Source organism: Cynocephalus volans, chromosome 9 (genome assembly GCF_027409185.1).
Source record: "Cynocephalus volans isolate mCynVol1 chromosome 9, mCynVol1.pri, whole genome shotgun sequence".
Lineage (NCBI taxonomy): Eukaryota > Metazoa > Chordata > Mammalia > Dermoptera > Cynocephalidae > Cynocephalus > Cynocephalus volans.
Genome location: NC_084468.1, coordinates 60529572 through 60601660, shown reverse-complemented (window position 1 = coordinate 60601660; position 72089 = coordinate 60529572). Strand labels below are relative to the sequence as shown.

Genomic DNA, 72089 nt, shown 5'->3' with positions numbered 1-72089 from the left:
AGCTCAGTTGGTTAGAGTGTGGCACAGTGTTATAACACCAAGGTCACGGGTTCAGACCCCCTTACTGGCCAGAAAAAAAAAAAGTGTTGAATAAAAGTAAAATAGTTCTGGTAATGCATATACTAATTAGTTTGACTTAGCTATTACACAGTGCAAACCTATTTCAAAGCATCATGTTGTACACCATAAACATATATATATAATTTTTATTTAATTGACATTAAAAAATTTTTTTAATTTTTAAATTAAAAAAAAGTAAAACAGTACTTCACAATTAACAATGATTTCCCAAAAGAATTCAGCTCAATGAAAAAGAAAGGACAGAGAGGTGATATCTCCCTAAAAGTCAGTATACCTCAAAAAATAAACTAAAAGAAAGCAATTAAATCAAAGTTTTGAGCCTAAATAATAACAAAAATCACCAAATAAAGTACATTATTATAATCTGAAATAAATCTTCAATGCAAATATTGGGTGCTTTGTTTTAAAGATCATCTTACCAGACGAGGGGAAGGGAAAGGAGACTATATAATCTTTTATATATATATATATATATATATATATATACTCTGTTTCTTCTTATTTTGCCAAAATTAGTGGTAGCTTATCAATAGTACAGTAATGTTTCAGCCACTAGGTGGCAGGTAAAAAAAAGCTAAAACCAAACCAAACCAAACAAGCATGCAGGTGCACATTTGGTTACTAAGGGATGAGATCAAAGATACCAATAACCCAACTCTTCCAATTTCACAATAGCCAAGAAGTATGATCAAATGGATAACACCCAAAGTAGGACTGGCTTTGTCAGGTTTGGATTTAAAAACAGTACACTTCTCATTGTTGACAGCATTCTAAGAAAACAGAGATTTGGATAGTGGGTGATTCACACTATAACTCCAAGAAACAGATCAGGGATGGATCTAGGGAAGAAGAGTTCCAGGATGAAGGAAGAAAAATCCCACTTCTTAAGTTTAGTGAAGGTCCAGAAAGAAAGAAGAAAATATCCAAAGATACAGGAAAGCCACCCCCAAGCCCTATCACATTCCAAAATCTTATCTCCAAAATACTATCCCCATACTGTTTGAAACTCTGCCTAGAAGTGCAAAGGACTAACAACATAGTAGCCCTCAATACACACAAAAAAAGAAAGCTACCCTGCAAGACTGTACATCATGGAGATATGACAAGATTGCAGTGAACTGTCTGATGAAAGAATATGCTAATAATAATAACAATAACAATAATAATAACAGGATCATCTGCATGCTAATTATGAAGAAAGGCCAGTTTGGCATCCTGACTCTAGTACATGGAAAGAAAATGTCCCAGCCCATAAATCTGAGTATCAGATTCATGGAGCCATAAAGTCTTAAAATGAAGACAGGTGCATCTATGTGTCATAGTCTGATGAGATCAATAATTAACATAATCTAACTAATTCTTCTTGGCTGATTCCAAGTTCAACAGACAACCTTCTTATTATAAATTGTCTTCCCATGTATATTAATACAATGTTTTCCAACCTCTTCTCTGCAACATAACTGAAGTGTTCGATATACTCTCAACACTAACAGTGATTCACTAGGGGAATAATTTTTAGCTAGGAGGCATCCCACATATTCGAACCCCCAAAGAATTGTTTATTATTTTGAAAAGCACTCCAAATCCTTGAAATTCTTGAGTTCCTTCCACTGGTTGAGAATAATTGGCCTAACAGAATGGATTGATCTAAATTCAATGACTCTAATAATTACATTTCTTTCTGCAAATTAAAACTTTTGGCATTTTGGTTTTTACATCAGTTTCTGTGCCCTTGGTTAATGTGAGGCATGCTGAGAGTCAAATGACAAATTTGTCAACAAACCACTTATTATATTTAATATGAGTTAGAAGCCTATGACACTAAAGCAAGAATGAACCTTAAATGGAGGTCACTTAGTACAATCTAGTCTAGTTCTCCCTCAGTGAAAGAATCTCCTCTGTATTTCGGACATTGGTTGCTTCTTAATAACCTGATTGATAGTTGACTACAGAAATGAGAGGAAAAAGAGGTGTTTTTAGAACTCAAGTCTCTCATTTCAAAAAGTAAGCAAACTTGAGTAGGCACTTCAGGAAAAGGCTTTAAAGAGCCAGAGGTACTAGACATACTTTGGAAGGTAAAAATGCAGGGTGAGAGAAGACAGGTGACCCAAAGGAAAATGGGCAAAAGGACCTGAATAGGAATTTCACAAAAAAAATCCAAGTGGCCAATAAACATATGGTAAAAAAAATGAAATCTCATTAGCAATCAGGGAAATAAAACATAAAAGATAGTAAACACTCAGCAGAATACAAAAATTAGGAAGCCACACAATACTAAATATTGGTAAAGACATGGACTAATGAGAGGTTGATTACACTGTGGGGAGTGAAAATTGGCAAACCACTTTGGAAAACAGGCATCATAAGCATACCCTACCACCCAGTGTTTACTTATTCCTAGAGAAACTCCTGCATGTGTCCATCAGAATTCATTTCCAGAGCAAAGCTATTTATAAGAATGACTAAACTAGGAACCACTCAGAAATCAATGAAAGGTATAAAAATGGACAAATAGTGATATATGAATACAACTGAATACTACATAGCAATGAAAATGAACAAGCTACAGCTGCAAATGACAATATGGACAAATTTCATAAACTTATTATTAAATAAAAGAAGAAGAAAAGGAATCCAAATAGTATGATTCCATTTATATAACATTCAAAAACAGATAAAACTAAATTTACTTCTTAGAGATATGTTCACATATGGTCAAATTATTTTTAGAAAGCAAGAAAATTATTATGACAAGAGTTGTCAGCGATTAACCATGACAGAGTCGTTACCCTAGGGAAGGAGATACTGTGATCAGAGAAGGACAAATGGAATTCTGGAATGATGATAATGGTCTATTTCTTGACCTGGATGATGGTTACAAAGATGTTAGCTTTAAATTGTCCTTCAAACTGAAAACAGGTTTCATATACTTTTCTACAGATACATGAGTGTACTTCAAAAAGTTCATGGAAAAATAGAATTGAAAAATATTATTAATCTTTCCATGAACTATTTGAAGTTCCCTCGTGTTATATGTCAATAAAAAATGTTGACAGAAGCAGATAAATAAATTTACCCACTTCAAAATTCTGCTTAAGGCTAACCCTGTCTTCCTCCAAAAATCAGTTATGAAACATCAATTTTTTTAAAAAATGGGGTCCACACTGGAAGGAAATCCCTTTAAAATTTAGTCCCGGATATTCTAAGGATTATGGTATATGAAGTGGACCCCAGGTCTAAAGTTAACTATGCTTTGCAAATAGAAGGCACATGAGAAAATATTTTTGGTTCAAAGCCACATATTCTGAAAGTCTATGGAGTATGTTTGCTAGCAATTCCTCCTTGTATGTGTGATTTACATTTTAAATACTCAATTATTATTCTCAGAATTCCTCTTACCAACAGCTAAACTTTATGAAATTGACATTGCTTTCAATCGTCTGTCCTACTCTAACACACATTTCCATTTTTAAAGCTTCTGCTTTATGATTTCCAGAAATTATAATCTTAGCAATCTCACACACACAACCAAAAAGGTTGCTATAAAAGAATGAAATTTAACTCTGTTATTCTTTCTTTCTCATTTGCAGTGCAGAATGGAAAATTGCTGGGAAATTGAAACTTGTGTCCAGAGTGAAAATCTGACAAAAATGAAAGTACAAAGAAATGAGAGATAAATGGTTTTCTCTAAGATAAAAGGCTTGAAAGGTAAACTAATAAAACTCAGTTATTGGGTATTTTTTTGTTTGTTTTTAACAGAATGTAAAAATACACTCAAGGAATTTAATTTTCAACTAGATTTTTTAAAACTTATTTATTAATTTAGCTTTTAAAAACCTTTTTAAAACTTTACTTAGATGCAATAAAGTACATAAATCTTAAATGCATAGCTTGATGAGTGTTTATGTATATACATATAACTACTGCCCAAATGAAGATATAGACTGAAAGCTACATTTGAAGGTTTTATTGGAACAGAAAAGCCAAGAGATTAAATATCACTATTCCTCTAAACCAAAAGGTTTTTATTTTATTTACTCAAATTTTATTTTCATACCTCAAATTCACCTTGAGTACTTTGAACATTGCACCATCTGGCAATAGGCTCAGGAACTACTTCCCAATCCTCGCAGACTTGTTTAAGGATATTCACAAATGTTGACTTCCCTGCAGCTGTTGTGAGAGGAAAGGTAAAATTGAGGAAGAAAACTTGTCAGAAAAAAAAAAAAATGCGAAATAGTCATCGGTTTTTTACAAGATTTACAATAGCAGACAAAAAGTCCAAAACATTCAATTTCCTAAACTTTCTCTACAGATTTTTCTTAAAATGAAAACTGAAAGGCTCCCTGACTACTTGTGTGAAGCACATTTGTTTGTTGTTATTTTTAGTTTAGCAAAGCCATGGAACAGAGGAATTAAAAATCTGGTGAAATTCCAGAGATGTTAATGGCAGAAAAAAAAAAAAATCCTAATCCTAGACTCACTTTCCTTAGCCAAGCAATTAGAGAGAGAACTTTCTGGGAAGTGGTTAAGGCTATTCTCCCACTTACCTAGGTGCATGATTTTGAACAAGTCTCTGAACCTCTCAGACTGTCTCCTCGTTAATACAATGGAGATAATAATAATAGTACTCTCCTCATGGAAACTGTTGTGACAATAAGTAAACTATCACTACAGTGACCGTCATTGCAGGTTCTTGCATTTTCAAAAATTTTCTCTCTACTAGCTCCATTCTATCAGTCTATAAACAAGCTCAGTTCTCTTCTATTTGAAACCAATTAGGAAACAGCCAAGTAACTATAAAATCAATATGAAGATGCATCCAATGCCTAGAGTTTTAGAATGGGAAATAGTATGATTATTACTATATGACATTAATAGACACTATGGCTAACAGAAATTATAAACACATTTTTGCAGAGCACTTGCTACAAGCAACAGCCATGTTCTTACTACTTCTCTTTCATGGTTCTGTGCACTATGCACTGAACCAAACCCTTAAAAAAAAATGTTTATACCTTATTTTTCCCTGATCATTCACTAGTTTCTGAGCTATGCGGGGGGGGGGGGGGGGGCAGTTCATGTATAAACAGGACATATGTGTTCACTATTTTAAAATTGCCGAGTAATACATCACATTTAATAGTAGGGACAGTATTAACCTAGAATCTAACCTGGTGTAGCAATACTCCTAATAATCACCACACCCTTTATATCTGAAGTCACCAAATGTGGCTATATTAGACATCTCTGGTCAACATAATGTTCTCTCCCTTTCCCCCACACCCCACCCCACACCACAGATGAACATATAAATAACAAATACACTTAGAAGCAAAGCATCCTCTTCCTTATAAACTGGACCCAAAGAGGACAAAAAGAACTTACCGTTGACTTGCAGAACTATATTCAAACCTAGCACATTATTATATAGGGCAATAGAAAAGAAGAAAAAACTGGAAGTGTTACAGGGTACACCCAATAACGGAAGAACTTTAAGGATCACACTGAAAGCTCAAAAAAAAGCGGAGTTGGGGAGTTAAATAAGATGATACAGAGAAAACAGTTGAGAGGCAAAACACAAAAGTCATATTCTATCTAGAGAGGAGAAAAACTTTTAAGGATAAACTGGATGACTAATACATTTAATCATGAGAAAAACACTGGTGACAAAAATTTTATGCAGCGAAGATAAGATTAGGGACTATAAGGCATTTAGAAGAGTGCTAAGTGGAAGCATATAAGATGATCACCATTCACTGAGCTTGATGGAAGAGGGAAAGGAGAACATGATGTTCAGAAAGAACATGGTAAAAAATCAGGCATCTGAGTCTGAAAGCACTTAAGGCTAGCTAGAGCATTCAAATTTCTTCTGACAATGCTTATAAGCAGAAAAAGTTCATGTGGTCATACTTTCAAATTTTAGGAGTAATAATAGCTATACTCAGCTCAAGCAGAGTAACAACAGTTAGCTGTATTTCCCAATCAGACTATTAGCTATCTCTTTAAATCTCTGGGGGAAAGCAGGTGCTAGAAAATAATATTAATAAATTAATAAATTAATATCCCTGAATGCAAAGGACAACAAAAACTAAGGACACTGATGTTAATACTTTTAAAAGTCATAGGAACCAACAGAATTCCTAATGCCAAGGAGGCATTATGGTGCTAAAAGTCATTCTGAACAGACTATTAAGACGAGAAGCAGGTAAATCCTACATAAATCTACCATAAGGGAGTGCTTTAGTAACACAGAAACATGGGTTACATGAGTATAAAACTAAAAATGACAGGTAAAGTTCACATTCTGGGAAGAATAGAGGAATTGTAAAACAGTCTTCTACACACAGATTAACAATTTGTACATTTATAGCTTGGATGTGGCGAGTAAGGTAGAGGGGACATGAACAACGGTGCAAGAGCAATAATAAACAGCAATTGACAAAGCCTCAGTTTTGGAGAGACAATCAATGGTGAGGAACATGTTACATGTGCCAGCTAGATATCAATAGCTGTTGTACAGAAATGTGGGCCCACTGTTACCAGATCTTCATATTTTTCAAAAGAAACCATGAATCTAGATGTTTATGAGAAATCTCAAAATTTTTAAATGCTAGCATTAAAAAAAATTTTTTTTTCAAATCTATGTAGGCCAATATCATGCAAATGCAGGCCATCAGTTTACGACTCCTTTCAGTGTAGGTAATGGGGAAGTCAATGAAGAACATTAAACAGGGGATAACACAACATCTGCATATAGAAAGAATATACTGGAAGTAGTTAAGAGAAGCTGGAGATGGGTTGACATATTAGGAAATTATTTTAGGTGCTAAAATTAAAAATGCTTAGGAGAAAGTAGATTTCTAGATATATGTTGCCTAACTGGATGTGAGAGAGTAAAGGGGATTAATCCATTATAGTACTGATCTGAGAGGTAATCCATTCAAATTTACTTTTGAGATGGCTTTGTTCAACTATTTTCTCCTGTCTTTAAATATGGTCTTCTTTATTCAGTAAGTAGCTGTGAGGACATATACTATGCACCCTCAAAGAACTTATACTGCTAAGAGGACATGGGAGTCTATTATACTGGTCTTTTCCACTGGTGCCTTAATACTGGAGCAATGAAATAAGGAGTTCTTTTCGTGGGTGTGTTCAGCTTTTTTTCCATTTTTCCCACCTGTTTGCCCTTTCTTTTTCAAGGTACAGTGCTTTCAATATGGTAAGAATTAAAAAAAAAAAAATCTGCTGTGTGCATAAATGGCCAGTACACAACCTGGAATCAAAAGAGAAAAATTCTACCAAAACAGGAAGTGTCAAGGGTTTCCTGTGGTAGGAAATAAGGAAAAACTGCAAGTTCCTATGTATCTTGCAAAATGACTTGCATGGTATAGTCTGCCCCCATCTGGGTTAAGAATAGAAAGGTTGGTGGTCTTTAAATCATAACCCAATGTTCACTTAGATATGGGGAAGGGGGTAAGGAACTCCATACTATTAAGATCATTAAAAACCTCTTTCCTTGTACTCGAAAGTTTATAGCAGTTTTATTAATAATTGCTAAAAACTGGAAACAACCCAAATGTCCCCAACTGGGGAATAAACTGTGGTATATTCATACAATGGAATACTACTCAGCAATAAAATGTAACAAACTACAGACACAAGTGACATGAATCTCAAAAGCATTATACTAAATAAAGGAAGCAAGACGTAAAAGGCTATATATTCTTTGATTCCATTTATATGACATGCTGGAAAAGGCAAAACTTGCATGGAAAGAAATTAGATCAGCTGTTGCCAGAGGACAGGAAGGAGGAGGGGGATGACAACAAAGGAACATAACGGAACTTTTTAAGGTAATGGATATGTTCTCTATCTTGATCTTGGTAGTAGTAAAAATGCATTGTTTGTCAAACCGCACAGAAGAGTACATCCAAAAAGGGTGAATTTAACGTATGCATATTACACTTCAAGAAATCTGACACCCCTTCCCCCCCAAAACCCTTCCCTTTGAGAGTTCCCAACAAGGAGGGTGCAGTGGCCAGATCCCGCCTCACTAAGCCCGCAGGCCTGGCGCTCAGTGTGACCCCGCGGGCCGCCGCCACCCTCGCTGCGCGGGAGGGAAGCGGGGAGGGCAGGGAAGGATGCTTTGGGCGGGAAGCGAAGCCGAGGCCGCGCACACACGGCAGACTGGAGAAAAAGCCCTCCTGAGGAGCAGCAGAAACGCCGCGAAGGGGAGCTTCAGCCGCCGCCGTGACTCCCCTGCTTTGGACCCAACATTTCCCTGGACTCCCTACCGATATTCCCTTCGATGGAGATTTTCTTGATGCGAGATCCATCAGTGCTGGTCGCGGGGGACTGGCAGCTTCTCTTGGGCGGGGTGGCCATCCTAGCCTTGTGACGGCGCGTCGGGCAGGGAAGGCTGGAGGTGGTCACAGGTGCTAGCTCCGCCGCCGAATTTAACCTGACTGCGACTCGTAGACTCACCCTCCGCCGGCTGTCCGGTTTTGATTTTGGCGCGCGAAGGCAACCGCTGGCGGGGGCGGACCTCTGGTGTGGTCCCGCCCGCCAGTGATCCCTCCTCGGCCGCTCGGCCCTCGGCCTCTTCCTGCACCGGCCCCTGCGAGCGCGCGCGGCACGTCGGATCACGCGGGAGCCGGGGGTGGAGCCGCGCGTGCGCGACGGCGCGGGGCGGGCGAGGAAGTTTGGGAACCAAGGGCGGACGCCGGAGGCCCGATGGCGCCGCAGTACAGAGGGCGTCACTTGCCTTCTTCACCTGGAATGGGATGGGCCGGGCTTTGGAGAACTCGCTTGTCTAGTGTGGCTAGTGGAGATGAATAGAAGTGTCTGGAGGAATGACTTGGACTTAAAACTTTCAACTACCTGGGGAGAGGCACTTTGTGGTAGAATAATCAAACTGATTACCTTGTGTTTTTGAGTTGGAAGAAGACCATCAGGCAGTGACGCCCCGAGGAAATGTACTGTCCAGAAACTGTTCTAAGTGCTTTTCATGAATTAAGTAGCAATCCAGTGCTGGAGATTTCATCATTAGCCCCATTTACCAGTGAGGAAACAGGCAGTGAGAGGCTACTTGTCCCAAGTGTCAGTCAGTAAGTGGAACTTGGATGGGAATTTAGGTTGTCAGGTGCCACCCACAGGAAGCCTTTCCTGATCTCCCATACCCTTCTCCATTTGATTTGGATGCCCATCTGTGCTGTGTAGGAGTTACCACACTGGCTTTCTGTTCAGCATGACAATGGCTTGATTAACTTTGCATGCCCAGCACCTGGCACATGGTTAAACGTATGTTGAATTTTTGAACGCCTGCTTATATGCGGTGTACTGTGCTAGAAGAGTCATCTAGCTGGGGCCAAATGCAGTGTAGAAATGCCCAGAGGCATTGGTTTTTAGTCAGGGTAAAGATCTAGTAAACCCGGTATTACCCAGCATGGAAGTTATCCAGTTCAAATTATCTACAGAAACTAAAGGCCCTGCTATTCTTTTTTTTACCTTGCAATTATCATTAGACCTGAAATTCATCTAAAGGTGAAGCCAGAAGAGGAAGAAATTATGACTATACTCAGAAATAAAGAGCAGAAATTAGGGCTGGCTGGTTAGCTCAGTTGGTTAGAGTGTGGTGCTGATAACACCAAGGTTGAAGGTTCTCCATGTGCTGTCGAGCAGCAAAAAAAAAAGCAGAGATTAAAATGTGCTTCCATGGGGAACTCTAGGGTTAAAACAGCAAGAATCATTCTTTCTTTGTAACTTCTCTATTATTTTGTTATGCTATTATTTTAAGTATATAACTTATTTGTCCCCATAGTGATTAGCAGCAAGATCATTTAAGTGGATTGGGTATGGCAAGGACTAGTTTGGGGAAAAGGTGCTGGGGAAGCTATTAGGTATCAACATTCCACATCCAAGCTTAAGGGAAAAAACATGAAATGGTAAGAATGAGATAGGATCCTTACTGATAACATACAGGTTGATTAAGAAAACAGTAGATTTCAGGCCCAGAGGTCTAGGGAGACAGAATGGTCTCAGGTAACAGGCCCAAGGCCCAGGGCCCTTGCTGCCCAGGGCCACCTCGAGAAGCTGCTTCTGGCCCCAGCAACCAGCTGTGGCTAAATTGGCCCCAGGCATGGCTGGACCCACAGCTTTGAAAAACTCAAGCCAGAAGCCTTGGCAGCATCATGGTGTTAGGTCTGCAGGCTCACAGAATGCCAGATCTATGGAGGTTTGGGAGTCTCCACTCCGATTTCAAAGGATATATGGAAAAGACTTGGGTCCCAGGGAGAAAGCTGTCACAGGGGCAGAGTCACCACATACAGCCTTCGCTACAGCAATGCCCAGCAGAAACATGGGGTTGGAGTTGCAGCACCGTCAGTGCCATACCCAGTGGAGCCGTGAAAGTGGGACCACTGTGGAGACCCCAGAATTGTGGGAGCTACCAGCATGCAGCACCAGCCTAGGAGAATTAAAGCTCCTTGCTGGAGACCAGGAAAACTATAGAAGCGGAGCTGCCCAAGGACTTGGGGACCCAACCCCAACACCAGCATGCAGAGGATGTTGAACATGGAGTCAAGGTACTTGATGCACCAGCTGTAAGATTTGATGCCTGCCATGCTGGGTTTTGGACTTGTTTAGGACCTGTTGTTACCCCTTCTTTTGGCCTATTTCACCCTTTTGGAATGTGAATATGTACCCTACGCTTGTCCCACCATCGTATCTTGGAAGTACTTAACTTGTTTTGATTTCATAGATGGGACTTTGAACTTTGGACTTTTGAGGTGAAACAAGTTAAGACTTTGGGGATGAAATGAATGTAATGTGTGCGTGAAAAAGACATGAGTTTTGGGAGGAGTAAAGGGCAGAATGCTGTAGATTGGATCTCCCTCCCAAACTCATACAAGCTTAATTCCAACTGTAACTGTTGAGGATGGAAAATCCTATCATGGTAATTGAAAGGTGGGACCTTGAAGAGGTGATTAGATTGTAGGACCATGCCATAGTGGATGGATTAATAATGGTGGTCAGAGGCGTGGTTCTGAGGGATTTTTTTTTTTTTTTATTTTATTTTATCAATATACAATATAGTTGATTTTTGTGTCCCTTTACCAATTCGTCCCTTCCCCCTCCCACCCATCAACATCATATCTGTTCACTTGTCTTAACAAGTTCAAGGAATTGTGATTGTTGTGTCTTCTTCCCTGCCCCCGCCATTTATTCATTTATTTTTAGCTCCCACAAATAAGTGAGAACATGTGGTATTTCTCTTTCTGTGCCTGACTTATTTCACTTAATATCAATTTTCTAAGTCCATCCATGTTGCCGTGAATCTGAGGGCTTTAAAAGAAGAGCATGACAAGTCGATCTCTCTCTGCTCCACCACTTAGCAATGTGATACCCTACATCACAAGTCACCACCAAGGCCCTCACCATAAGTGTTCCCTGGACTTTGGACTAACCAGCCTCTGAAACTGCAAGCAATAAATTTTGTTTTCTTTATAAAAAAAAAAAAGAAAACTCTAACCCAACTCAGAAAACGAGAACAAAGGTGGAGAAAACAAGAGGCCCTGAACACTGGTAAGTAGTGGTTACAGAGGCCATGCATTTGTCTACACCAACTGCTTCTGTAAAATGATGTTTATCAACTTAATAAGCTTAGTTACAAATTTCCCCTTGCAACCTTTGTTACTGCTTAGAAAATAGTGAGATACAGAAGCCATCATAAAAACAGAAGTGTTCATCAAGAAAATGTGATGCTGTACTCATTATGCTATTTAAAACAGGAGCATGTACAATCTTTTGGTAAAATTTCTATTAAACATGGTTGGTTAAGCCTTAAAGGAAAAATTTAGAACCTTGTGTTGCCAAAATGCGTCATTCCAGACGTTATATGAGCAATTAACAATTTACATTTAGTACAATATAGTTAAAATGAACCTAATTATCAAAAGGTAGTTAATTTTACTGTATATATGTGTATATTTCTTAACACATAGTAGATGCTTTATAAATACTGTATTTTTAAAATAAGGTGTCTTTAAAGCATAAAGACACAGTCCTCATCGGAATGGACTGGCATTTCAACTCAGTCTTTTCCTCAAATACCACAGTGATTTTGGGCAACTGTGGCTACTAACATCAAAATATTCTCAACCTGAAGGTCCAAACACAAATTCCTCTAACATAAATCTCTCTAAATATCTCTGAGAATACTCTAAACTACACATTTCCTTTGGGAAGTTAGGCATCAGGGTCAATGATTCTAAAACATTGTTTATTAATATTCCTAATGATCTTTAAGAAAGACTAAATATTGGATAATAGCTTGATGGAAAGGTCAGTAAATAATTAACTCATTATTTTGCTAACTGTTCTCACTGTAATAGTGTATATTAAAGAAAACAAACAAAAACATTGGCTTCAATTTCAGGCATGTTAGGGTTTTTAAACGCTAGTCCAAATCAATGACTTATACAATTTCTGAGCTTTAGTTTTTTTTCTGGTATGTAAGACACTGAGATTCTAACTTCCAGGGTTGCTGTGAACATTACAGAAAATAATGCCTAACAAATTTTAAATATTCAGCAACATTCCATATACCTTCAATATTTCCTTTGGAATGTGTTCAGTGTGAGGATACCTATAAGTAAAATGCAAATCAGGATTCATGGCCAAACATAACTATTTATTAATTTCTTCTTATAAACATTCAGTTTTTTCCTTTAAAAAAAACCAAAACCTAGAATTTAAATATTTCCCATCCCATCACATACAAGTCTCTATACATTATTTACATCTTTCAAATAAAACATATTACAGATTTTCTGACATTCAGTATCCCCTTTTAAAATAAAAATGATGAAGCAATTAAACTTTGATCACTAACACCTACAATTTGCATAATCTTGGCACTTTGATCACTAACACCTACAATTTGCATAATCTTGGCACAGCTTACAATAATATAGTACCCATGTTGCATTTCATATTTTACACCATTTTTCCCCTTCCAGCTACTTTCATATAGAGAGAAACTATCTCCATGAGAGCAGATCCCTGTCTTTATGCATGCCCTTCAATACCTGCACAGTGTGAATGCTGCCCTTATGCTTCCATCACTTGGCACTTGCAGTATTCCTCTGCTTTTGTCTTCAGAAACGATTTCCATTCATATTGTAAGTGTTCTCAATTCTTTCTCAACCTAAATGTCATGAGACTGTTCCTAGTGGTAATTTTAAGTAATAACTTAAATGTATAAGAAAAATTCAAATAAAACTAAAGTAAGTGTTTACAAGATTAGTGCTCTAACCACCCTAGTTATACATGTACAAAAATAACAAATACAATTTAGTGGCTGTAAACTATTTTCCCTAAAAACAGTCATTTCTGCAGAACAATTTAAGGTGAAAAGTGTTCTTAAAATGAAAATGCACTAATCTGTTTTACAGCCTGCATAATTAACTATTTCAGAAACAAAGTAAAAATGAAAACTTTTGCAAAACTTTAAGAAACACTCACCTATAAGAACTTGATATTAATAATATATGAAAGATAAATTAAATATTAATAAAGTTTTTTATATCACTAATAATCTCAGCTTCAGAGACGTAATTTAAAGAAACCTGTCAACCAAAACGAACTGAAACCTGTGTATTGACAGTAAGTACTTCAGAACCACCAACGAAGACCTGAAAAATCAACCTAATTGTTTTGTTTTTAAGTGTGTGTATGTGCGTGTGCACATGCATGGGCGGGCGCAGAGTGCATGCACAAGGGAGATTGAAGGGTGGGGGGTACATACAGCTGAAAAAGGCCAGTGATTTTACTATGTATCTCTGAGAATTGTAGTCCAAAGTTTTCTGTTGTATAGTACTATATGCAGAAAAAAAAAAAACTTGCATTATTACACTTGTAAAACTGAGAGTACCCAATAATTTAATCCATATTTTCTCTTTTGTCAAAATGTGAATTGGTTCGGCTACGAGTGGCAGACATGAAACACAATTTTATACCTTCAAGATGAATTCTTCCCTGTGATTAGCTTATTAGGAAAGCCTTAAAAATTCAAAATAGGGGCTGTCCAGTTAGCTCAGTTGATTAGAGCATGGTTTTGGTAACACCAAGGTCAAGGATTCACATCCCTGTACTGGCCAGCCACCAAAAAAAAAAAAAAAAATTCAAATCATCTGCAGCCAGAATATTTGTTACATCTTCAAATTAAACTTTTCTATTAAATCTTGAGATGGCTTTCTGCTAAACATTTATTATCTTATACACAAGCTGATAGCTGAACAACTGTGATTCCTAAGGTAAATCTTAACGTTATAACAAAATTCTGATATTTAAATTATTTTAGGAGTGGTCCTTAAAGCATAGATCTGTGTTTCTAAGAATTGGTATATTCCGTAATATCCCAGATAAGTGTAAAAATAAGATAAGTTTTTTTATTGGTATGCAGTCACATTTCCAAACCGCAAATATACTTTTAGTCCCATCTTTTCAAAAAACATTCAAAATTTAAAGCTATAAATGATATATGAAACAATTATACAATTTTAAATATTTTATTTGTGATATGTAGGCTTAAAATTCAGCATAATTAATATATAAAACTGCAAATTTCATTGTACAATAATCTCATGTTTAATTAAACTCAAATTATTCATTTGAGTAAAAACATGTTTTCTTTTTTAAAAAGGATGGAGGTAAAGGCTATTGTTTTCTTAAACTACTTTTATCTTAAATATTGGGTCCATTTTTTCCACACTATCCGTTCAATCAAAACTGTCCTACAGTAGTCAAGATAGAATTCAAAAGTTTTCTGGAAAAGGAACAAAAAAAAGAAAACAAGTTCTAGAGAAAAACATTGGTTTTTAAAATTATTATTATATTTAACTGTAAGGTAATTAAAATGAATTTAAAAAAATAAAACCTACACATCCAAATGATAATGATACTGTCCACTTCAAATAGTGACATCAGAAAACTATTCCTTTATTCATTGATGCTACCAATGCTTAAAACATTCTCTTCTGCAAATTCAGTCTATGGCACATTCTTTTGAACTTCCCTTATGTTTTACTTCTCAGAGAACAGTCAAGTTATTAGAGTTGGTTTGGTGATTAAGATAGGTCACATTAAGCTGCCATAAAAGTTTTTGTTAAACTGAAATGATGAAATTGATTTTCTTGCATAGTCACAACTGATTTTCATGGCGTCTCTAAAAGAATTCCAAAAACAATTATACTTTTTCAGCATAGCTGGCATAAGTAGTACTCCCATGGGAACCACTCTGAAGATCAATTCTCGTTTGGATGATAAGGTATGATACATTCATTTTAAAAGAAAGTTCTGCAACTTAATATTTGTATCTCACATATTCTACCATTTCAGTGGTTATCAAAACCTCTCTCAGAGAGGGTGTAGACAAAGGTATAAAAGAAATCTGTCATTTTGCTATTTTCCCATAAGCAAGGAAAATGCTAATGCATAAGATGGAGTCTGGTGATTACATATGTAAAATATAAATATCCACATCATCTCTATTTCCTGATAAGAGATTGTAGTGCTTTATCCATCCTGATAAGCCAGACAGTAACTCGGTCTGATTTATATTATACACAAAACATATCTCCTCCTACCTAATTAATATTTTATGCTGACCATTTAGAATTTACAAATGACTAAAAGAGGGAAGGTAGAAAGAGACAACAATGTAAAATCTTTCAATTTAAGATAAATTGACCTCCAAAGCCTCCACCAGCTAACTAACACATCCTTACTGTTTTAGTGCTATCTAATGCTGTGGTTTTTACGGGAAAGGGAATAATCAAGTCAGCAAGTAAAAGCCAGTAGCACCACCTACTGCCAACTAAAAGATTTTCACTCTTTCTTTTCTTTATTTCTCTCCACCACCACATCATTTAAAATAATTCCTAAAACTTACTTCATATCAACATTTAATCAAAGCATTGTGAGTGACGATAATACTATGTTAACTTACTACTTAATATGTTATGGGATGCTTTTATCAAAGTATAAGAAAAGCAACTTCTGCTTTATATCTATGTATATTCAGCAGAGGGGGGAAATAATTATCTCAGTTATTTATAAATTAAAGAGATTGAAAAAGAATCCAATACATATTTATAAGCAAGCTCTGCTACAAAACCAAGGTTTGATCCTTATTTTATAGTCATCTTACTCTCATGGGAACCAAACAAATCAAAGCAACTTTTTATTATATCAGTTCTTTCTCATATACTCTGGCAAGTGTTTTCTTACTTGTAGCCATATAACACCATGTACAATGCCAGGCCTCTCCCCAGGAGAACTTCTATACTTTGTTACCCTATATATACACATACATATCTCTTTACTTCCCAATAACTCTGATTAAAGGAATACTCAGAAGCAGGCACCTGAGATTCTGACACAGTGAAAAGAAACTCCTATATACATACAGTGGTAAGATAGGTCCTACTACTAAACATTAAATTATAGAAAAATTTTTCCATTTTTATAGTGTACTACTATTTAAGGCTTAAAGGAGCAAGAACAATTATTCACTATTTTCTCTACAGTTGGCTGTTGCAACCCTTTTGTTACTAGGTTGATATGAAGTCAAATGCAGTATGGAAGACTATTTGAGTAATTGTGTGCTTCATTTTCCCATATTGACAGGACTCAAAACCACTTAACACGACATCAAATTTTATTTCTGAATCAACCTGCAGAGGTTGATATTATCTATCTGGATACTAAGAAATAATTTTAAGGAAATCAGCTAGCTCTCACTGCAGTTTATAAATAAGCTTTACCAATAATGTCCAATATATGTGCCTCTGTCAGACTCTCCTGTTACTTCTGTTGGCAGCTGGTAGAAATGAAATGGAGAAAAAGGCAGTTCCTAGTGATAATTATAATGGCATTAAATTATATCACTGCTCTACCTGTTAATGGCAAAAACAAATTGACTTCACTTTATATTCTTTTCTATTAAATGTTTTTAATCTATACAATTTCAGAGCAAGCATTTATATTCTACAAGAAAAAACACGTTTCTAACTGAAGGGAGGGTAAATATATCTAACTGAAGGAAGCAGACTTACCAGAAATGACAAAATTAAAACTGGAACTCTGAAAAGGGTATTTCTCAAGAATAAAACTGAAGCAAAAAAAAATTAATATTTATTCTAAAAACTAATTTTCTGAATTTACGGTAATAACTCACTAGAAAATCACAGCAAATAAAATTTTAAAGTTAATAACTACTGAATTAGCATTTTCACTATTTGATATCACTGCAAAGAAAAAGATTTCCTTTCGCAGTGGAAAAATCAGAAGTCAGAATGCTTCAAACTGGGCCTATAATAAGCAAAGAACATACCATATGTATCATTTTAAAATGATAGGCAAAGAACAGCTCCATTCACTGAATGGAAATACTAAAAAGTGATCAATTTCCTCAAACAGGTCTCAAATTCCATGTTTAATGTCTGTACCAAAAATTAATAATTTATTTTTAACTTCTCATGGAAGTTGATTCCTAAAAGGAAGTCTCTAAGACTTTGCTTGTAAGTAATTAAAATCTTCATGCCATTCTATTCAAGGGTTTGAAGACAGGACTTTTAAAAACTTGACTCCCCATACTTAATCCCATCCCTAAATTCTGATACAAACTAACCCCTCCCCCCCAACCAAACACACACTCCTATCCCCTCCTCTTCGAAGTAGGAGATTCTGCAGATTTATGGCTCATTTGGCAATTGCTAAGAAACCTCACAGTTAAGCATCACCTCTGAAGATGGCAATCCTATATATAACCTGAATTTTTACACCAACAGTGCAGTTAACATGAAGAAAGAAGCCAAAATGCAATGGCTATTACATTTCAACATCCTCAAGTTTCAATGTTACAGATATCAAGAGATGGAAAAAGACCAGCTTGTAGAACTTTAAGTATATGTTGAACAGAATATATTACCATCAATATAAAAAATAATTAAGAAATATTAATTTTTTATGTTCTACATGCACATCTTTACAAATTATGTTTCTTCAATGAAGTAAAAGCTGGAGATCACCGATTTAAGTAAACTATGGCTTTTATCATAGATATTTTACAACGTGCACCAGTAAGTGCCCTGGGTAGTAATCCGAATATAGTTTTGAGCCCTGTTCAGTTCTATATCGGTGCTCTGCACCTTAGAAGTGAGCCTGCCAAGGCACTTAAAAACATAAGTCTTTTGGGGACTTCAAAAATGAGCCACAACTTACAAAACACAGAACCTCATCCACCAGCAGTTCAATCAATAAGCATTTTCTTTCAGCACACAATATAAAAAACTCCTCAAGTGACCGAAACCAAGTTAAAAAAAATACTGTATGTCAGCTACTACGACAAAATTTACCGCTATCAAATGTACAGAGAATGGTTCTTGGCTTCCTTTAGCAATAGAATATGGTTTCATATATTCAGAATAAAGAAAAAGGAATCCAAACAGACCCCCAAACCTAAGACAAAAACAATCCAGATAAAAACAAAGTACAATAAAAACCTAAATACACTCCACACAGCTTCATTTGAGGAATAATTTGCAAAGCTCTGCATCCTTTTATCTGTCCTTTGAGGTGAGTTTTTCAATCAGTTCTTGGAGTGGTGCAAGTTCTCTTCTATCAATAAGGTTGAATTCCTATGCATGATAAAGAAAGGTAGAAGAAATAGCAAAAAACATATTATTTGTATCTCATTCCAAAGCAGAGTACCATTAACATTTGTTAGAAATCAACTTTTGAAGTAAATAAAAGTAGATTTGATTTTTTTTCCAATTCACTTGCTCTGTGTCTTAAGCAAATTGCCTAACCACTCTGATGTTATGCTCTTAAATTTATACCATTACAATAAATCCCCATTCCTCATAAAATTACTGTGGGGACTAAATGTGAAACTGGATGTTAACAACTTCATGCAATGCCTAGCACAAAGTTATACTCAAAACAAATTGGGAGTTGCTGTTTCCTGTTGAAAAGAATAATCTGGGCACCATTTAAATATATTCAACCACACCGGGACTAAAAAATCCAGCAACTTAGGCAAACTTGAGCATTATATGAAGAGTAAAAGCCTGGTTTTAAACTAATAATCTATAAGCTATCAGAAGATGTGACATAATAATGATAAATTAAAATCCTGTAAACAACAAATGAGAATGCCTGCATTTAATTTGTGCTCCTTCAGAAGTTCTACCCCTGTCACTCTGAAGTTCACTTTTGAATAGATTTCCTCAGAACTATAAATTCTAAGGCTAATATTCAGAGACTGTCTATACTTTTCATCTTCTGATCTTCTGCCATGGTGGGGCATTCTCAGCTTCCAATTTAATTAATTTATTAGCATCCATCATGTGCCAAGCACTACAGTAACTGGAGAGAAGCATTAGGGAACATTTAACAGCAGGCCCACCTCTCAGACTCGTGGGTCTGGGTGAAGAACACAAATGAATACGTATCACATGACCAAATTTTTCAATTTTGCACTAAGCTAATATGTTGTTAAATAAAACATATTCTATCACCCTACCTTGTATATGCCTTCATAGTGACCAGGTAAGCAGATTCAAATTTGGAATTCTCAAGACTCCTTCAGGATTATGTACTGGAAAGTAGTGCCATAAACAGAGGCAGGCCCAGGTCCTTGGCCCTCAGCAAACCTCCCTGCTCTTCCAATCCCCAGCTCCATCCTACACATAAAGGGGCCTCACCCACACAAGTGTGGACACCTTGGCTGGCCATATGGGTAATATCCACTCACCCTCACAAACAGCTGCTATCTGGCTACCCCTCAGGTCTAGAGGTATATTGTACATATCAGAGATGTGACCTGCCCTTAAAAGAATGGACCCAAGGGAAAAGATCCATGGAGACCCTGAAAGTGTACTTAGAACATGTGGGCAGGGAATTCTGGGGTCTCAGGTACCCAAGCATGCACTGGAAGAGATCTAGGTAGGTATGTTCTTGGCCCTATGGATTCCTCACTCTGTGGGGAGGGGTGCAATGGGGGAAGACCACAGCAGGATTCTCTAAATCATGAGTCCCAAGGCAGGTGCCCCTCTTGCTTAATCAAAGAGTGATACTGTGTGACTAATGAACTTATTTTTAAGAAGCTTACAGTGTTCTCAGATGTAAATAGGATCAGATGTGGTAAAAGCTATGTATTGATCCCCTATTATTTGCTAGTAGTTGGGAAACACAGCATATTTTAAGATCACAGAGTAAAGTAAAATTAACCCTTTTGGAGGAAGAATATACTCTAAGACTAGCAAAACCTGAACTTTAGTAATCATGTCTGCCTAAACCAAAGCACACAAATGAACTTTAGGATAATGTTTTCTTTGTTCTTACGGGTCTGTAGATGGGATACCATAGTAAAGCAATTGTTCAGAGCAACAGTTTTAGCAAGTTACAGCCTCCTAAAAAGTTTGTATACAAGGGTACTTCAAAATGTGGAAAAACAGAATTAAAAGATAACAGGAATCTTTCCGTGACGTTTTTGAAGTATCCATGTATAAGCAAAATTGAACATAAAATGTGTGCTTTTGATGTGAGGAGTGTGTATAGAAGGAATTTGTACACATTTTCTTTAGTGGAGATAAGAAGTGGAGAAGGCATTTATAAATATATGCCTATAGATACATAAAAACATGAATTCAAGCCTTGAGCTTCTCCTGACCACCATCTCCCTGTCTCAATCTCCAGAAAAAAAAACAAAGAAGAAGCTGGCCAGCTCATCCACTTCTACCTCTTTTTCACTGTTGCCTGTTACTTCTCTAATGATTATAGCAGGGTGAGAAAATTCTCACTGCTCTTAGTCTACATTTCTAACGCCAGTTCTTTGAGGGCTAAACAAAGGGGAGGTCAAGTAGGAAGTCAGATCAAAGACTAATGGACACCTATAGAATAGAAACGTTCTTTGTGACATTTTTTTCCTCAAACATGATGGACAGTCCCTAACTTAAAAATTAGTTAGAATGTGGCTTTAAAAAAAGGAGACAAAAAAGAAAGTGCTATTAGAAGTCCTGATTCCAGGCCAGAGTCTATTAACAAAAGATCCAGGGTAGACAGGAGTGAGGAGTTAAGGGGAGTGGGAGGAGTTCAAAAATGCCCAAGAGACCAAGTTCATGTATACATCTGCCAAAAACTAGTTAGGTTCCCTGTTCAGCCCCTCCACATGGCCTCCTAACTGAAGCATATCTAAGGCAAGAACTTTCAGATCCATTTTAGACTATATTTGCATGCCATCAACTAGGAGACTAATGAAATTCAGAAACAAAAGGCCAGTCCTTATCATCATGGAACATACAGAAGAGGATGCATAGTAGAGATATGGCAAATTCTATCCTGACAGTGTGGATGCAGTATTCACCTTAGAACTCTGAAGATTAAAGCTTACACTAAGCACCAAAGGCCTCCTAATCCAACTTACCTGAACAAAAAAGATAAAGTGCTTGAAAGATGTATTGAGATGAGCTTCCTCCTGAAGCTGGATCACAGGGTCAAAATGCTGATGATAAATATGAGCATAAACCCTAAAGAGGCGTTTGAGTATAGTTTTTGCCACAGACATGAAATTCTTTGGGAACGGGACACCTGGGAAAGAAATAAACACCATCCACTATTAATATGAGACAAGAACAAGGAAATATGAGTTTGTCAACAAACGGCAATATAAATTACCAAAACAAGGCTAAAAAGTAGTCTTTATGAATTACTACTTTATATATCCATTATACCTTTTAGAAGTGATCAACATATCATGAATGAAAATAAACTTCAAAGCATCTATGGAATAAGAACTAATCTGTATTATAACCCATTATGCCTCTCACAAACCACCACTTTACTAAGAAGAAACAGATAAACGCCTAAGACTGCAAACTTATACTCAGATCCTTGGATTTCTTAACATCAAGTTTCAATACAAGTACACACTGAACACAAATAATGCATTAACAATGTTCATTTTTGTTTAAAATGCTTGCCACATATTGTATTCTTCTATGGAAATGATTTCACTACTATTCCAGGTCTACATTTGTCCTGCAATTAGCTGCAGTCTCTGTTCAATAAGGCTCATTGTTGTGTGAATTAGAGCACTTTTACAGCATTAAACAAACACAAAACTAGAAAAATACAGAATCGCTGTGAAGAGAATCCTTGTACACTGTTGGTGGAAATGTAGACTGGTGCAACCATTATGGAATACGGTGTGAAGGCTTCTAAGGTAATTAAACATGACTCAACAATCCCTCTTCTGGGTATATACCCAAAGGAAATAAAATCACATTGTAAAGGCATTTGCACTCCCATGTCTACTGCAGCATTATTCACAATAGCCACAATATGGAAACAATTTAGCTGTCCATCAACAAACAAATGAATACAGAAAATGTGATATGCATGTGCACAGGTGCACATATACATACTGAAATGTTATTTAGCCTTAAAAAAGGAGGAGATCTTGCCCTTTGCCACAGCATGGATGGGAATGGAGGACATTATGTTAAAAGAAATAAGCCAGACACAAAAGGAAAAATATTGCATATGATCTTACCTATATGTGGAATCTTTTCTTAAAAAAGGGGGAGTTGTCAAATATACAGAGATAGAGAGTAAAATAGTGATTGGAGGAGAATGGGGAAATGTCGGGCTGAAGGATATAAGGTAGCAGATATGCAGAATGAACAAGACTAAAGATCTAATGTACAACACTAGGACTATAGATAATAATAGTGTATTGTAGGATTTTTACTAAATGAGTAGATTACTGCAGCTCTTGCCACAGATGGGAAAATGGTTAACTACGCGAGATGACAGGTATGTTAATTTTTTTCACTATATTTTACTGTACAGATGATCCCCAACTTGCGATGGTTTTACTTACAACTTTTTGAGTTTACAGTGCTGCTAAAGCAATATGTATTCAGTAGAAACCGTACTTCAAGTACCCATACAGTCATTCTGTTTTTCACTTTCAGTACAGTATTCAATAAATTACATGAGATATTCAACACTTCATTATAAAACAGGCTTTGTGTTAGATGACTTTGTCTAACTGTAGGCTAATGTAAGTGTTCTGAGCACACTCAAGATAGTCTTGGCTAAGCTATAATGTTTGGTAGGCTAGGTGTATCAAGTGCATTTTCGACCTACGATACTTTCAACTTATGATGGGTTTATCAGGACATAAGTTCATCACAAGTCAAGGAGCATCTGTGTATATATATATATGGCTCATAACTTCATATTGTATACCTTAAATATACACAATAAAATTTATTTTAAAAAAATACAAAATCCCATATCCTTTGTTAAACTGGCTAAATGATCCAGATCGACAAAATGGCAAAATACTGGTAGTACTAGGTTCAATGTCATCACATTGACTACTGCTCATTTAAAAATATTATACATCACAAGGAAACATTAAGACAAACCAAAATGAAAAAACGTTCCATAAAATAATGTGTACTCTTCAAGAATATGTCAGGAAAAAACAAAAAAGACTAAGGTACACATATTCCAGATCAAAAGAGGCTAAAGAGACAGTACAACAGAATGAAAACAAGTATCCAATACTTTCTTTTGCTATACAGAACACTGGGAAAACCTGAAAAAGCTGAATAAGATCTGTAGATTAAAGAATATTATTTTAACATTATTAATTTCCTGATTTTGACAGTTATACTGTGATTCTCTAAGGAAATACACATTGCAGTATTTATGGATAAAGGGCATCATACATGCAACTTACTCTCAAATGGTTCAGGAAAAAGCACGAATGAATGAACATGTGTGTGTATATCAAAGAGAGAGGAGAAAGATGAGGTGGGGAGACAGGATAAAGCAAAAGTGGTAAAATGTTAACAAAGAATCTGGATGAAGGAATTCTTTGTACGATTCTTTGTACAATCTAGCAAATTTTCTAAAAGTCTGAAATTAGGTCAAAGTAAATAGTTAAAAATAGATTAAGGGAGATAAATAAGGTGAGGACACTCATCCCAAACCGTTAGGATATATATAAATAATGCAGTCTTGAAATATAGTTCTTTTATTATGAAGGCTCCAGAGTGATTAACACATTCAATAAACATGTTTAAAACACTCCATAATAACAGCAACTATTTACATTGTTGTCTTCTCCACCACACCTTTCTTCCAAACACAAAGTATAAAATATAGTCAAAAAGCTGTGCTAATAATATTAGAAGAGCAAATTTTTAACTTTTTTCAGAAAACATAGTTATAAGAAGCTTGAGAAGGTTAAACCATACGAACTGTCTAGATGTGAACAATTTTCACTTGAATGGTCTGCCTTTAAAAGCAAATATTAAAAAGCAAAGGTCACTCAGTAACAGGACAACCCTCACATCTTTTCTTCTCACATAGCTTGATTTCAGTATCTGTAAGGTTCATATTGTGGGTAATAAATTCAATTCCCTCTTTACCACAAATAAAAAACTGAACACAAGCCAGATAAACTCTTTACCTAAATAAAAAATAGATATGACTGTGGCAGGTGTTATTAGCTGCCTGTTCAATATCCATCCTCTTTTTTGTATAACATAAGCCAGATTTTGCTACTACCCTAGATATGTCATTTAAAATCATTGGGAAGTTTACCTTATTGTTCATGATAAACTTGGTATAAAAAAGATAGGACACTTAAATGTGTAAGATTAGAAATATTTTGATACAGATAGTTATCTACTATGATTCCTGCTATAGGAATAGGCCTCTATCTAGAACTTTCCACTGAAAGGGCTTCCTAAGCAGCAAAGAAATAAGTTTATTCTCCTTAACCAATGGTTATAATTATTTAACACCCCATCCCCCAAAAAACGTACTTTTTGACTGAAAATAAGTTCTGTGATATTTTAATCTGGAATATCATCAAAAACTTAAGAAAATAAAATTACCTTTTTTTTATTTTTGGTGGCTGGCTGGTATGAGAATCCGAACCCTTAGACCTTGGTGTTATATAACACCATCCTCTAACCAACTGAGCTAACCAGCCAGGCCTAAAATTATTATCTTAAGTCAAGAAAGGTAGATCATTTATTTTCTAATAAACCTATCGTCTCAACTAACATGCATGTAAAAACACTAAGTTAAAGGGAAAAAAATGAATTCACAAAAGAAAGCTTATTTTACTGTAGTCTGTGCTAATAAACTTTTGTGCCTATTCTTGGGGACTGTATAACATACACATACATTAACATAGCCCAATAGAAGTCTCCAACTGGACAGAGTGGAAGGACAATTCTAGAAACATATAAAATTTAAAAAATCATGATAGATCTCAATTACATAAAACAATTATACCAATTTTTGATGGAAATAATGTCTCATCATCCAACTGATCTTGAACCCAAGTCATCAGGTAATCAATATACTTTGGGGCAGAGCACTTAATAGGTTTCTTTATGTTTGTTCCATCTGCCCAGTGATACTCATACCTGCATTGGAAAAATAAAAAGTATACAGAATATCAGTATATACCTACATATAGTATACATGTCTTATATTATATATGTGTGTATATTATGCATTTATACAGACATGTTTTAAACAATATGCTCTTTCAAATAAATATGTATTTTTAAACTGCCAGTACACTACTCTGCATTTATCATGATCTAAACTAAGCAGATCCCAAACTCATTTATTGTGTTTCCACACTCTCCTCATAAGAAAATCTGGATTTTCTTATGTAGCTTTCCCTCATATATAGCATTTATGTTTTAGAATCATACATTGCTGTAGTAGAGAAACTAGCTTACTTCTCAATTCTGTGATGACCATTTTTGAAATTTATGGTTGTTTCTCTTCCTTAAAAAAACATTTCTCTTCATGCAGTGCAGTTCTTTTTAACATGGGGCTTTAAATTTTGGGTTAAAGATAAGGAATGACATGGAAGTTCCAAAGTAAGATTAATGAAAAAGAATGATTCAATATTTGACCACACTTAGCTGAGGAGCTAAACATGTCTTTAAAGAAAATTGTCAACCCACCCAGATGAAGATGCCTATAGGTTTGAAGTATTAAGAGAACACCTTCCTTTGATTTAATAAACATTTCATGTGCACCTACCATATGAGAAATACTGTGTCAACAATAAAGGACACTAAAATGAAGGACCCTGCCCTACTCTCAAGGAGAATAGACTAGAAAAAAAGACTAATTGAACTAATAAAAACAGTGTAAAAACCCTAACAGAGTTACTTAAACACACACACATAACCTGAATTTTAACGTAAGGAATAAGCACACAGCTGAAACTCCAAAGTATAGAAATCTCTACACTAAGCTAGCATTTAATTTTTTAGTTTCAGTAAGGTTACTTCCACCGCTTAACTACTCTCCTTGGATCAACTGTGTTTTCAAACCTTGTTCCCAGAGTTTGGACTGACTGAATGATAGGTCAGTGAGCCTAGCAAAGGATATGATAGAATATATAATAGAAAAATACAACAGGTATTTTAAATGATAAAAATTATCTTGGGATAAGATAAATAAGGATGCTTGCTATTTAATCATAATTACTTACACCTGAACACTAATCCTAAACAGGACACACCTGAATGAATATTCTGGTAGGGTACCTACCTTATTGCCAACACTGGGCAACAGGGACGACTGTCAAGTCCTTTTGAAAGTCTCCAAGGGGAGATTTCCCAACACCTCTTGGTATCCTGTTGCATTGTTTAATCACTTTCACAGTGAAGAGATTTTTCCTAATATAAAACTAAAGTCCTTAGTGCAATTTAGTCTATTCTCATTTGATCTTTTTAGAAGATAAGAGACCATGAATGGTAGGACTTTTAGCCATTATTACTCTTCACTTAGAGACAAGGACTCATCCACGTTTTTTCCCATATCTTAACACATCTTAACATTTTTATCCTTCCCTCGCAATCACGTCTTTCATTTTGTTAATGATTTTTCAGGTATTCTGTATTCATTTTTTAATGTAAAAATCAAAAGCAGACACAGTAAGCCAAAGAATCATTTTCAATATCCTGAAGCTTGAAAAAGAATCAACTTTCAATATAAGGCTTTTTGAAAAATAAAAAAAGTATACATTGATTATACTTCTAGAGTTTACAACTATGATTCCCTGATCTTTTTTATTTTATCATGTTTATACTTAAGATGACTTACTTTATTTTGTAGCTCTATTTTGCCCCCATTGATTTTTTTATCCCACCTTTGACAGATCATTCTCTTTGAAATTTATTTCTGTCATCATAGTATGAACTGCAAACTCCAAAACATTCTCCATTTCTTTTTTAATAATAAACAGTAACTGAGAATAAGGTCCTATAAGCCACCATTCAATAATACCATTTTGCAAGGGGCTAATAAGTTAACAAATGCCTCTCCTTGGTACAATCCTGCATCTGTTGGTAAAGATGAAGAACCATGACAACTACATCTTCTTAACACTAATGAAAGGTAAAAGTCAAGATTCACCAGAGAAGAAAAGAGAAGACAGGTCAGGAAAAGGGGGAAAGAGGGAAGAAGGGAAGGGAGGGAGGCAGGGAAAAAGAAAGAAGAACAGGGGGAGGAGGCAGACAGGCATGCAGGAAGGCAGGCAGGAAGGAAGGAGACCACCTAGAACTTTAGTTAAAGCTACACGCAAGCATGTGCACAGGAGCAGAGAGACAAACACAACTCTCAAATAAAGCCAGAGGAACTTGCTTTCTAGAAGACAGTGCTATTTAATTTCTCATTGCATAACTAACCATATAATAGCAAAATTAAAAACATCTATTTCTGCAAGTGAAACTTAAACACCCAAAGTGAACACCAGTAATACTAACAAGAATTAACAAATACTATAAGGGGACTTCATTTTAAAATGCCCCCTTTTCCTTTAAGAAATCTTCCCCAAATAACAAGTAACAGAAATTCAAACTCTATCTTTGATGAAACTAGCAGACACCTGTGTCTCTGAACCACAGGATGAAAAAAAGGGCTAATTCATGTAAGTGCAAACAGGATGAGGGGAGACCAAAAGAGGCACCTGCAACTACAAACCCCATACAAAGTCCACAGAGGACATTTCTCCAAAATAAACGGTCTCCTGAGAAGTAAAAACCACAGAACATATCTCTGCAGGAAGAGGTCTATAAGGAGTCAGGGGACTGAGAGGCATTGGATTTTGAAAAGCTCTGCAGCTACTCATCTCTGTAGGCTAAAAATAAGTGAAAGTTCAGACACAGCTTTGTGCCTTTTCTAGTGTGGTCTTCCCTTCTCTTTATTGAGAACTGCCATCTTATGATTTACCACCTTCTACGGTATCACCATACCTTTCCCTAGCTCTTATACCTCTGTTATGAGCTCTTTGATCATTTACTAATGATCATTTACTTTGATCATTTACTAATGATCATTTACTTTGATCATTTAAATTCTTTGAGTGCACAGCAATATATGCAGCAATATTTTTGTGGTGAATATTGCTGTATAAAGTAAAAGATATAATGCATGAAAGGCTTTACGTTTAGATAGCACTAAATAAATGGTAGCTACCACTGTTGTTATTAGAAATAGTAATAATAGGGGCCGAGCCCGTGGTGCACTTGGTAGAGTGCTGCGCTGGGAGCGCGGCGACGCTCCCGCCGCGGGTTCGGATCCTATATAGGACTCACCGGTGCACTCACTGGCTGAGTGCCGGTCACGAAAAAACGACAAAAAAAAAAAAAAAAAAATGGAAAAAAAAAAAAAAAAGAAATAGTAATAATAGAAGTCAGTTTCAAAAATGTATTGATCCAACCAACATTTATGGAGTGCTAAACAGGGGGCAGGCACTGTCCATGCACCAAAAGGAATTTAAAAGAAGAACAAATCTAACAGGTTAAATAAACATGTATAAATAGTACAAGAAGAATAATGTAACAAAGAAATATAATCACTGTAAAACTGAAAAAGTTATATAAAAAGATCATATCTAGTTTGAAGAAATTAGAGGCTTCACAGAGGAAGCATTTCACAAAAGCCTTGAAGATGGGTAAGATATTTTAAAATATTAACTGAAGATGATAGAAGAGAAATGGAAGAAAAAAAAATATCCAAGAGAAGAACAGAATAAGCAAGTTTTCAGAGAGTATAAGTAATGGAGGAACAGCAAAATCTGTCCAGTAACTTAGTCTGGACAGACCAGAGAGGAAAGCAGGATGGAAGACAATACAGCTCATAAAGCTCAAGCAAAGGGATCAGGAATTAATATTATTAGTCAATGGCAAACCACCAAAGAAGATGCTAAATAGAAAAATTATGTGGCCGGAAACTTTCTTATCTAAGAAGCATAAAATAAAGTAAAAATGAGAACTGATCATTAACCATGTCTTACTTTGGGCCAGCTGACATCACTGGACAACTCTCTTCTGTACAGAAGTCTGTGATGGTTCCATAAAGCATGTTGATCTGATTGAAGAAATCCACAGCTGCAAAGCAAGTAAATCAGAATAGTTTAAATTAAAATTAAGTTTTAATTTTATTCAAGCAGAATCTTAGGTTTATCAGTGTTCTTTTCCCCTACAAAGAACAGGTGAAAAGCATACACAGAAGCCTCAATATTTGACCACATTGAAATTAGGAACTTGTGTTCATCAAGTGACTCCACTAAGAGGCAAAGAGGCAAGCACAGAGTGGAAGAAATTATTTGCAATACACGTAAACAACAAAAATCTTGCATTCAGAATATATAAAGAAATCCTATAGATCAATAAGAAAAAGACAACACAGCAGAAAAATGTGAGGCAGTTTTAAACCAGCTGGTCAAAAACCCTATGAAAAAATGTTGGTAATCATGGAACTACAAATTTAAACAATAGTGGAATGCCTTTCTATGGCCCCCCAAAAAGCTAAAATTGATTGAAAATGCAAAGAGCCAAAAATATCCAACATTCATAAAGAAAAACAAGGTGCCTATCAAGATTTATAAAGCACAATGAATAAAACTGTATAGTCTTAGTAGACCAATGACACAGAATTGAGAGACCAGAAACTGATGCAAACATAGGTGAAACAACTGATTTATGACAAAGCCATCCAGTGCAGAAGGCAAAGGACAATCTTTTTATAAATATTTCTAAGTCAATTGGTTATCGCTATGGAAAAAAAATTTGACTCTTCACTCATACCATACCCAAAAATCAATTCCAAGTGGATTATACACCTCTAAATGTGAAAAACAAGACAAAGTTTAAAAGAGTATGGAAAAATATGTCTATGACCTTTGGCATGGATATATTTCTTAAGAAGGGCACAAAAAGCACTAATTATAAAGGAACGGTCTTCCGTATGTTTATTAAATTTATTCCTAGGTTTTAATATTTTTGATGCTACAATTTTTTATATGTCCTCAGAGCCAACAACCTTATTAAATTCCCCTATCAATTATAATAACCATGGTGCAGTAACAATAATCATTGTCTTCTGGATTTTCAACATACATATTTATACTGGCTATAAATGAAAAGGTTCTTTTTTCCTTTCCAGTCACTGTATCTTTTATTCTTCCTCTTGCTTTACTTACTGCACCATTTCCTGTGTTTGATATCCATGACTCATTCCTAATCTTAGAAAAAACTTCAACATTTCACCATTATGATGTTTGCTGTAGCTTTTTTTGCAAACAGGTATGCTTTATCAGAACAAAGTTCTTATCTATAACTAATATGTTTTTTATTATGAATTGACTTTAAATTTTATCAATACTTTTTGGTATGTATCAAGATGATCATGTGATTTTATTTTCCTCCTTGCTTTTTGCTAATGTGATGAATTACAACAATGACTGATTTTCAAATGTTAAATCAACCTTTGTATTCCTAGAATAAAGTCAACTTGGTCATGATGTGTTACACTTTTTAAATATTGCTAGATTGAATTTGCTAATATTTTTATTAGGATTTTTACATCTAAGTTCATTTCAAAAGTTAGATGACCTAGTTCCCTTTCTTGTAATGTCCATGTAGAGCTCATAAAACTAATATTTTTTCCATTCTCTGTAAGAGCAAAAGACTGGTGTTATCTCTTCCTTAAATGTTCAGTGGAAATTTCTATTTTAAGAAGGTTTTTAATTAGATAACAAATTTTTAAAAAATAGTTACAAGACTACTCAGATTTTTTATTCTAGTGTTAACGCTGGTAAGATGAATTTTTACAGGAATCTATTTCAATTCGTAGACATAATACTTCATAGGAATTTGTCCATTTCAAGTTCATAATACTCTCTTATGACTTTTAATGATATGTAAGATCAGTAGTGATATTCACTTTTTTATTCCTGATATTGGTTATTTGTGCTCTCTTTTTTTTATTTTTATTTTTTATTTTTTTCCTTTTTGTGACCGGTAAGGGGATCGCAACCCTTGGCTCGGTGTTGCTCGCACCACGCTCAGCCAGTGAGCGCACCGGCCATCCCTATATAGGATCCAAACCCGTGGCGGGAGCGCCACTGCACTCCCAGCGCAGCACTCTCCCGAGTGAGCCACAGGGTCGGCCCTGTGCTCTCTTTTATTCATTTATTTTTCAGGGTAGTATGGCCAGTGACTCACACTTTTTTTCTTTTTTTTTTTTTTAAAGATGACCGGTAAGGAGATCTTAACCCTTGACTTGGTATTGTCAGCAACACACTCTCCCAAGTGAGCTAACTGTCCATCCTTATACAGGGATCTGAACCCATGGCCTTGGTGTTATCAGCACCACACTCTCCCAAGTGAGCCACGGGTGGCCCCTCACATTTTTTTCCTTCATCAGTCTTACCAGGAGTTATAAATTTTACTAGACTTTTCAATGAACCAACTTTTTTTTTTCTTTGTTGATTCTCTTTATTGTATGTTTGCTTTCTATTTTATTAACTTCTTTTCTTATCTTTACCAATAACTTTTTTAAACTTTCTTTGCATTTAATTTTGTTGTTTTTCTAACCTCTGGAGATTGATTCTTAGTTCATTAATTTTCAAAATCCTTTTTTAAAAAAAAATATATGTATTAAGACTCTAAATTCTCCTCTAACACAGCTTTAGCTACATCCCACACATTTCCATATGTAGTATTTTCATTATATTTCAGTTCAAAATATTTTCTAATTTCCATACATTATTCTTTCCAAACATATACAGATTTCCTAGATTTTTGTTATTGGTTTATAGGTAAATTCCACTATGGTCAGAGAATGTATTGATTTCAATTTTTTTTAATGTGCATGTGTATAATCTGAGCTGCTTAGATTATTATGTATCCCTCAGGTCAAGCCTTTTTGTCATGTTGCTCAAATTTTTCTAATTCCTTATTGATTTTTTTTTCTCCTACAGTTTCTATCAGTTACTGAAAGAGGAGTGTTAAAATCTCCCATTATGACTGGATTTGTCTACTTCTTCCTTTAGATAGTTAACAGAGTTTAATACAAGTTTGAGATATTATTAGAAACATATAAATTCAGGATTTTATATATTCTTTGTCAATTTAACCACTTGTCATTTTAAAATCTCCCTCTTTATCAATATTTTTTACCTTAAAGTCTACTTTATCTGATACATAACATGACTATATCAGCGTTCTTTGGAATAGCATTTAACTTTTTAGTTTCAACCATTCTGTATCTGTATATTTTAAGTATGTCTCTTGTAAGCAGCATTCAGATGTTTTGTTTTATAACCATTTTGACACAATAATTGTCTTTTATTGGAGCATTTTGTCCTTTACATTTAATACAATTAATAATGTTTGTATTTCAATCTACTATCTTACTATTTGTTATCTATTTATCCTACTTATTACATGATTCATTTTCTCTCCTTTCTTATGTTCTTTAGAATTATTTTGTAGATCTATAGGGAGTTTCAAGATGGCGGCGGCTGCGGCGGCTGGCGCGGAGTAGCTGAGGTGGAAAAGGTGGCCACTGGGCCTCAGGCAGCCGGGAAACTTGTGGACCTTTCTCTGGCCATCTCTTAAGGGAGGACTGCTGCTGCTGGCCGGTCGTGGGGGCTCAACGCCACTTTGCCCCCAGCAGGAGAGGCTGCCTCATTTACAGGCAACAGCTTTGAAGTGTGGAGCAGGAAAAGAACTGATTCTTAGCTGCAAAAGTGAGTCTTGAAACAGGGAACACGGCGCCAGGGCTGCTGTGGATGCAGCCAGGATCCCGGAGGCTGGGGCCGCACTGAAGGCGGCCAGCTGCCCTATCCAGGATTCGAGGTTTCAGGCCGGCATTAAAGAAGACTCCTGGGAGCGCCCGAGCGGCGCCACGACTGAACAGCCCGAGGCGGCAGCGCCGAGAACACGGAAGGCAACAAACCAGAGACAGAGCGAGCGCCCGACCTGGCACAGCACTGTGAGTGATCCCTGGCAAAGCTCTGTTCGGGGGGTGGATGCCCACGCGGCTCCCCGCCTGCACCACCAGGCCACTCACTGCCCCGGTGCTGCCTCCATTTTCCCAGGTGCGGGCAGCTCCGCCCTGCTCGGCCATCACTGAGCCCATTTGCTTGGCCTGGCGCAGGGCTTTCCGGACCCTGCGGGCCGACCTCCTCTCCCACTCCCTCCACGGTTCTCTGGCAGGGCTGGGGGTGTGGGGCGTCCCGACCAGTTTTGGGAGGGCTAGGAAGTATGGGCGGGCCGACTGTCACTCCACCACACCCTGGACTCCGGCCCGGTAAACTTCCTGTTACTGGGAGGCAGATACCATCTCTGCGACCACCAGTTTGGAAAAAAGCCTAACGAATTTCTGGTTGGGAATAGTGTGGTAGGAGAGTTCCCAGGTCTGCTTGAACCTGCCAGAGAGCAGGCTGCAGGCGGGCACTAGACTCGGTTTATACCGGGGGGATACAAAGGTGAACAAGACCCGAGAAAGATCTACACAGTGCTACAAAGGCACCCAGAGAGACTGGTCGTCTGTGCCTAGCAGAAACCTGGTAGACTTCCTGGGCGAGGCGGTGCTGAGCAGGGTCTTGAAGGCCCAGCTGATAGACGAGGGGTGCAGAAGACACGCCCCAACCCAGCACAGTGTGCACAGAGGGGGGAGACATGCGGCCAGGGAGGCGGAGACTCGACAGAAACCACACACCCGGTGGGGTCGCCACTGCACGATCTAACAGCCTGGGCCAGAGCACACTGAACGGGGAGAAGTCCTGTACAGAAAGTGAAAGCTCAACAGAGATCACACACCCTGTGGTACGTGATCCACCAGCCCAGCAGAGTACAAGCTGACCAGAAAGGTGGATCCCCGGAGAAGCCCAAGACCCGAGGCAACCACACACACAAGACACTAGAGGCCAACTGAGCAGTCACGGCGGGAGCCATACCAAATTGGCAACCACAGCAACATCCTAGTTAGTCATTAGTCTTAAACCGGTGGACTGTGAAACCCCCTGCCACAATGAATAAACACCAAAAAAAGACACCAGAAATACAAAAAATCAAGAAAATACACCACCAAAAGTTAATAAATCTCATACTCTAGATCCTATAGAACAAGAAGCCCTTGAAATAACTGATAAGGAATTTCGAGTGATAATTCTAAGGAAACTGAATGAGATACAAGAAAACTCAGCTAGACATCATGATGAAATGAGGAAAAGTATACAGGATCTGAAAGAGGAAATATACAAGGAAATCAATGTCCTGAAAAAAAATGTAGCAGAACTTGCTGAACTGAAGAAGTTATTCAGCGAAATAAAAAACACAACGGAGAGTTTAACCAGCAGGCTTGTCGAAGTTGAAGAGAGAACCTCTGAACTTGAAGATGGGCTGTTTGAAATAACACAAGCAGACAAAAAGAAAGAAAAAAGAATCAAGGACATGGAAGAAAATCTGAGAGAGATATCAGACAACCTCAAGCGCTCAAATATCCGAGTCATGGGTATTCCAGAAGGGGAGGAAAATGGAGATTCCATTGAAAACATATTCAACAAAATAGTGGCAGAAAACTTCCCAGGTATAGGAAAAATCACAGATCTTCAGATCCAGGAAGCTCAACGATCTCCAAACGTATTCAACCCAAAAAGGCCTTCTCCAAGACATGTCATAGTCAAATTGGCAAAACTCAGAGACAAAGAGAGAATCTTAAAAGCTGCAAGAGAGAAGCGTCAAATCACCTATAAGGGAGCCCCAATCAGGTTAACATCAGACTTTTCATCACAAACACTAAAAGCTAGAAAGGAATGGGATGATATTTTCAAAATACTAAAAGACAAAGATTGCCAGCCAAGAATACTCTACCCTGCAAGGCTATCCTTCCGAAATGAGGGGCAAATAGTATATTTCTCAGACAAACAAAAACTGCGGGTGTTCACTACCACAAGACCACCCTTACAAGAAATCCTCAAGGGAGTACTGGGTTTGGTTCCTGAAAAATAACTACCACTGCCATAAAAACCTAAGAAAAATCTAAACCCGCTAGTACAATAAAAATGGCATTCATGAAGAGAAAACAACCTAACAAAAACACTATCTACAACCTAAGGAACCAACAAACAAAAAAACCAAACAGTAAATCAGAAAGCAAGGAACAAAAGACACCTAAGACAACCAAACAACCAATAAAATGCTAAGAATAAATCAACACCTTTCAATAACAACTCTTAATGTTAAAGGCTTAAATTCCCCAATTAAAAGACACAGACTGGCTGACTGGATCAAAAAGCAGGACCCAACTATATGCTGCCTACAAGAGACCCACCTCACCCATAAAGATTCACACAGACTAAGAGTAAAAGGATGGAAAAAGATTTACCATGCAAACAGAAAAGAAAAACGAGCTGGAGTGGCTATTCTTATATCTGACAAAATAGACTTTAAACTAAAAACCATAAAAAGAGACAATGAGGGACACTACTTAATGATAAAAGGACTGATCCATCAAGAAGACATAACAATCATAAATATGTACGCACCCAATGTTGGAGCAGCCAGATTTATAAAACAAACTCTATTAGACCTAAAGAAGGAAATAGACACTAATACCATAATAGCAGGGGACCTGAACACTCCACTGTCAATATTAGACAGATCATCTAGGCAAAGAATCAGTAGAGAAACACAAGATCTAAACAAGACTCTAGACCAATTGGAATTGGCAGATATCTACAGAACATTCCACCCAACAACTTCAGAATATTCATTCTTCTCATCAGCACATGGATCATTCTCCAAGATAGATCACATATTAGGTCACAAATCAAGTCTCAATAAATTCAAAAAAATTGGAATTATCCCATGTATCTTCTCAGACCACAATGGATTAAAACTAGAAATTAATAACAAACAAAACTCTGGAAACTATACAAACACATGGAAATTAAACAGCATTCTACTTAATGACATATGGGTCCAAGAAGAAATCAAGCAGGAAATCAAAAAGTTTATTGAAACTAATGAAAACAATGATACATCATACCAAAACCTGTGGGATACTGCAAAAGCAGTATTGAGGGGAAAATTTATTGCATTAAATGCTCACTTCAGAAGAATGGAAAGATGGCAAGTGAACAACCTAACACTTCACCTTAAAGAACTAGAAAAACAAGAACAATCCAATCCTAAAGTTAGCAGATGGAAAGAAATCATTAAGATCAGAGCAGAACTGAATGAAATTGAAAACCAAAAAACAATTCAAAAGATCAACGAATCAAAAAGTTGGTTTTTTGAAAAGATAAATAAAATTGACAAACCATTAGCATGGCTAACAAAAAAAAGAAGAGAGAAGACTCAAATAACCAAAATTAGAAATGAAAAAGGCGATATTACAACTGATTCATCTGAAATACAAGGAATCATTCGAGACTACTATAAACAACTATACGCCAACAAATTTGAAAATCTGGAGGAAATGGATAAATTTCTGGACACACACAAGCTCCCAAAACTGAACCGTGAAGACGTAGAAAATTTGAACAGACCAATAACAATAAAGGAGATTGAAGCTGTTATCAGAAGGCTCCCAACAAAGAAAAGCCCAGGACCAGATGGATTCACAGCAGAATTTTACCAAACATTCAAAGAGGAATTGACACCGATTCTTTACAAACTATTCCAAAAGATTGAAACGGACGCAAATCTCCCAAACTCATTCTATGAAGCAAACATCATCCTGATACCAAAACCAGGTAAAGATATAACCAAAAAAGAAAACTACAGGCCGATATCCTTGATGAATATAGATGCAAAAATCCTCACTAAAATACTAGCAAACAGAATACAGCAACACATACGAAAAATTATTCATCACGATCAAGTGGGATTAATCCCAGGGATGCAAGGTTGGTTCAACATACGCAAATCAATAAATGTGATACACCATATTAATAAACTCAAACACAAGGACCATATGATCATCTCTATAGATGCTGAAAAAGCATTTGATAAAGTTCAGCACTCATTCATGACAAAGACCCTCTATAAGTTAGGTATAGAGGGAAAGTATCTCAACATAATTAAAGCCATATATGCCAAACCCACTGCCAATATCATCCTGAATGGGGAAAAGCTGAAAGCTTTTCCTTTAAGAACAGGCACTAGACAAGGATGCCCACTCTCACCACTCCTATTCAACATAGTGTTGGAAGTACTAGCCAGAGCAATCAGAGAAGAGAAGGAAATAAAGGGCATCCAGATTGGAAAAGATGAAGTCAAACTGTCCTTGTTTGCAGATGACATGATCCTATATATCGAACAGCCTAAAACCTCTACAAAAAAACTGTTGGAATTGATAAATGATTTCAGCACAGTAGCAGGATACAAAATCAACACACAAAAATCAGTAGCATTTCTTTTCTCCAATAGTGAACATGCAGAAGGAGAAATCAAGAAAGCCTGCCCATTTACAATAGTCACCAAAAAAATAAAATACTTAGGAATTGAGTTAACCAAGGAGGTGAAAAATCTCTATAATGAGAACTACAAACCACTGCTGAGAGAAATTAGAGAGGATACAAGAAGATGGAAAGATATCCCATGCTCTTGGATTGGAAGAATCAACATAGTGAAAATGTCCATACTACCCAAAGTGATATACAAATTCAATGCAATCCCCATCAAAATTCCAAAGACATTTTTCTCAGAAATGGAAAAAACTATTCAGACATTTATATGGAACAATAAAAGACCACGAATAGCCAAAGCAATGCTCAGCAAAAAAAATAAAGCTGGAGGCATAACACTACCTGACTTTAAGCTATACTACAAAGCTATAATAACCAAAACAGTATGGTACTGGCATAAAAACAGACACACTGACCAATGGAATAGAATAGAGAATCCAGAAATCAACCCTCACACTTACTGCCATCTGATCTTTGACAAAGGCACCAAGCCTATTCACTGGGGAAGGGACTGCCTCTTCAGCAAGTGGTGCTGGGATAACTGGATATCGTTATGCAGGAGAATGAAACTAGATCCATACCTCTCACCATATACTAAAATCAACTCAAAATGGATTAAGGATTTAAATATACACCCTGAGACAATAAAACTTCTTAAAGAAAACATAGGGGAAACACTTCAGGAAATAGGACTGGGCACAGACTTCATGAATACGACCCCAAAAGCATGGGCAACCAAAGGAAAAATAAACAAATGGGATTATATCAAACTAAAAAGCTTCTGCACAGCAAAAGAAACAATTAAAAGAGTTAAAAGACAACCAACAGAGTGGGAGAAAATATTTGCAAAATATACATCTGACAAAGGATTAATATCCAGAATATATAAGGAACTCAAACAACTTTACAAGAAGAAAACAAGCAACCCAATTAAAAAATGGGCAAAAGAGCTAAGTAGGCATTTCTCTAAGGAAGATATACAAATGGCCAACAGACATATGAAAAAATGCTCAACATCACTCAGCATCCGGGAAATGCAAATCAAAACCACATTGAGATACCATCTAACCCCAGTTAGGATGGCTAAAATCCAAAAGACTATGAACGATAAATGCTGGCGAGGCTGCGGAGAAAAAGGAACTCTCATACATTGTTGGTGGGACTGCAAAATGGTGCAGCCTCTATGGAAAATGGTATGGAGGTTCCTTAAACAATTGCACATAGATCTACCATACGACCCAGCCATCCCACTGTTGGGAATATACCCAGAGGAATGGAAATCATCAAGTCGAAGGTATACCTGTTCCCCAATGTTCATCGCAGCACTCTTTACAATAGCCAAGAGTTGGAACCAGCCCAAATGCCCATCATCAGATGAGTGGATACGGAAAATGTGGTACATCTACACAATGGAATACTACTCAGCTATAAAAACGAATGAAATACTGCCATTTGCAACAACATGGATGAACCTCGAGAGAATTATATTAAGTGAAACAAGTCAGGCACAGAAAGAGAAATACCACATGTTCTCACTTATTGGTGGGAGCTAAAAATTAATATATAAATTCACACACACACATACACACATACACACACAAACTGGGGGGGGGGGGAAGAAGATATAACAACCACAATTATTTGAAGTTGATACAACAAACAAACAGAAAGGACATGGTTGGGGGGGAAGGGGGGAGGGAGAAGGGAGGGAGGTTTTGGTGATGGGGAGCATTAATCAGCTACAATGTATATCGACAAAATAAAATTAAAAAAAAAAAAAAAGAATTATTTTGTATTATTCTACTCTTCTCCTTTGTTAGCTAGGTAATTATAAATTCATTTACTATTATTTTAGTCCTACCCTAGAGCACGGGTTGGCAAACTATGGCCACAGGTCAAATCTGGCATACCACTTATTTTCATAAATAGTTTTACCGGAATACAAGCACACCAATTCAGTTACACAAGTCCGTGATGGTTTTTGCCCTACAACAGCAGAGGTGAATAGTGTGACAAAGTCTACATGGCCTCAAAGCCTAAAATGTTTACTATGTGAGCTTTTACAGAAGAAGTTTGTTAACCCCTGCCCTAGAGTATAGAGCAAGCATCCTTTAAAAGCCCCAAACAAAAATTAATATTTCTTCCTCTTCCCAGACAGTACATGCCCTTAGATGTGCTAGAAACTGTTAGCCTCTAAGAATACAATAAGGAATAAAACTGACTCTTGGGCAGGCTGGGTAGCTCAGTTGGTTAGAACATGGTGTTATATAACACCAAGGTCAAGGGTTTGAATCCCATACTGGCCAGCTGCAAAAAAAAAACAAAAACAAAAAACTGACTCAGCACTCTGTCCTCGTTGAGTTTTAGGTTAGAAGGGAAGAGTTATCACTTGAGTTTTTATAAAAGAAATGACAAGATATAAAATAGTAAAGACTTTCTGTAAATTAACTTAAGGAAAGAACAAGGAGTCTTCTAGTATCCACTGACATGTTCTCTAGCCAAACCCTTATATCCTATTGCCTATACCGCTACTAAAAAAATATATTTTCAAACTTCTCAGGCAAAAAAGGAGCATTTATCCATATGTGTAGCGACAAATACTACCTATGTTAACTCTAATCTCAGCCTCTGTTCTGGCTTATTTACTATGGAGTTACTATTGCTGGTTGGACCTATTTTCAGCACTAATCCAGGGAAACTGAGACCTTGAGGGGCAGACTTACTGCAAATCCAGTAGCTGGGCATGCTCACTAGAAAGGGGTAATATAACCCTAATAGTCAAACATGCTCAGTAAAGTGGAATTTATATTCATTAGATAGCATGAATATGTATTAGACAGCAAAACTATAAAAGTTGAATCCCAGCAGAAGGTGGAATTATTGCTCACTTTCCTGGGGCTAACCCACACTTCACACGCTGAGGTGTATCAAACTTCTTTTTTTTCACTTCTTTCACTTTCTTTTTCTTCTTTCACTTCTTTCTTTTTGTATCATACTTGCCTGTAGCAGGCTGCTATTCACTCTGGAACCAATCAACTCCTTATCTGTAAATGTGTACCTCTTACTTTTGTATTAAACTTGGTGCAGCCCTGCTGAGTCTCTGGAGCTAGGCTCTCTCTGTGAAATCTGTATCTCTTATTTGTTACATTCAACATGTTCTCATTTTCTACTGCAACTCTGCCCTAAAATCTTTCCTGTGGCAGAGTCAAGAACCTGGTAACAGGATGGTGTGGGTTAAGGCCTGCTATTGGGCCTTCCAAACCCCTTCTCCTCCAGCATCATAATTTCAAGGTGCTGAACAAGGGTATTTGGCAGAAGAAATTTCTAAGCAGCAAAGCATTAAGGAAGCTGCATGGTTACCTGAAACAGCCTAAGCTGAATTATGGCAGCAAAGGCATGACATATAGCCAGAATTTAAAGGGAAGGCAGAGTATAAAGATTTGGAAAATTTGCATCCTGGCCACAGGGTAGAGAAACAGCATTTTCAGGAGGAAAATCCAATGGTGCAGCAGAGGGACTGGTTACTAAAGATATTAGCATGGCTATGAGGCAGCCAGGTGCTAACAGCCAAGACAATGAGAGAAAGGCTCTGAAGGCATTTCGGAGATCCTGGAGGCAGAGTCTTCCATCACGGGCCCAGAGGACTAAGGAGAAATAATGGTCTTGGAGGGAAAGGCCCAAGGTGCCCTCCACAAGCTTGCTGCCCAGAGTCACCTCAGAAAGCTGCTTCCAGCACCAGCACCCCAGCTGCTTTGGCTCCATCCTTGACTAAATTGGCTCCAGGTGTGGCTGGATCTGCAGCTTTGGAAAATATAAGCTCGAAGCCATGGCAGCGTCCATGTGGTGTAAAGTCTGCATGCTTGGAGAATGCCAGAGCTGTAGAGTCTTAGGAGCCTCGGCCCCAATTTTAAAGGATGTAGGGAAAAGCCCGGGGGCCAGGAAGAGATCTGTCACAGGGGCAGACTCAACACAGACAGCCTTTGCTACAGCAATGCTAAGAGGAAATGTGGGGTCAGAGCTGCAGTAGAAAAACTCCACCAAGGCCGTGCTAGCGCACCCATGGGAGCAGGACGACCATAGAGATCCCAGATTTGTGGGGCTACTAGTGTGAGACCTGAAGCATGGCCTTAGATCAGGAAAGCCATAGAAGCAGAGCTGCCCGAGGACTTGGGGACCAAACCTCCACACCAGTGTGCAGAAGATGTGGAACATGGAGTTAAGGTACAGGATTCTTTAGCTTTAAGATCTGATGCCTGCCCTGCTGGGTTTTGGATTTGCTTAGGACCCGTTACCCCTTTCTTTTGGCCTATTTCTCCCATTTTGGATGGAAAAATGTACGCTGTGTTTGTCCCACCATTGGATCTTGGCCGTGAATAATTTGTTTCTACTTCATAGATAGGACTTGGAACTTTGGATTTTTGAGTTAAAACAAGGTAAGACTTTGGGGGATGAAAGGAATGTATTTGTATGGGAAAGGACATGAGTTTGCGGGGGCCAAGGGCAAAATGCTGTGGATTGAATGTCCCCCCCAAACTAAATGAAGCTTAAATTGTGTCCCCCAAAGTCCCAGGCATTGGAAACTTGGCCCCCACTGTGACAATGTTAAGAAGGTGGGAAATCCTATTGTGATAATTGAAAGGTGGGGGCCCTGAAGAGGTGATTAGATTGTAGGACCTTACCCTAATGAATAGATTAATAATGGTGGTCAGGGGCATGGTTCTGAGGGCTTTAAAAAGACAGCATGTGAGAGTCTCTCTCTGATCTGCCATTTCTGCCATGTGAGACCCCTGGGTCACTGTCACCACCACCAAGACCTTCACCAACAGTGTACCCTGGACTTTGGACTTCCCAGCCTCCAAAACTGTAAGCAATAAATATTGTTTCATTATAAATTACCCAGTTCCGGGTATTTTGTTATAAGCAACAGAAATAGACTAATACAATTCCTAAAAATATATTTACTTTTTACTTATATGTTTTTCATTCTAGGAGTTAAGAATATCTCACAAACATATTTTACTAAATTTTTAAGATCTCTACTGAATTGTCTTTTTTAAAAAAATAAGCACAATTTAGACAAATAATTGAGTATGCTACTGAGACAATTTAGCATATTGGTTAAAGTACAGACTCTGAAATTCTATAGCTGTGTATTTGAGCCCAGGCTCTGCCATTTATAGCTGTACAACCTAGGCAAATGACTAGTCTTTCTGTCTTAGCTTCCTTATCTATTAAACTGGGATAATAATAGTACCCACATCAAAGGGTTATAAAGTAGAAATAAAATCATCCATGTAGACAGGATAGCAGAGTGCCAGACGCATAATTAGTGTTCAACAAATATTAATTGTTAATATCATTATTATTCCACTGAAGATAGTAAATACTATGCTTTGTGATATATTATAACAGCAGACATGAATTTTATAAAATTCTATATTCAGAAATAAAACAAAATAAAGGGTAAAGTTGGATTGAGACACCCCTGTATTGTGATATTAGGTTGCTACCTAGATCCTAGCATAAATAGGACCCCAACACTCACCTACAATGAGGCTGTAAACCAAATTCAGAGTCTTCTGAGAAACAGAAAGGCTACTTACTGTTAACTGCAACCCACTCATTTAGATCTTCCCCCTCAGGAAGCATGACAGCCATCCGGAGGTTGCCACTGCCAAGTGTGGCTTCTGCATGTTTTAAGAGCTCATACTGGTGAGATCCCTCTGGAATGTTCTTCTTTGGTTTAAAAGTTTTAGAAGCACGACTACCACTATGAATAAAAAAGAAAAAAAGGCACTTAAATATTTAAGGCATGACCTTCAACAGAGTCTACTACACTATGTACGGGATATAATAAAATCCTAAACATCCATAAATAAACAGAAAATATACTTTTAGCTCCCCTCATCAGTAGAGCTAAACTATATTGGCTACGTTAAATCCCAACAATATAATTGTTGTAACTACTATGTTTTCTACCCAAAACACCTACAAACTTTCTCTACAGTCCCTACTTTAACTCACAAGGAGAAAAATAATTTTCAGCTATAATGAATCCATCTCTCACAATAAGTGAACAATTCAGGATTATAGGTTATAATCAACAAAAACAAGAGGACTTCCATGAAAGGTTTTAGTCATTTTATTCCTTTTCATCCCTATTTATCCTAATACAAATAAGTCTGTTTCCTGCTTATAAGAAGTATAAAGATACCATTTTATATCATTAAAAAACACAAAAATCCTAGAGCAAGAAAGAAAAGCTACATTTCCTTCTACCCAATTATAGGAAGCATCAGTAATCAATCTTAATCCAGAATTCTGGTTAACCAGTTAGGTAAGACATTAGGGCTGGCTCAAATTTCTGAATGCTTTTATACACACAGACACACACATACACACACAATTTTTTTAATGGATCAACTAAAACTAGGCTTAGAAATGGTTTTAAGAGTTTTTAAGAGATGGAATCTTCTGTTAATTCTGCCAAATTCTTATCAAACTGTATTATACTCTAGTCATCCCTTCTTAATACTCTTTTCTCTTCATATGAAAAGGAACAGATTGGAAAGAATTAGAGGCTGGATAAGGAGGAACTCTACAGTTTAATGTTACTAAATTCATACCACCAAAACATTCAGACATTTTAACATATGAATATGAAAGTGGAATTCCAAAGAGAACACATAAAAATTATTATACTTTCCAAGCTCTCCACAGCTTTTCACTCATTACACCCATCTCCCAACCTTAACCCCAAATCCCTCCCTCTTTCACAAAATGAAGTGGTAGGTAGTTCTCAGCCCTGGATGCATATTATAGTCACCTGAGGAGCTTTCAAAAAGTATTGAGTATCCTGAGACAAACTAAGAATCTACCTGTCAATCCATATATCCAATTCAAATGACAGGTATTCTTCACTCTAAAGTACAGACAGTCCCCGATTAGGATGGCTCGGTTTAGGATGATTTGACTTACAATATTTTCAGCTTATAATGGGTTTATCAGGAGGTAATTCCATCATAAGTAAAGAAGCATCTGTACTGGCATTCTCACTTAAATGTAGGTCTCTTCCCAAGTGTTTAATTAGAATTAAATTGATGCCCAACTCTAACACACTCCCCCTACATCTCTGCTCAACAGCCAAGGGATCTCCTTAAAAGAACTAATCAGACGATGATCCTCTACTCAGAACCTCTCAGTGGTTTCCAAGTGCACTCAGTAAATCCAAGGTCAAATATTAGATATAGTCAGGCTCTAGACCCACACTAGAGTGGAGAAATTCTTCTTCAGTTTAATTAGATAACACATTAAACACCAAATTCTCTCTTAGCATTTCTAAAATATCTCACCCTTTATCAAAATTTAGTGTGAGAAACATACTTCACCAACATATTTTACAAAAAGACATTTTACTACTTTATGGGTGATTAATTTAAAAAGCCCTCCAATGACTAATGTGGTGCAAGTCTTCAGGCATGGTGTTAAGTACACTTCTGTTAAGTAGCCCACCACTCAGATTGACGCAGGAACTGAGGATGCAACAAGCAGCTCTGAAAAATGCGGGCAGAGTACAAAAGAACTACAAGGACCTAAGCTGTGCATGCACTCTGGAGGGTCAGAGCCCCACCTGCCCCCAAAACTATCAACTAAATCAAACCACTCTGCCCCAAAGTTTTAGGCTTCCAAATGTTTAATTGAACAAAGCCTCTCTCAGAGTTCGTATTCCACCAAACTAAGTAAATCTACCTCACAAGACCTTATCCAAGTACTCTGGTAGAAAGAAAAAAAATGACCTGACTGATTTTGTGAAGGCCAGCTCTGACATATATCAGCTATGTTATCTCAGGCAAACTACCTAACTTTCCAGAGCTTATCATTTCTGTAAGAGTGAAAACCTAATAAAAATAACAAAACATCACCACTATCCATATCATAGAACAGTTTTAAAATGAGAAAATAAAATATGTGAAAAAGCTTTTAAAACTGTAAAATGCTGTGCAACTCGGTATTTTCATTATCCTTCCATTTCCTGAACCAGAATAATTTGGAGTAAATGAAGAAATGGCGTTACAACCAAAGCTGGATTCAACTCCCAATCCCACTCCCTAAGGATGGATGGGGAAAAATACAACCCTGGTTTGAAAACAAATGTTTTCATACATCAAATTCAAAACAAATTTTTTCTTTTTAAATTTCTACTTTGTTTTGTTTCTTTTGTGCTATGTCCTATGCTCAAATCAAGGTTCAGGTGCTCTCAGAATAACCTCAGGATTAGATTAGAAATCAAAAAAATGAGGTTCTATTCTTCATTTTGCTGTTTTCTTCTTACATTACTTTGGAAATCACAAATTATCATCTGGGATTCGATTTTCTTACTGTATTTTTAGGAAGTCTGGAAGATGATTTTTTACAAAAGGATATAATTTAGAGATGAGATGTTTATAAAATGTTTTCAGTTCTCTGCAGACCCTTAGCTCTTTTCTATTCCTCAATTCCATGTACATTCATACTTCCAAAATGCTTTCAAATCCTCCAGTCCTTCCCTTCTATCTGACCCTTCTGCTTTATTCAGGCAGAATTCTCTAATCACTCAAAACTCTTTTTTGAAATACTTAAATAAAAAACAAACAAACAAAAAACCATTAGGTTTTTTCCTTCAAATGCTACCTGAAACTTCTACCAATATCCACCCTACCCTGGAAGGGGTGATCAATACTGCTCCTTATTCTAGGTCAAAAGACCACTGACAGAGTCTTCAAGTTCAAAACCACAAATATCAAAGCATGTACATAAAAGTCCTCATAGGTGAGTACAAGCTATTATAGTAACAACGTATGGCCAAATGCACATATCTCACATGACATTTTAAGATATGTAAACGTGTATCTTCATGATCATTAGCATTTTTTTACCAGAACACTTTTAAATTAAGGCATGTACATTGTTTTTTAGACCTAATGCTACTGCACACTTAATAGACTACGATATAGTGTAAACACAACTTTTATATGCACTGGGAAACAAAAAACTTGTGGCTCACTTTATTGTGACATTCACTTTATTGCGGTGGTCTGGAACCAAACCTGCAGGTATGCCTGCATTCTAATGTTTACAGTAGTTACTACCACATAATCCATTAAACCTATCATAAGAGGGTTAATTATTTTTAAAAGAAAGTATATCTTCAAAAAATTTTCAAAAACAAAGTATGTTGCACTCTTATTCTACCCTCCTCAGAAGAAATCAGTTACCAATATCTTGTCTATCCTTCCAGAGTCTACATCTATACAAGCATAAGAACGTTTAAAGCTGTTTCTGTTTGCTTTTACACAATAATAATGTACCGTAGTATACTAAAAAATGTTTTACACTTAATACACTAAAGAGATTGTTGTATATTAAGGTATAAGCAGATCTACCTTATTCTTTCTCAAGACTGAATAGTATTTCCTTATACAGTGTAGATATATCATAACAGTTTTATCAGTCCCCCACTGATAAGCATTTAGGTTGTTTCCAGTCATTTGCTACCATAAAAAATGCAGTAAGCATCCTTGTGCATACACATAGATGAAAGATAAATTCCTAGAAGAAAAATTGCTGTGCTAAAGGACATATACATTTTAAAATTTTATATAGTGCCTATTTCCCTAAATAAGTTTGTACCCTTTTACAATCCCACTAACATATAAGAGTAGCTACTATTTTTTTGGTCTTAGAAGAAAGGGATTAGACTGTTAATTTCTCTCATACAGCTCCCCAAACAGCATCATTAACTGTGGAGAGTTTAGAGCTTTCTAAATAGAAAGTGAATGATGCATCACATATAAGGGGTGTTGTATTAATAATCCATAGCATTACCCTAAGGCCATCATCACTTTCCAAATAAACATCCAGGATATTCAGGTTTGTTTTCCCCAGTCCTCTTACTCATATTCGAAGGTCTGAATTTTGAATTAGGTAGTTTGAGATACCGTTACATACCTATTAGAATGGCTACAATCCAAGCAACTGACAATACTACTGTTGATGAGGATGCAGAGCAACATGAACTCTCACTCATGGTTGATAGGAGCACAAGAGTGATATGGCCAATTTGGAAAAGTTTGGTAGTTTGTTCCAAAGCTAAACTTAATCTTTCCATACAATACAGTGACCATGCTATTAGATATTTATCCTATTGATTTATTTACCCTATTGATTTATCCTATGTCCACACAAATATCTGCACTGAATGTTTAAAGCAGTTTTAATCATAATCACCAAAACTGTAAGCAACTTAAATGTCCTTCAATACGTGAATGGATAATTAAACCATGATACATCCATACAATGAAATATTATGTTCAGTGATAAAAAGAAATAAGCTATCAAGCCATAAAAAGACATGAAGAAGCCTTAATTGAATATTGCTAAGTGAAATAAGCCATTCTGAAAAGGCTTATTACTTATTACTGTCTGATTCCAAATACATAACATTCTGGCAAAACTATAGAGACTAAAATGATCAATCGTTGCTAGGGGCTCAGGAGAATGGAAGAGAGATGACTAAGTATATTCCCAAGAGAACTGAAAGCATACATCCAAAAACTTGTACAGTTGACCCTTGAACAACATGGGTTTAAACTGCATGGATCCATTTACACACAGATTTTTTTTCACTAAATATACTGGAAAAATGTTTGGAGATTTGCAACAATTGGAAAAAAACTCACAGACACACCATGTAGCCTAGAAATATCAAAAACAAATTTTTTTAAGTTGGATATGTCAGGAACGCAAAAAATATATGTCAATACTAGTCTATTTCTAGTATCATTTCTATCATTTCTAATTTACTACCATAAAATATACCTAAATCTATTATAAAAAGTTAAAATTCATCAAAACTTACACACACACACAGACCGTACATGGAGCTATCTGCTGCAGTCAAGAGATAGATAAACAAACGTAAATATGCAGTATTAAATCATAATTACATAAAATTAAGTGTAGTACATATTATACTATTATAATTTCCTAGCCAACTCCTGTTGCTATTGTGGTGAGCTCAAGTGTTATGAGTATCCACTTAAAATGCCATGTAACATTAATCATCTCTGCGTGAGCTGTTCGTCTCGCCAGTAAATTGCATATTGCAGTAAAAAGTGATTTCTCATGGTTTTCTCTTATGATTTTTTTAATAACATTTTCTTTTCTGTAGCTTGCTTTATTATAAGAACATAATATATAATACATATAACATACAAAATAAGTGTTAATTGATTTTTTATGTTATCAGTAAAGCTTAAACAGTAGGCTATTAGTAGTTAAGTTTTGGGGGAGTGAAAAGCTATACATGGATTTTCAACTGCGCAAGGGTCAGTGCACCTAAACCTGTGTGGTTCAAGTGTCAACAGTACATTAATGTTCACAGCAGCATTATTCATACTAGCCAAAAAGTGGAAACAACTCAATGGCAATTAACTGACAAATGGATAATCAAAATGTGGTATATCCATACAACAGAATATTACTTGGCCATTAAAAACAAAGTACTAACACATGCTACAACAAGGATGAATCTTTTTTTTTTTCTTTTTTTTCTGCAGCTGGTTGCTACAGGGATCTGAACCCTTGACCTTGGTGTCATCAGCACCACATTCTAACTTTGAAAATATTATTCTAAGTGAAAACAATCCAGATACAAAATATGTAGTATCACATATTGTATGATTCCATTTATATAAAAAGTCCAAAATAGGCAAATCCATGGAGACAGAAAACAGATTAGTGGTTATCATGTGTTAGAGAGAGGGGGGAATGGAGATGGACTACTACAAATGATACACGATCTCTTATTGGGGTGACTAAAATGTGCTGGAATTAGACAGTTGTGATGGCTGCACGACTTTGTGAATACACTAAAATCCACTGAATTGTACTTTAAGGGTGAATTTTATGGTATGTGAATTACATTTCAATTTTTAAAAAATTTTAAAGAAAAATAAGAAGTAGGCTACCAATAATGCTCCTCACTCTTGCATTCCTTCATTGAACAAGCACATTCTGACTGCCTACTATGTTCTAAGTAGCACTGTTCTAAGCCCTGAGACACAGCATTGAATGAGACAGAAAAGGTCCCTACTCTCATGGTGGAGAGAGGAGGCAGAAGAAAAAATAGGGCCGAGCCGTGGCGCACTCAGAGAGTGCGGCCCTGGGAACGTGGCGACGCTCCCGCAGCGGGTTCGGATCCTATATAGGAATGGCCGGTGCACTCACTGGCTGAGTGCCGGTCACGAAAAAGACAAAAAAAAAAAAAAAAGAAGAAGAAAAAATAAAAACCAACAAGAAACTATTGGGCAGTGGTAAGTGCTATGATGAAAATAAAGTGCTGTGACAAGTAATTCAACGTGACAAGGCACTACCTTAAATTAGTTCGCTAGAGAAGGCCTCTCCAAGGCCAGAAAGACAAGAAGCAGCAGCCGCCAGCCATGTGAATATACGGGGAGGAGGGAAGAGCATTCCAGGCTGAAAGGAAAAACCAGTACAAAAGCAACTTTTTCAGGAAGAGGGGACAAAAAGGAACTGTGACTACGGCATCATGAATGATGGGAGCAGTGGTTTGAGATGAAATCAGAAAGGGTAGTAAGAATTGCATTAGCTAAGATTTTAGAGGTCAAAATAAGGAACTTAGACTATGATTTTAATATAAATGGGAAGCCACTGGAAATTTTTTTTAAAAAGAAGTAAAAACATTATCTGATTTAATGTTTTAAAAAAGATCACTCTATGGATATTATCAAAAAGATGAAAGAAAACAAGTGTTGGCAAGGATTTGGAGAAAAGAAAACCCTTGTATACTGCTGGCAGGTATGTAAATTAGTACAGCCATTACGGAAAACAATACCCAGGTTCCTCAAAAAACTAAAAATACAACTATAGTATGATCCAGCAATCCCACTTCCAAAGGATATGGAATCAGTATGTTGAAGAGATGTCTGAACTCCCATGTTCTCTGCAACATTATTCACAATGCCAAGATACAGAATCAACTTAAATGTCTATCAGTGGATGAATGGATAAAGAAAATGTGACATGTATACACACACACCCACACACACACACACACAGTAGGATACTATTTCAGCTTTAAAAAAGAAGGAAATACAGTCATTTGTGACAACATGGATACTTAGAGGACATTATGATACATGAAATAAGCCAGGAACTGAAAGAGAAATACCACATAACATCACGTATATGTGGAATCTAAAAAAAAATGAACTCATAGAAGCAGAGAGTAGGGGGGTGGCCGGTTAGCTCAGATGGTTAGAGCACAGTGTTATAACACCAAGGTCAAGGGTTTGGATACGGTACAGGCCAGCTGCCCAAAAAAAAAAAAAAGGAAGCAGAGAGTAGAATAGTGGTGGTGTAACGGAGGTTGTGGGGGGGTGGGGGTGGGGGATGGTGGAAATTGGGGAGAAGTTGGTCAAAAGATATAAAGTTTCAGTCAGACAGGAGGAATAAATCCAAGAGCTCTATTGTACAACATGGTGACTATACTTAATAACAATGTATTGTATACTTGAAAATTGCTAAGAGAGTAGATTTTAAGTGTTCTCCCCATGAATAAATGATAGAAGTATGTGAGGAAATACACATGTGATTTAGTCATTCCACAATGTATATATATATGTCAAAACATCATGTTGTATACCATAAATATAGGTATATATATATAATTTTTATCAATTTTAAGAAATAAATAATAAGAAGGGAGGGAAATATTCTGGTTGCCATGAGGAGAACAGACTGGCAGGAGAGCAAAAGTAAAAACAGGGAAACTAGCAAATTACTGCAAAGAAGAGAATGGTAGCTTGGACTAGTGGGGATGGAAAGATGACAGAATCTACACTTTTGCAGGTAGAACCAAGAAAACTTACTATTGGATTTCATGTGTGGTGAGTGAAGTGAGAAATAAAGGATGCCTCCTATGTTTTTAGTCTCAATTAGGTAGAAAGTGGGCCATTTATTGAGATGGGTGTGTAAAGATGAGTTTTGAACGTACGAACTTGAGATACCTATCTAGACATCCAAATGGATATGTCAGATAGGCAGTTGTATCTCAGGCTTGAAGGAAAGATTAGGCGGAAGGTAACTATCCTCAATGGTTAATACAGTGCCAAAAGATGCATTAGTATATCATTAAAACAACAAGTATTTTATAAGGTATGAGAAGTACAGTGAAGAAAATTGTTTATGGTTAAGCCCAGGGTTTCCCAAACATCTTTTGTCAGGGAAACTTTTCCTCCACATTTTAGCACACTACTACTCTTTAACACATATTAGGGAGCACTGCACTAGTACATTAAACTACTGTGTTGCCTCTCAATTTAATACACGTTCTTAAGCCTTCAGTTTTATAAAGTATAACATTTCTTGACTTCATACAAGAATGTGTGGAGGGTTGGTCAATTCAGTCAATTTAATATGCCATAAACTTTTATAATCTAATCCTTAGAAAACAACACAGCACTTCACAAGCAAGGACCAATTAGTTTCTACATCTGTGAAATGATCTGAACTATAAATGAAGGCACTAAAGTTTAATCACTCATCTCCGAACACCCTCTGAGCTTCGGAGTTGTACAGAGGACAGTTTCCTTTGCCCAGCACTAAATCCATTATTCTAGTCAGTAAATAGGTACTGAAACCACAGATGTTAGGAAGTGCCCATAGTCAAAATCCTATACAATGTGCTAAACTTGTAAAAGGAGGGAACCAAAATTTGCATATGCAGAGCTTAAACTGAGCATCAACCTGGCAACTGAGTTGATATATTCCAAATGTACAAATATTACAACCAAGAAACAGGCAGGAAGCCTAAACATTACTTCTTTTTAAAAATTAATTTTTAATTAACATGTATTGATTGTATAAATTTATGGGAAAGAGTTATATTTCAATACATGTATTGAATACAACAATGTGTGATGATAAAAATCAAGGTAATTAACATAGTCATCTTCACAAAACTTTATTATTTGTGATGAGAGCATTTGAACTTCTCTCTTCTAGCCATTTAAGAACACACAATAAATTACTGTTAATTATAGATGCCTATCACTATTGTAGACCCCTAGAACTTATTTTTCCTTTCTAGCTGTGATTTTTTATCCCTTAACCAAAATCTCTACTTCCCCCTCCTCCCCCTCCCCTTCCCATCCTCCAGTAACCACAATTCTACTCTACTTCTGTAAACTGAACTTTTTTTTTTAGGCTCCCACGTATGAGTGAAAACATGCAGTATTTTTCTGTACCTGACTTATTTCACTTAACTAAAGTCTTGCAGGCTCACCCATGTTACCACAAATGACAGGATTTCATACTTTTTATGACTGGGTAGTATTCCATTATGTTTATATACTACATTTTCTCTATCTATTCATCTGTTGATGGACACCTAGTCTGATTCCATATCTTGGCTACTATGAAGAGTGCTGCAATAAATATGGAGGTGAAGATATGTTTGGTATGCTAATTTCCCTTCCTTCGGATATATAACCACTAATGAGACTGCCGGATCATATGGCAGTTCTATTTTCAGTTTTTTGAGGAATTCCCAGTTTTCCATAGTGGCTGTACTATTTTACATCCCCACCAACAGTGTACAGAAGTTCCATTTTCAACACAACCTTACCAGCATTTGTTATTTTTTTTATCTGTTTAATAACAGCCATTCCAACTAAGGTAAGATGATATCTCACTGTGGTTTCAATTTGCATTTCCCTGATGATTAGTGATCTTAAGCATTTTTCATACATTTGTTGACCATTTGTCTTCTTTTGAGAAACGTCTATTCAGGTCATTTGCCCATTTTTAATCATATTATTTGTGTTCTTGCTGTTAAGTTCTTTGTATATTCTGGATATTAATCCTTTGTCGGATGCATAGTTTGCAAATATTTTTTCTCATTCTGCCAGTTGCCTCTTTGCTGTGCAGAAGCTTTTTAGTCTGATGTAATCCCATTTGTCTATTTTTGCTTTTGTTGCCTGTGTGTTAGAAGTCTTCTCCATAAAATTTTTGCCCAGACCAATGTCTTGGAGTGTTTTCCTTATATTTTCTTCTAGTAGTTTTATAGTTCTAGGTCTTACATTTAAGACTTGAATCCATTTTGTGTTGATTTTGGTAGATAATGAGAGATAGGAGTCTAGTTTCTTTCTTCTGCATATGGATATACAGTTTTCCAAACACCATTTATTAAAGAGGCTGTCCTTTCCTCAATGTATGTTGTTGGTGCCTTTATCAAAAAAATCAGTTGCCTGCAGATCCATGGATTTATTTCTGGGTTCCCTACTCTGTTCCATAGGTCCATGTCTCTGCTTTTATGGCAGTACCATGTTGTTTTGATAACTATAGCTCAGTAGAATATTTAAGTCAGAGAGTGTGATACGCCCCCCCACCCCTATCTTTTTTCTTTATGCTCAGCATTGTTTTGGCTTTGGGGGAGTCTTCTGTGGTTTCCATATGAATTTTAGATTTGTTTCTCTATTTCTGTGAAGAATGTCACTGGTATTTTTACAAGGATTGCATTAAATCCGTAGATTGCTTTGGGTACTATGGTCATTTTAACAGTAATAATTCCTCCAATCCATGAACATAGGATGTGACATTCCATTTTTTAGTGTCTTGTTTAATTTCTTTCATCAGTGTTTTGTAGTATTCATTGCAGAGATATTTCACCTCCTTGGTTAAATTTATTCCTAGGTATTTTATTTTTTTGGTAGCTATTATAAATGGGATTGCTTTCTTCATTTCTTTTTCAGCTAGTTTGTTGTTGGTGTATAGAAATGCTACTGATTTTTGTGTAGATTTTACATCCTGCTATTTTACTGGATTTATTTATTGGTTCTAAAAGTTTTCTGGTGAAGTCTTTTGGTTTTTCTTATATAAGATCATGTCCTGTGCAAACAGGGACAATTGGACTTCTCTTTTTAAACATCATATGTTTCCATGGTCAAATTGCAGAAATCATCCACCTGCAATTGCTTAAGACAGCCGTCTCTAACTCACCCTCCATCACACATCCTCCTTGGGTAATGTGGTATTCTGGACATCTGGCTAAGGGGAAGATGAATTGGGGTATATATTTAGTTTAGGTTTCATAGGATATATAAGGGGTCTCCAAAAAGTTCATGAAAAAACTATACATGGATTGCAAAATTTTTTGCACCAAAATAAACTCATACTAACTTGTTATAACATGTCTAAACAGGATCTAGTTTGAGACACTAAGAAGGATAAGACAGTTTGAAAAGTGCCCCTATCAGAACAACGTGAATTCTGCTAAAATTGAAGCAAGATATACATGAACCTGTTTAGGTACATTCTCAGAGAAACTGCCCTTGATCATCCCCTAAAGAGTTAATCACACCTTCCTCTCGGCACTGTTGTACTCTATGGAGTCTTCTATTACTGTATTTACTAAATCATGAGAATTGTATGTTAACTCATCTGTCTCTCCTATTACCATGTGCAATTTAGAAGCAGGTCCCATATGCCCTATTCATTTGGGTATTTTTTCAGAAGCTACTTTGTAATCCAATAAATGATCAATAATAGTTGATTTTTTTAAAAAAAGTTACTACACCTTGAACAACCTACCTTCAGGAAAGTTTACTGAAGCTCTTTCACTCACCATCTTATATCACGTTTATTCATCACTGTAGGTAAGTGTAGAACAGGATTAACTATAAGAATTGACGTAAGCTAATCACTTTAAGGACCAAGGAGTTAAGGTACTTAGTGCCATTCTAGTTCTCTGCTTGCCTTAGATCACTGCAGTTAAAACAGTTGTGTTGTCCAAATGGGAAACACTAGCAGCAAGTGCAAACAGAAGGAGGTAGCAGATTACAGATGCTCTTCAATTGACGATGGGGTTATGTCCTAATAAACTCATAGTAAATTGAAAATATCGTAAGTTGAAAATGCATTTAATATACCTAAGATACTGAACATCATCATAGCTTAGCCTAGCCTACCTCAAATGTGCTCAGAACAGTTGCGTTAGCCTACAATTGGCAAAATCATCTGGCAACACAGTACAATGCAGAACATTGGTTGTTTAACCTCATCATTGAATGGCTGACTGGGAGCTGCAGCTCACTTCCCGCCCAGCAGCAGTTATCTTATATCATATCACTAGCCTAGAAAAAGATCGAAATTCAAAATTTGAAGTAAGGTTTCTACTGAATGCATATTGCTCTTACATCATCCTCAAGTCTGGGACCATTTGTTGTATTTGTTCCTCCTCCATAAAAGCTGGGCATTTAGCTAATGGAATCTCTAGAAATATGTGAAGTTAAGTGCAAGAATGTGTTTATATTATGTTATATCAAAGACCCATACAGAACGCCCATTGAGTTTACATTAAAAAGGTAAAGTACTTTCTGGAGTGATAGAAATGTTCTAAGTCTTGAAAGAGGAGTGGGTTACATAAGAGAATACATTTGTTTAAACTGATTGAACTATACACTTAAGATCTGAGCATTTCACTGTTTGTTAATCATACCTCAATAAAATAAAAATAAAAATAAGGCAATGAACACCTTGAACCTGAGACATATCTATTAGCTACATAACATGGAAATACCTCCCACAATGCCCTTAAACATTTATATAATAATTTTTTCTTTACTGACCTCTTTGACTCTAGTTCTTAATCTAGTTTGGAACTTTGATAATCTGAAAGGCAGTACAAACCATCTCTCTAAAGACATAAAACAAAATATTTACATATAGGAATTCACAGAGGTGATAAAACCTGTTCATAAGCCCAGATAAAGAACTCCTGCCCTTGTCTGTATTCTTCTCTCAGGCTATCATGAGAACATTAATATTCTTCTGAAATCTTCTATGATCTCCACATTTATTTTCCAATATTATAGATGTATTTTTTGGATAAAACTGCACATACATTCAGGATGAGTAAGTACAGATTTTTTATTAAATGGAAAAAATTTATAGTTTATATTCCATGGATTATTCTTTTACAAATTATTATTATTCTTTTAAAAATTATTATTTTTAACAGTGACTCTAACAGAAAGCTTTGATCATTATTTGTAAAATAATCTACATTAAAGTTCAAAACCATGGCATTTATAAGAAATTCAATCCGTTAAATTGATACTCTTAAGAAAATAAAGAAACCCATGCTAATGCATCTAAAAACTGATAGGGAAATAGCTTTATTTCTTTTATTAAATAGCAATCCTACTTTGATTACACAGAAGATATTGGCAACATAAATACAAAAGTTATAAATCATTTTCTTGTATAAATCTAATTTCAAATACAGCTGACCGAGTTTTTGCTTTTTGGGGGGGTTTTTTTGTTTTTAAATAAGATAGGGGTCATTCCTGACTTGGAGATAAATTTTAACCAATGAATAATTAGGGTCAAAGACATTTAAACATTTAAATGAGATTTACTAAAGCATACTTCTGAAGCATAACCTGAATATTATGTAATATCGACAAAGACTAATTAGAAATAACAATTAATTAAATTATAAAATGTACTGCTTTATAGACAATTATTAAAACATTCTAATCAAGAGCTTTAAAAATTTAGAAACAAAATTCTTACTATAGGATTAATATCAAATCATCCATTCTTCTGACAGATATTTAAGCATTTATCAGTCTAGTTTCACCATAAAGATAAAATTTTAAAAAATACCAACTAGTTTATGGTCTCAGTGGTTAAAATTTGTAAAAGCAGCATACAGCAAGGGATGTTGGAAAAACACAACTGCTGAATAGAGTTCTATGGCCCTGAAAACACACTGAAGCTTCACTATTTAGTGAGAGACCTTGAGTTATTTTTTAGCTGTTCTGAAGCCTTATGAGTATTTGCCTCATCTACAAAATGGAGAGAGCATGATGCTGCAGAACTGTCTCAAGGATCAGAAACCAGAAAGTAAAACAGTAGTACAATGCCTGGCACAAAGATTAATAAAATACATTTATTGCTATGATTTAACTCAGGCACTATATACTTCATGTGGCAAAAAGCCTTGATTTTGGCAGCTGGGTAACCTAAATTATACTCACTGATCTAAGTCCTATTTATGTGACTCTAGACAAGCTACATAATCGTTCTGACTGCAAAGAAGAACGATCACATCACCTACCACGCAGATGTTCTGAAAATTACATGATATATACAGAAATATACAACACCACCTGGTACACAGTCAGTGCTCAATAACTGATATCAGTTAAATATATCTGTACCATCTCTTTACCCTCGGTAGCTAGAGGTCTATTCTACAGATATAAGCTGAGTTACATCTACATACAGTAAATTTTTAATAAACAACTGCAAAAAGAGTAGAAAATCATCTAATGTAACAAAATACAACTAAAATAATAAACACTTGAAATTCCTGGTAATCAAGATTAGTCCCAATAGAATTTGTTTATATAACTGGCAAGGTGTGGTCTTGGAAAATCACTCATCTCTCTTCCTTGCAATCTCTATTCTTTGCAATCAGAACGATTAAGTAGCTTACCTAGAGTCACATAACTAGTACTAGACAGATCAGCGATTATAATCTGGGTTACCCAACAGCAAAAATCAAGATTTTTTTTGCCATATAAAGTAGATAATACCTAAAATCTAAAAAATCACTAAAGGCAAACTATTTATCCAGAGGCTTGATCTCATTCTTACCAATTCCACAAGTCACCATAAATCTTCTCAAACACCTTTAGGAAGAAAGACTGAATGCTGTCAAATAAAAACTGTTCTTTTATGAATAAGAAAAAGAGGCACAAAAAGTACAATGATGTTGCCCAGTTACATAAGTTCTGTACTACCACTATTTAAATTCTAAGTTCTACTTCTTTGAGCCTTACTTTACAGGGGCCTACATAGGTTCTAGACACACTCATTTTGAGGACAACTGCAAATCCTAACAATACTTGAATTCTTCTATAGAGGAATTGAGGCAAAACATTTTTCAGGCAAAATATTTCTTTCATTAAGGATCATTTCACTCTCCCCTTTCTGTTTCGGAAGCAAGGGTTTCCATCTTTCAAATCACCCATGGTTTAAGTGTGAGCTTATGGTACCCAAGCACAGGACAGTCACAATTCTCTAAAGAAAGGCTAACAAGAACCGCTAGTGGTTATCAGTGTGATGCCAGGAAAGACCCACTGTGAAAATAATACCCAGATGCAGTCAAACCTGGGACAGAAGGCAGAGAAAGGGCCATGTAAAAAACCCCAGGAAAAGAATGATTAAAAAATAAAATAAAGCCCCTTAATCCTAATACAGACAACTACAAAACTGACATTTCACATTATCTGTAACTCAGCAATGCTCCCCAGTACCTGGAATGGGTTTCAACTCTGGCCATTCACCTAAAAAAAGATAACATAAGCAAAAACCATCAAAGAGGAAAAAAAGAAAAAAATACTTAAAACTAAAGGCAAAAATCCTCCCCTCTTCCCCCAGTTTCTTTTTGAACTAATTGAAATCAAGGTCAAAGGTTCAGATCCCTTACTGGCCAGCCACCAAAAAAAAAGAAAAAAGAAAAAAAAAAAAGGAAAAAGACTCCATGAGAAAAGCAATAATTGTGTTAGGAGTAATAGGTGAAAAACAACTTTAAATCTACCCCCAGAATCTATACATCATTTTTACAGCTCCAAGTATCCCATCTGCCTCCCAAACATGTTTATTATTTATTACATTATATTATTATTATCTGCATCAGATTATCAGAAAGTTAACTAAGAAATATGAAATCCAATTTGAATTAAATAATTCGCTTTGTAAAATTCCCCTTTATAGATAATACATGCTAATCTTAGACAAAAGCAGTATTTTCCTAGTAAGTTATTAATATTTTAAAACTTCATTCTGTAACTGTAAAACACATTTATAGACAAAGGATTTTTAAATTATATTTTACCATTATTTTTCACTTGACGGTTCATTTATTAAAGAGCTCCATTCCAAATTTTAACATAAAAGATATTTTCCGCTTTTAAAATAAAAGAAGAGGAAAATGGTTGATGTCAAATGATGCAAGTATCCTAATTATGCCATTAGAAATACAGGGGGCTGGCCGGTTAGCTCAGTTGGTTAGAGCACAGCCTTACAACACTGAGGTAACAGGTTCGGATACCCATACCAGCCAGCTGCCAAAAAAAAAAAAAAGCCTAAAAAGAAATACAGGTGCCAAAAATTCTTTGGAAGAATCTTTACTATTAATTTGTTTACTTGGCATTAATATATAAGAAGTCCAAAAAACCAAGAACCTTTCATGATTGTTTTTCTTATTGGTGCAGTGGTGGTGGGGATGCAGGGAAATGAGCACTCTCATTCACTGTCACTGGGAACACAAAGTACAGGGCACAATGTGACCGGCATATACCAATCCTTGAAAGAAGGCCTCTACAAGGTCGCCACAAAACCGTGCAATAAAGATCCAATAAACAGGTGTTCTAAACCATTCTGTGCACAGTAGCCACCTTGTATATTTTCCCTAAAATCTTTAGAAACGATAAAATTAGAGAACAAGGGGATATCACTCACAAACACCCCCACCATGAATATACTTGAAAATGTCACTGATTTGTTAAAAAAATTTTTTGTTACTGAGTGTGTAATATATACCATGGACTATGGTAGGTGGTAGAGATTAAAAACAGTTTTTGAAACTGCCCCATCTTCAAAGAGGTTACACACACTGTGATGGGGAGTACAGTATCTTTTTTTAAAGGGCTATGATAAGGACTATGAAAGGCATGAAATGATACCTAATGAATTGGGAAGAGTTGAAAAGAAAAAAGGGGAAAAGAGTTGACTCCAGAGCTAAAGGAATGAGGGTGAGGAGGAGAAGAGCTGTCCAGCCAGAGTAGCAGGAACAGCATTTACAAAGGTAGAGAGACATGGGAGAAATGCAAGATGAATGAAATGCAAATAAAATGGCTGAGCACTGTCGGGGAGGGAAGGCACAGACCAGGCTAGAATGGTAAGCAAACAACACTTCATGGAGGCCCTCTATGCCTGGAAGTTTTGCCAACCATTTCTGGCCCATTCTAATCTCTACCTGAAAAAACCCAAGTGAACTGCAGGAATGGGGTGAGCCAAAGATTCCAGGCACTTCCTTTCCATATTAAAACCCATGATGCTAGAGGGGAACAGCAGTGGTGGCAGTGCTGAGAACAAGCAGGGCAGGCCCTTGAATTGGCCTCTGCCTTTGAGTAAGTGAACATACTACACACATTTTATAACTGTTACAAGTTATATATTGACTGCAACTATTTCACACCTACACCCAAAGAAGTTTGTATACTCAATGCAACATCAAGGATCCTCAACCATCATTAGCCAGTGGACTTGAAACTAATGAGTTAAAAACAACTACAGTATTAAGGAGCACATCCATGTACCATGTAACATGCTGGTCTCCAATTTTAAGATTCTTGCGGGCAGAGACTACATTTTATTTGTTTCTGAATTCTCACCTTTCTCCTCCCAGCACCAGCACCTAACACTTTGCTTTACACACGAGAGGTGTCCAATAAAAGTTTATTACATTATGCAATAATACCTTGCATTTGTAAGATAGCTAAACAAAATTTGGAACGAGGAGTTTATATAATGAGCTTTGAAATATCATGAACAAGGATGACAGTGTTTATACAGGACTCTCTGGTTTATATAAAGCTTCTATATACATTCTGTCATTCAATTCTCACACTACCCCAATGAAATAAGCATTCCTGTCCCCCCAGTAGACAGAGGAAACAGAGGCTAATTAAGTCATCTGCTCCAAATCACATGGCTAGTGACAGACCAAAGACTCTGAAACCCAGTCTCCTCACTCATAGGTCACTGTCTCTCCATGACAACCTGTAGTTAGTTTTTTTGGTTTTGTTTTTAATTATGGAAACATATTTGCCAAGCAATGTACTAACATGCTGGGAAATAAAGTGAACAAACCTTCATGAAACTTACAGTCCAGAAGGGAAAAAAAAGACCTTAAACAATAATTTAAATAATTACAAGTGTGCAAAGACAATAAGGGGACCTATACTGAAAACCCAATAAGGGGTTTCAAAGAATCTTTCAGGGCTGAGCCCGTGGCGCACTCGGTAGCGTGCTGCGCTAGCAGCGCGGCGACGCTCCCGGTTCGGATCCCATATAGGAATGACCAGTGCACTCCCTGGCTGAGTGCCGATCACGTAAAAAAAAAAAAAAAAAAAAAAAAAGAATCTTTCAAGTACAGAAGTAGTGTTATAATAATTCTCAAGGATTTTTCTTCTTTACCTTATTTTGATTTATTTAAATCCATATATAGGCATCCACCCATTTACTATTGTCCGAAGCTTCTCAGATTTTGAAGGTGCTTTCAGATCACCTAGGGATCTTATTAAAATGTGTTCTAATCCAAAGACTGAAACCTGAAATCTTGCATTTCTAACATGCTCCTAGGTGGTGCCCAAGCTCCACAATTTCAGGGTCTAAAGCAGACTTCTCCAGGGTTGTAGTTACATAGAAATATTGATCCCCTCAGTCCTGGGGGTACCTTCTGTCACTGGAGGGCCAAGCAAGAGCAGTTTTTCTTCTGCCATATAAAACGGTGGTATTTTTTTTTTCTAAATGTTGAATGATGTAAAAGGTAAGGATATCTCTAGTAAGTATAGTTATCACTGGAGAATACAACTGCAACAACTTACAAACCTGCTCCTACTTGAGAGAAAGCTAAAACCAACAGAGCTCAACTGAGGCATGTTTTGGTTCCCAAACTGTTGCACATAACTACAATTTATTGAGCTACAGCTTTTACATTCAATATCTATAATCCTCCCAACATTTATGGAATGCTGTCCTAAACACAGGATTCATAGGAAAAAAATATATTACTGTCACACACATACCATACACAATGGAGTCTAACTTCTTTCATTCTTAATGTGGCTATAGCAGGAGTCCACACATGCCCCCAAAGAGAAGAGCTGAGCAGTAATGGTGGGTGGACAATAGCTGGGGCCCAGGCCACAAGAAGGGTGGCCAGGCAGGATCAAGAGAATGGCTATGTACAGGGTACTGAGTAAATATGTATCAGAGGATGATGGGAGTCAGGCTTCTCACTGACAAAGGAGGAAGTGAAAAATATGGAAAGGGAGAAGGCTAGAATGAATCCTATGCTATTGGCTTGGAATTAAAGGTCGTGGTGTGAATTCACTTAATATATAGAGACAGGTAGATATGGATAAAAATATATGGATGTAAATGTGTGAGGATATGTATTTTCTAGCACTGTTCAATGACAGGGCCTGGGAGCAGCAATACATCTGTAGTAATGAGCATTATCTATCACCTAGATTTTGGTCTCTAAATACCATTCTCCACTGAAAAGAACCAAGGTCCTCAGAGAAATGGCCAATTCCAGGGCTGGGAAACAGAAAGTATAAGATAAACCTAGAACATCTTATGCCAGAGAATAAGGAAGTGCTCAGAGAGAGACGGGAATAAATAAGTCAGAGCTGGCTGATTAGCTCACTCGGTTAGACTATGGTGCTGATAACACCAAGGTCAAGGGTTTGCATCCTCTTACCGGTCAGCCACCAAAAAAAATAAATAAATAAAATAAAATAAAATGAGATGGGAAGAAGTCAAAAGGACACAGAAGCCAGTGTGAATAGGGTTCCCACTGGCAAAAACTGGGACAATTTAAACACCAAAATAAATAATGGCAGTTATATATTATGACTCATTGAATAACATAGGAATCTGTATATCCACACTGTCTTAGTCAGTTTGGGCTGCTATACCAAAATACCTTAGAATGGGTAATTTATAAACAAAAATGTATTACTCACAGTTCTGGAGGCTGGGCAGTCAAAGATCAAGTCATTGGCAGATTTGTTGTCTGGTGAGGGCCTGTTCCTTATAGACGGTGCCTTCTATGTGTCCTCACTCACATGATGGAAGAGCAAAAGGGCTAACAAGCTCCTTCAGACCTCTCTTAAAAGGGCACTAATCCTATTCATGAGGGCTCTACTCTCATGACCTAATGACCTCCCAAAGGCCCTAAATCCATCATCTTGGTGATTAGGTTTCAACACAAGAATTTCAGAGGGACACAAACATTCAGAACATAGCACACACTGATAGAAAAAAATAAACATGGCAGCCAACAGTCCTGGCCACTAAAAGGAAAAATAATAATAATAATAATAAAATAAAATAAATGAATAAATGAGATTAATTGCTTCCTTAGAATAAAGCTGCCAATTAATAAATTTAGAAGCAATGACAGAACTTTGGCAATCAATGGATGCTAAACTAAAATTAGTGGGTGAAAATGGAATGACAAATGGGATAGTTACACTGTACCAAAATATCTCCCCACAAATTATTAATTACAAAGAAAAAAAAAGGCCATCACGTGGCTCACTTGGGAGAGTGTGGTGCTGATAACAACACCAAGGCCAAGGGTTCAGATCCCTAAATAGGGGTGGCCGGTTAGCTCACTTGGGGGAGCGTGGTGTTGACAACACCAAGTCAAGGGTTAAGATCCCCTTACCGGTCATCTTTAAAAAAAAAAGAGAGAGAGAGAAAAAAAGATAAAATAACTTTGCACTGGAATATCCTAAGTTATAATCAAAGTTAATAGCCATATAGCCACCACATGCATTTGGTAAGATGCAGTAAGAAAAACAAACATAACTTCTGTGATATTCCTATCCCAAATGCATAACCCAAATGCACAAAGAAACATCAGGCAAAGTCAAACAGAGAAACATTCTACAAAATGACTGGCCTGTAACCCTCAAAAATATAAAGGTCATGAAAATCAAGGAAAGACTGAGAAACTATTTCACTGTGAAAAATGCTGCAGACACATAACTGGGTGCAATTCATGATTCATGACTGAATCCTTTTGCTAAGGATAACACTGTTGAAGTAACAGATGAAACTCAATTGGGTCTCTGGATAAAAAATGCATGGAGGTTCTTTGCATTGTTCTTTGCAACTTTTCTGAAAGTTGGAAGATGTTTCAAAATAACATTTAAAAATCAATTCTGCAAATAAGCAGATTTCACAGCTACACTTATACTTAGTTAAATGTGTTGTAAATGACGGCCTTAAGTTAGTTAATATAAAACAAAAATGGAAATGTGGGAAGAAAAAGAGTTTTTTAAAAAGTTCTCTATAGGACTTAGTTTGACATTACTAGCAGATATCATTTTTTCATATTTTTCCAGAAGTAACACTTAGCTATTTTGCCTCAATACCTTCCTATTAAATATATAATTAAAGAGAAGTACTCCATGTGCTTTCATATAACAGCAACACCAAAAGTACAAAAACTCTGCAACTACACTTAGGAAAAAAAAAATGGTGATTACTTTTACTAAGGTATGTAAAACAAAAGCAATCCTATATCAGATGAGAAAAGTAAACTAAGGCCAGCCAACTATCTGCAACTCCCAAAATTACTCTGAAGAGATGACCATACTTACTTCCAAATCCCTCTCCTCCCTCCAAGAAAAAAGCATAACATTAATTAAATCAGGTTGTCAGATAACAAAACTGGAAGATAATACTTGGTCAACAGCCATTCAAAATGATGTTGCATAAATATACTTATTGGCATAAAAAATTTACAAATGGAAAATCTGGTAGGGATCCATTGTATATTTTTAAATATATACAAACAAAAATGTGATGGAAAAGATTCAGAAGTTATATCTCAAAATACAAGCGATAGTTATCACTGAAGGAGTGATTATGAGTGATTTTTATCTTCTTCCTTTTCTTGCCAGTATTCTGTGATTTCTCCAACACATGTATTATTTTTACACTAAAAATGAAAGTTAAAAATAATGTTGCAGAGGCCGAGCCCGTGGCGCACTCGGGAGGGTGCAGCGCTGGGAGCGCGGCGACGCTCCCACCGCGGGTTCGGATCCTATATAGGAATGGCTGGTGCACTCACTGGCTGAGTGCCGGTCACGAAAAGGACAAAAAAAAAATAAAATAAAATAAAAAATAAAATAATGTTGCAGTATTATTTTAATTTAAAAGTTTCAATTTTCTCTTCCACTATTGTATTCTTGGCAAATCTTAGAAAAGGGTTCCAGGGGTATGAGATAACAATACCTGGTAACACAAGACTTCTCTTAAAAACAAAGCCTACGTGAATATCACCCTAAAAATATACACGTACACACACATACATACACACACTTGTGTATATGTACGGTTTCACCAGTTACAGTAAGGCAGGATCTCCAGATCTAGACTTCAAAGACTCAAATTCCAGCTACATCACTTACTGGCTACATGATTTTTGAGCAAATTCTGTGACCTCTCTGAGCCAGTTTTCTCATCTATAAAATGGGTTTCCTGCTAGTTACTGAATTAATTATTTAAGGCACTCAAGAGAGCTATTATTATTATTATTATTATTATTAACTTCATTTACATGTAAGGATGCCGAAGCACTAAAATCAGTTAAATCATTTGCCAGAAAACAAAGATGCTAGGTTGGGGGTGGGCGGGGACGGGTGGGTAGGAGAGAGAGAGAGAGAAAGGGAAAGGGAAAGGGACAGAGTCAGGGAGCGAGATAGAGAAACAGAGACAGACATATATCAGACATATATAAACACAGCTAAAATCTTGGGTCTCCTTTCCTAAGTTGCTATTCTTATGAAAACCAAACGCAAGGTATCTAGCACAGTGCTCAATAAAGATTTCCCTCCATTCTTCCTTCCTTTCCCAACTCATCTGTTTCTTAAACAGAAATAGACCTAGTTTATATTCATTCACATCCCTAAACCACCTTTCCTACAAACTTTCACTTAAGGTAACTGTATTTGTTTTAACACTGTTCCAACCAAGTAGCCTTACATTAGGAAATTATTCCTTTGTCTTTTCCAAGTCAATTGTTTTTATGGAATTCCATCAGAAGAAACTTGCTATTTAAAAATGCTAGAAAATTAGAGAACACTCACTATACTTTTTAAATGGTTACTAAAAACTCACTTTCATCCTAAATTTCCCTGCATCTTATATGTATAAAATGTCAGGAAAGGAAAACCTCTAAGTCAAGAGACTTGAGTTCCAATTCTACTCAGGCCAATAATTAGGCCAGCAACCTGAAGGTGGTGTTACTGTCTCTTTAGCAAAAGAGGTACTGATAGGTCCCACCTAGCTCCAAAATTCTACAGCCTCTTGCACAAACCTAAAAATGAACAATTCACAGGCAATTTCATGCATCAATGATGTTTCCATTGACTGAAATCTCCCATTTCCGCCTTGCCCTCTTAAGAGCTCTTGTTCACCTTCCATTAAACATCACCCACTTCTTTCATGAAACCTTCCTGCAGCCTAAATAGAAAAAATTGCTCCATATACTCTGGGCCCCCATGGTTGTACTGCATCCATTACAGATGACTATTTATATACTGTCTGTCATCTCTGGAGTCCCACATCTTGCACGAAGCCTGGCACACAGCAGGTGCTGAGGATGTGTTTGAGATTTGAGTCTACAAAATTAAATTAGGTTCCTGTGAAGTATCTGCATCCACCATGAGAGTTTAACTTAATCTGAAAACACCCAGAGGCCAATCCGTAGCATAACCAAAGCTCTGTCCCAGGAAGACCCACATATGCAGTGCAAATTTATCCTGAGCATTTGTACAAAAGCTACACAAAGGTATCATTCCTGCATATGATCTGGGCACCTTCTGGGGATTACTCTCATCTACCTAATCAACTCCCTATGCAAAAACCTCTTTCTCTGCTCACTTTGTTCCATGGCATTTATTACCATCTACCATCCTATATAATTTATTGGTGTTTAGTGTTTATGGCCACTTACCAGAACATAAGCTCCACTGATGCAGGAAGTTTTTGCTGTTTTGTCATAAATGATACCCAGTGTCTACACCAGTGCCTGGCACACTTAATTATTTTTTTAAACAGTAATTCTTTCCTTCTGTCTTACAGCCCTCAAGAGTCATGAGTCATCACCTTCATAACCCTATCTCGCATTGCCCTTATTTCCTCTGCCCCATCCACTTATAGTAGTAGCCTTCCCAGTAAGCTTCCAAGAACTAGAGGAAAATATTTGTATTTAATTCCTAAATTGTAACTCTTCCTTTCTCTGTCCACCTCTTAGTACAGAAATTATATTCAGGACACTATAGCAAATAACAAAGATGAAATAAAAAAAACTTGGTTCTTTCACTTCTGATAATAATCATTTCTATGTGGTCTTGTCTTTGGATTTTAAACAACTGGTGGACAAAGACTAAAACTAAAACTGCTGGATTAGCTTTTTTTTATTGTCAATCACTTGGGCTAAATATATTGAGAATATATTAACTGGCACATGTGACCTAACTGAAAAATTGTGCCCCAAATAGTGCAAATTCTCTAAGGTACTACATATATTAGTTACAGCAAGATTTTTTTATGTAGCTTACATCCTTCAGGAGACATGAACTAATCCATCACATTTCTGAATCTATTAAATACCGAAACATGTAAAATTAGGACATTATTGTATTGGTATTCAGAAAATATCACTAGGATCTTCTCCATTCCCTAGTTTCAGACAAATATGGCTCTTCCCTGCTTCAACCAATTTAGTTTGTGAGTTCCAAGAGACACAAGCACATCAGCAGCAGTCATGGACATCTTCTACATTGCTATTTCAAATACAGCTTTTGGGGCTGGCCAGTTAGTTCACTTAGAGTATGGTGCTGATAACACCAAGGTGAAGGGTTCAGATCCCCACACTGGTCAGCTGCCAAAAAAAGAACAACAAAAAAACCAAATTAAATACAGCTTTGCAATTCTTGAAGACAAACATCAGCAATGTAAAATTACACTCAAGATGAGAAACTTCAAGCTGAGATGCCTGGATATGTTGTTAGAATGAAAATAAAATAGAATAAAGTATTTTTTAAAGTCACCCCCCTCTCATCTATCACTGCTTCAATCTAACAAACTCAGAATCAACTTGGAGGAAGAGCCTAAGAATGGAGTTTCGCAAGCTCAAACACATAAGGCAGGTTGACACAAGCCAGGCCCCTTGTGCATATCAGAAATACAAGTTATTAGCAAAGTCTGCCTGGCAGGTAGCCTTCTGTGATCGCTCAGTTTTGCTTAAACATCCTAAAAAGAAATAATATTGTGGGTATGAGCATGTGAAAATAAGAGTTAATTAAATTCTCAGGATTCAGACGCCAATGTGATGACTAAAAATTATGGGAAGTGGAGAAAGAGAAATTGGAACAGAAAATAATCTTTAAATGCTATTTCTTCACAACAGTAAAGGAATGTATGGGATGGGTTTCAACCTCTGAGTTTTTATTAGCTTTCTAAACACCGACTAAACATGGGAGAATCACAACACAGCCTTCAAAAGAGTTATTCCTCAGGGTGGAATGCCTGTTTTGGGAGGACCTGAGGCTTGTGTGCTGATCCATACCCCCATCTGGATTTCCCGTCTTTCTTCCTTTCTTTCACCTCGCCCCAAACTCGTCTGGAATAAACGATAAGTAAGTGAAATAATGACCAGCACTAAATGTGACGCCAAAGTTGGTATTTATAAATAATTTACAAAACAACTCCCCAGTGGACCTAATCAACCCGGGGCACACTACCCAGACACTATGTGGTGGTTGTCTAAAAAGATAAAACCCATACTCATCAGGGAAGCACTCTGGAAGGAAGGGCGCCTCGGGGAAGAAGGGGGCTGCTCCAAATCCCTTTCCCCAAGACTCCAGGCTGCAACCAGGGGACCCTGACCCGCAAGCAGAATTGTATCAGTGTTGGGCCGAGCCCGTGGGGCACTCGGGAGAGTGCGGCGCTGGGAGCGCAGCGACGCTCCCTCCGCGGATTCGGATCCTATATAGGAATGGACGGTGCACTCACTGGCTGAGTGCCGGTCACGAAAAAAAAAAAAAAAAGAATTGTATCAGTGTTACATTCACAGGACTTGTTACTCCAACTTCCCACCCCGAAGACCTGAGAGGGTAGTTAAAAGGATGCTGGGATGACGGGGGCAAAGTCCGACGCTCTATCTTCCGTGCTTGAGACCCATAAAAGAGCAAGGGGCAGCTGAGACGGGACAGGCGACCGGGCACACGTTGGATACGGGTCATGCGGGAGAGTGGGAGGTATCTATGAAGAGCTCGCAGACAAACAAACACTGGGGTAAGAGCGAAGGCAGAGGCTGGGGTGATGGAGAAATCAGGACACAGACACCGGGGTGCATCGGGGGAAAGAGCCTCCTTAGGGCTGGAGGACTCCATGCGTGCTCGAAGCCGGCCGGGGAGGCCGCGGTCAGGCAGCGCGAGCGCTCGGGGCAGTTCCCGGAACCCTACTCGGAGGGAACGGCCGGCCAGGTAGCGCGGGGCTCGGTCCGGCCGACCAGACGCCGGCGGCAGGCCGGGGCCCGCGGCCCAGGTCGCGTCCAAACAAAGCCGACGCGCGCGGGGCCTGGATACTCACAACAAGAAGCTCATGTCGGCCGCGGAGTGGGCTGCGGGCTCGGCGGTCGCGAGGCCTGGGGGCGGCGGCGGCCAGGGGAGGAGAGAAGAGGAGAGGCGAGAGGAAGAAGCGGCGAGGAGGCGGAGGACGAGGAGGGGAGCGTCGGCTGTTCAGCGGCCCCAACTAGTCCGGCTTCACTAGTTCCAATGGCTGGCAGAGGCGGCGGAAGTGGGAAGCGCACGGCTTGAATCACTCAATGGGAGGGGAAGGAAAGGGAGGCGGGGAAAGGGCCCCCCGCCGGCTCGACGGAGAGCAGCGGCCGCGTCCGCCTCGCTGCTGTCCCTGCTCCCCCGCGCCCTCCTCTCCAGCCCCTGTCGCCCCCACCTCAGAGCTCTCGCGAGAACGGCTGCCCTCACCTCCTGCCCCTCCGCCTATGGCCGGGGGTCCCTGACCTTCTGGTCACCTATGTGGCCGGGACTGTGCCCGGCGTGTGCGTGGGGCCGCCGAGGCCTCCTGCCCACCCGGTTGGGGGTCGTGACAGAGCTCGTGGAGACGCTCAGCTGGCGTCAGCGGTCAGGGAGGAAGTGGGCTTTGACTCCAGCAAGTCAGGGTCCTGCAGTAATGGCTGCAATTACCACCAGAGTTCTGCCCATAGTCAGTGCCCAGCAAAGAACTATGGAAGGCTCTGGAGTCTCTTTCTCTGCTATTATTTAAAAACAGGAGGGAGTTTCACCTGGTTGGAATGGTTCAGGTGTGGTTCTGCCAGGGAGAGAAAAGGGACTAAATGGGTTTTCAAGATTTTGTCATTTTAAGGGCATATTTTAAAACCCTGAACTAGGAGGTTAGGATCTGTCACTTAACAGGCGATAGATCTAGGCTGTCATCAGCAGCTGGGAAAAATGACCGACGCAAGGAGGAGAGCTGAGATCAGTTAGTTCACTGTGGACCCCAGCATGGTAGGCTAGTCATCAGTGGCAACGCTAAACAATTTATGGGGGCTAAAGCTCATTATAAGCGGTATGGTGCTCAGAACATTCTAGAAGCTAGAAAAGATTCAGTCCCGCTTTATAGAGGGAATTTCATTCTCACACAGTTAAGGAGCCCAAAGCAAGGCTTTATATTCTATTTAAGAATGCTCCACATACCTTGAGTATGTCACCACGGCATTATCAACTTGGAGGGGAGGATATGGGTACCCATTTATTTTACACAAGAGATGCCCGTCTTTATTTACAACACCCATCAAATCCACAAGTAAATTTTCAAAGAATCTGAACAAAAATAAGGTATGTGCAGATATTAACCTACCTTTGACTTACTCCAAAGGGCAGAATACACACTTGAAGTAGGTACAAATAGGAAATTTATTCTACTGAATTTATGCACTATTAGTTTGGCATGTTGGTAAAATGGTTAAAAAAAATTAAACAGAAGATTGGAATCTTGCACTATCTCTGGAACATCAGAGGTCACTGGAGTAATTTGAGATTTATAGGCTCAAAAGATGCCAGGCAAGGAGGAACAAGGAGGATTATCTTCATATAATGAAAATGATGAATTAATGATGTACCTAAGTCCTGTGTTCAAGATCTTG

At 37.2% G+C, this 72089-nt stretch overlaps 2 protein-coding genes across 3 annotated transcripts in view; both read right to left on the bottom strand.

Moving 5' to 3' along the window:
* The window catches only part of DCK (deoxycytidine kinase), a 19403-nt gene extending 10732 nt beyond the window's left edge, over window positions 1-8671 (bottom strand). For both annotated transcript variants that reach the window (XM_063108630.1, XM_063108631.1), the window contains exons 1-2: window positions 8379-8671; window positions 4139-4254 (exon numbers count right to left, since the gene is read on the bottom strand). In XM_063108630.1, the coding sequence (XP_062964700.1) occupies window positions 4139-4254; window positions 8379-8469 (207 nt within the window). In that variant the 5' untranslated portion in view covers window positions 8470-8671. The remainder of the gene's footprint in view (window positions 1-4138; window positions 4255-8378) is intronic.
* An 8668-nt stretch (window positions 8672-17339) lies between these two features.
* On the bottom strand, window positions 17340-70839 carry MOB1B (MOB kinase activator 1B). Its single transcript, XM_063108196.1, has 6 exons — window positions 70517-70839; window positions 43579-43745; window positions 29507-29600; window positions 25474-25607; window positions 21575-21738; window positions 17340-18785 (listed from the first exon to the last, which is right to left on the bottom strand). Exons 1-6 carry the CDS (start codon window positions 70528-70530, stop codon window positions 18708-18710), a joined length of 651 nt encoding a protein of 216 aa, XP_062964266.1. The 5' UTR covers window positions 70531-70839; the 3' UTR covers window positions 17340-18707.
* Window positions 70840-72089: the final 1250 nt, after the last annotated feature.

What these genes read in the sequence shown, in the direction of transcription:
- MOB1B (XM_063108196.1), bottom strand. An exon ending in TGAGTGGGTTGCAGTTAACA is followed by an intron (nt 29,601 to 43,578) that starts GTAAGTAGCCTT and finishes CTTGCTTTGCAG; the next exon opens with CTGTGGATTTCTTCAATCAG. An exon ending in ACTTTATCTTTTTTGTTCAG is followed by an intron (nt 18,786 to 21,574) that starts GTAAGTTGGATT and finishes TATCATGCATAG; the next exon opens with GAATTCAACCTTATTGATAG.